The 70,264-nt window shown below is 47.1% G+C and overlaps 2 protein-coding genes and 1 pseudogene across 2 annotated transcripts; 2 read left to right on the forward strand and 1 right to left on the reverse strand.

Moving 5' to 3' along the window:
• Positions 1 to 1,214: 1,214 nt before the first annotated feature.
• LOC141950921 (centrosome-associated protein CEP250-like) lies at positions 1,215 to 27,043 on the reverse strand. Its single transcript, XM_074886427.1, has 26 exons — positions 26,996 to 27,043; positions 26,508 to 26,614; positions 25,070 to 25,297; positions 24,399 to 24,495; positions 23,860 to 23,958; positions 22,815 to 22,964; positions 22,332 to 22,510; positions 21,706 to 21,882; positions 20,629 to 20,773; positions 20,223 to 20,344; positions 19,787 to 19,914; positions 17,424 to 17,616; positions 15,087 to 15,214; positions 14,724 to 14,893; positions 13,138 to 13,317; positions 11,861 to 11,995; positions 11,394 to 11,530; positions 10,653 to 10,954; positions 8,172 to 9,407; positions 7,625 to 7,752; positions 7,243 to 7,363; positions 5,391 to 5,544; positions 3,363 to 3,518; positions 2,832 to 2,933; positions 2,621 to 2,671; positions 1,215 to 1,537 (listed from the first exon to the last, which is right to left on the reverse strand). The coding sequence occupies exons 1-17, from the start codon at positions 27,041 to 27,043 to the stop codon at positions 11,510 to 11,512; spliced, it is 2,307 nt and encodes a 768-aa protein (XP_074742528.1). The 3' UTR covers positions 1,215 to 1,537; positions 2,621 to 2,671; positions 2,832 to 2,933; positions 3,363 to 3,518; positions 5,391 to 5,544; positions 7,243 to 7,363; positions 7,625 to 7,752; positions 8,172 to 9,407; positions 10,653 to 10,954; positions 11,394 to 11,509.
• A 5,216-nt stretch (positions 27,044 to 32,259) lies between these two features.
• LOC141950922 (uncharacterized) lies at positions 32,260 to 37,473 on the forward strand. The gene is made up of 7 exons (XM_074886428.1): positions 32,260 to 32,360; positions 32,957 to 33,101; positions 34,022 to 34,289; positions 34,867 to 34,928; positions 35,114 to 35,233; positions 36,785 to 36,947; positions 37,211 to 37,473. The coding sequence occupies exons 1-7, from the start codon at positions 32,314 to 32,316 to the stop codon at positions 37,471 to 37,473; spliced, it is 1,068 nt and encodes a 355-aa protein (XP_074742529.1). The 5' UTR covers positions 32,260 to 32,313.
• LOC141950760 (kinesin-like protein KIF20B) lies at positions 36,856 to 55,523 on the forward strand (annotated as a pseudogene).
• The last annotated feature ends 14,741 nt before the right edge of the window (positions 55,524 to 70,264 follow it).

Genomic DNA, 70,264 nt, shown 5'->3' on the forward strand with positions numbered 1-70,264 from the left:
GTGTAGTTCAGAGGTAATCCGATTCTGAATGCTCGTTCTGACTGTAAACGTTTTGGAGACAGGTTATCGCATGGCATTGGCATTGCGGTCAGAATTTAAGTACAAAAATCACAGAAAAGTTGTGCCTCGCCAAGTAACTGCCCAAGGAGGCTCTATACAGGTTTTCAACAGCCACACAGATCTCGAGTCCCAGCTGAACTCTGTGCCAGTTTTTTCAGTACTGCTGAGCTCTCTGACAGAGTACACCACCAGACAGAAGTCTAAGTGGGTTTACACCGTAGCCTCATTTAGAACCTAGAAAAATAACGCTTCCTGTCTGGAAGCGCTGGCTGAAGCGCCCAGCGGGCCTGGCTGGAATCCCTGCGGGAGCCCAAGGGACCACCAGCCGCCCCTGCCCCTGGCCCAGGCAGCCCTCGGCAGCCCCAGGCACACGGAGCCTCTCAGGCCTTGGCAGGGGTGAAAATCACCCCAGGGTTCAGAAGTCTGACTCACAGGCACAAGGCATGTGTGGAAAAATACCATCGAGATCGATCTTCAGTTTATCTCCCCTCGATTTGTCAACATACAATTCCGGATGAACCCAGGAACCCAGGAACCAAGGAAAAACACAGAGTGCTCCTTCCCTGGGAGGCGAATCCAAGGGCCTCCTTCCCTCCATTGCTGCGGCTCAGGAGCCGGCCGAGGGCTCTGGCAGGCCGGGCTGGGGCTCCCCTCCTGTGGCGGGATGGGCCTCCCCATCCCTGGGCCCCTGCAGGACCCCTCCGAGCCCCCCCTGACCCCACAGTTCCGCGTGGGCTGACATCTCCCCCCCCCTCTTTGGCCGGTTGGGGCTGGGTTCCCAGTGCCCTCTCGAGACCCCCTGGGCTGCCCTCAGGCTGCTCTCGCAGCAGCTCGCTGACAGCAGATCAGCCACCTCGGGCAGCGAACCTGCGCTTGGTGCTGAGGCTGGAAATGAGGAAAAACCCCCCCTCCTGCCCCCCCATCCCCGCCCTGTGCTCCCCCCTTCGCTGGGGTAACGCCCCCACTGCCCTCTCTGCCCCGCCAGCGGCTGCGGATAGAGCTCGAGAGGAGCTCGGAACAGCCTCCTTGGGCCAGCGAAAACTGGGGTCACCTTTTCCCTAAACCACATATTTACCTACCACTTGCTTTTTCCTACTGAAAAAGTGCAGTTCTGCAAATTTTCTTTTATTAAAAATAATTTTAAAAATCTCTGTCACTAGGAGATGCTTCCAAATCAAACAGAACTAATGCACCCCCATTCCCCACAGCAAAACATGGCACATTTCTGGGCAGACAAGAAAGGAACCCCGAGATGCTACAGCTGTCCCTCTGCAGGACACGGCGGCTCAGGGAGGGGACCCGGGTTCCCAGTCTCTGCTCCCAGCACAGCAGCTTCAGGCTCCCTGAGCCCAGCTGCTACGGAGCAAGACAGCTCTGGGGGAAGGTCCGACAGCTCCCGGCTGCTCTTCGCACAGCACCCAACAGAGTCCTGCTCGGCTGTTGGGTCTCGTGCCGGCTGCACCTGCAGGAGGGACGCCTGGAAGAGGCAAAAGGCCGAGCTCAGACAAGCCCCCAGCGCCAGGCCCAGCTGCAGCTCCACGGCTCCGGCTGCACCTTCTACCTCCAGCCCTGACCGACGCTGTGTCCTTGTGCCGCAGGGAGCAGCAGGTTCCCAGAGTCCCCTGAGCCGAGCTCAGATGCGCAACAATTCAAGTTTCTACTGGTTACACCAGGCAGTGAAGAACTGCTCTGGAGGGACTGGCTTAAAAACCTGACAGCTAGCACACGGAAAGGGATCAAACCCTCATTTTTCCTAACTTTAGAACGTTTCACAAATGAGCAGAGTGTAACTCGATGAGGACTGCCGAGGCCTTGACAATCCTCAAGCTCTACCATCTCCTGGCAACACGGGGTGGTGCCTGCTGGGCTTTTGGTGGGACAGACCCCACTGCTCCCACCCCCCGGTAGGTCTGCAGTGCGGTGCAGCCACAGCAGCTCTGGCACGTTGCCCTCTGCCTGCTCTGGAGAGTGGCAGACGCCAGCACTGGGAGCAGCGCTCGGGGCTTTGCTGTTTTGGGGGAAACAGCTCAGGTCAGAGGCTTTCCTCTGCTCTTAAAGTGACACGTGCTTTGCCAAGGGCCGTGTTCCCCAGGGAATGCCACCCCCAACCTCAAGCTGGGAATATGAAAATATTCTCTTGGCAAGTGAACTCAAACAACAGAAGCAATTCCTGAAGGAGTTCTGTGGCTTATGGAACCTGCTACATTTGAATTACAGTACCAAGATCTGTCAACATAAAGCCAAACCAGATGAAGAGGGGGACCCTAATCTGCTAAGCATCGAGAGCAGACTAGATGTGAAACCCAGACAGCCAGCCCTGCAAAGGGAATTTCTTCCCATCTCTTTCCCACCATGCCTGACCTTTAGGCAAGTCAGAGACTAGACCCAGGTGAATGATGTCGTTTGGCCATGGCCAACAGATGTGTCTGACGGGGCCCTCCCAGTGCCTGCTGCACTCACCTCCTGACAGCCAGACAGATCTCGGGCTGTAGCGTCGTGCAAAGTTGTGCCCATCAGCACGAGCACAGCAGCTTTTGATGAGAGCTTTCCTACTCCTCACCTGGTTCTGCAACTCAGCTCATCAGTGACTGCGGCGAGCCTGAGACTCCTCCTGCAGAGAAAACACAAGGATTTCTTTTTAGTCTCCAGTCTGGCCAGGGCCATACTCAACTTCTATTGGGTCTATACTGGGGGGCTGCTGCCACTGGGATTTGCCATCGCTCCTCCGTATGGCCAGACCCTCCTCCCACCAAGTAAGACTCTGTTCTCACCTCTCCAGAAGCAGGCATCTTGTGCTGGTCAGAGAGGGAAAATCCTCATGCATCTGGCAGCGACCGACAACATCTCTTCAGTCTCCTCCGTTCATGCTCCACCTGCACGTCGGACAGGAGAAAGGGTCACAGAAAGCTGCTACCAAACAAGGAGCGAAAGGACCTCTGGGCATCACGGCAAGGAGATTTCTGCTCAGAGACTGTAACTGCACCAGAGAACAGTGAGGGCCAAAAGCACTCGAAGTAGACTACGGAAGAGAAAGCGCAAGAGGAAACAGTTCCTGACACGAGAGTGACACATGTGTGCGTATGGGGACACTGGGGCAAGAAGGGTGGTACTGGAGTGAATGTGCATTTGTGAAGGCAATGGGGTGGGAGAAGAGAGAGAAAGTACCAAAGTGTGTGTCCACAGGGGAAAGTGGGAGAGGGAAGGAAACAAGCAGAGAGAGGACTCCAAAGTGCTGTCTGTAGAATTGTGTTGTGTTCCAGAGGACCGTGAGGCTTTGCAGAGGCAGTGAAAGCCAGTTTTACCTGCTCAAGAGCTCTCCTGAGCTCAGCACTGAGTTGCTTCAGCTCCATCTTCTCAAGTTCCAGCCTTGCAACCGTTTGCTGCAGACGTTCCAGCCGCTGCGACAGGAGTCTCTTCTCCGAGAGCCATGAGAGCTGCTCCCCTTCTGCAGCAGCCTGCTGGGTACAGAGAGGGGATTACGTGAGCTGCTGCCACATCAGGGTTGGAAGGGCCAGAATCAACAAGTCGGGGAGAGTGACCGGCCCAAGGCATGGACAGTGCTAAGTCCCTTCTCCTGGTCCACAGGCCAAGACAACACACTCTCTTCCTAGGGGCCCTCCTCCAGATCACCTTGGAGAAATCCACACAAATTTGCCTTCGTGCTTTTTGAACCACAGCATAAGGACATCCTGAATGCACAAGGAAACCGTTAACCAGATCAGGCAATGGGACCAATTCCATTCTTTTCAATACACTGGAAAAGCTGTACCTCAGAAGTCTGAATCTCCGAGAGCATCCTCTAAGCACCATCAGTGCAGCTGCTGTTCAGCCATCGTGATACAATTCTACTGAGTTTAGTACATTACTCTGGTCAGTTGTGCCCTTTCCTTTCCATGCCAAATCCTAACCACAACATGTTGGCTAGGCTTGCCCAGGTAAGAGAGAACCAATTACCCATCCCCAGCTTTTGCACCTGAGGTTATTTTAACAGCAAGCTCCGTAGTTCCTTCAGTAGCTCTGGGCTTGACAGAAAACATTCCAGCAGGCGAATGGTCTCCAGCCGGAGCTATACAGACAGGCAAACCTGCTGGCTGCAAGCATGGCTTCTCTGGCCAAGCAGGTCATGTATTTGTAGGAATATATATTCCCATATCTTTATGGGAAACACCTTTAGAATCCTTCAGAGATGATGAAACCGGCCCGTGTCCCTCTCTGAAACCATTCTCTGCAGGATGACTATTTCTTCCCTCAGAGTCCCACTGGCCTATCTGCCTTTTTCCCCTTCTCTGAACTTCTGAGATGTTCTTCTGGGGATGAGCCACCAGAACTGCAGCCAGGATTTAAAGTCCAGACTAAGCATGATCTAGGCAGTGGCACGATGATGTTCTCTCTATTAGGGAGGAAGGGAAGAGAGAACAACCCTGACATTTGATTTCCCATTTTGCGGGTTGGGGGTTGTTTTGGACCTCTACTGTGTAGTGTTTTCATGGTACCATCCTCCAGAACCGCACTGTGCCCTCTCGAAGGAGTGATGGTCAGATCACAGACTGTCATTCTGTGTTTCAAATCAGGACTGGCTGTCCCCTTGCAGGCAGACATATTTATCTGGATCAGCACTTTTGTTTCTCAAATGTCTCTATTTTTTTCCCATTGTCTGCTCTCAGATGGCAATGTTGAACAGCTTTCTATTATTAGCAAACTTTTGTATTCTCACCCCTTTTTTCTGATCGAGATACTTTGAAATCTAAATATGGATTTGGACACAAATAATAGCCCAAAGCCATGCAGTGTAAATAGAGACAAGTTTGAAAATTACTTTGACTTAAGCTTCAAGGGGAGAAATCGTCAAAATAGAGGAAAATAAACACCCTGAATCTTAACTGAATTGTATATGACTACAGCATCTTTCCCTACTTATTCAGAGGGACGTAACTGGAAAAGTTAAACTAAAAAACAGCCACTGATATAAACAATATTCTTCTGCTCTTATGGTGGTCTGTGGTCTCTCCACAAAGTCTGTGATACTGGTCATTTCAATGATCTCTCCTTTCTGGACTGTCTTCTCTTACCCAAGGTGATGACCCTGCTAATTCAGCTTACCTGGCCTGGCAGGAAAGCAAGTCTGGGAAACAGGAATGATGAATGGAAGGGGAAAATGAGGGAAGCTTCGTGAGCATTTGCATATTCTCTGCCTTCTCAGATCTGGACTGCCACTTGTACAAGACCACCTAAAATCAGACCTCCACTGGAAAAAGTTGCTCCTTAAAATTATTAACAGAAGGCCAAAAAATATGTAAGAAATGGCTCTTCATGGCATCTGCCATCCTCACCAGGACATCCTTTCTCTGCTTCTCAGTGGTCTCGAGTTTCCTTTCCAAAGATGACACCTCTCGATGTAGAGTCACAGTCTCCTTTTTAGAGCAGCAGCCTCCTCCTGCAAGGCACTTTGTAGAGAGTTCTTCTTGTGTTCTGCCATCTGTGTCTCTGCAGCAGGAAAGGTGAAGGAGAAGATGACAAGCAAAGCAAAACCAAACTGATTTGCATCCTACACAGAAAACATCATTTTCTTACCTGCCTGTCTGTGTTTTCCAGGCTCTAAGCCCACAAGGACTTTCAAAGCACACATAAATAAAGGAAACTTCCAGGCAGAGAATAAAAGAAGAATGAGAGTGGCAAGGTTCAGGAGAATATGAAAATGTGCTTGCTCTTCTGTGAGTTGAAAGGGCAGGGCTAAGGGCATGGCAGCACATCACCCACAGTGTGAGAAGCAGGTAGCACTGACATCAGTGAAACACAGGCAGAGACAGGAGGTGAGAGTCAGATCTGGTGTCCTAAAGGAAAAGGAAGAAGAGGCAAAAGTGAAGACTGACTATGACACAGTTCATTGACCAGGAAGACTTAAGAGACTTTACAGAAAAAAACAGATCTGTCAACGTTGTGCTTGAAGATGCGCTTTGGTATTTGTTCAAAAGAACGAAGCTAGGCGAATATGTTGTGCACTGGCAGGAAAAAGAAGAAGAAATATTCAGTGGTACTAGGACAACGGCAAGGAAAAAACCACTGAGCATCACACCAGTACCGAGACCTGAAGCAAGGATGACTACAGATAGACAGGAACTAAAACTAAACTAATACACTAAACTAATAGACAGGAACTAAAGGTGGAAAGAACTGACTAGTGGGACAAGCAGGATCCATCCAATGGCAGAATTTCAAGTATATAAGCTTTATCACATGTAACATATGTAGTAAAAACTATGAATGTTCCAGAAAAACTGATGATCTAAGGCCTGGAAAACTCTGAGAAATGATCAGCAGTTCCATCTCAGAGAGGGAACATGAAGCAACATTGAACAGGTAAAGGCTCTACATGAGCAGGCGACAGCCTGTGGGGGAGGCAACGAGCAATGCCCACACCTCCCTGTTCCTGTAGTCTGGGACAAGGAAAACACGACAATGAGATAAAAACTCAATTCTGATGTGGGGAGTGGGAAAGCAATGACAGAGAAAGGAGAAGGAATGTCTGTCCAGCTATAATAGAGAGAGGCCAGTAGCCCTGGAGGCTCTGGGATGGCCTGGAGATTAGAGGAAAAGGTGACTAGTTACATGTGAAAACCAGTTTATAGATAAACACAACATGAACATGTTACCAAAGGCTACGGAAGTAAAAAATTGTGTTTTCTATGGCTGTGAGCTCAGACACCGAATCAGTATCGGCAAGAAAACAGGTGAGAAGGATGCAGAAGCATCAGAGAACGAGGAAAAACAGCAGAAGGAAGGATGCAATACCACAGGAACTTAACACTGAACTCATGCTCTGTGAATCTGCCATGTAAGAGGAAAAGGAAGTCGACAAAGACAAGGCTTTTTGAGGTTGGTGCTTTCAAAGACCACACAGAGAAGGACACTGTGAGGCATCACACTACACCTACTTAGCAGTGACATGGGACCTGAAAGGCACCACCTCTGCACATTATCACCAGTCACACAGCCAGATGCACTGCCAGACACTGGATCTTTCTGCTCAAAAATCTTTCCCTGGTAGTTCTATCGATAAGTCTCAGGCTTGTTGTTTTTCTCCTCTTCCCATCTCTGTCCACTGCATTTTTCCTCTGCGTGGTATCAGAGACCCCTGCTGGTGAGACAGGATGGGGTCAGTGGGTTGGAAAAGGGAAGTTGTACCTTCCTGGCTTTGAGCCAACTGTTTCTGCAGGTCTTGATTGCGGGCACTGAAATACTCCTTCTCAGCTTGCCTCTTGCTCAGCTCCAGCTCCAAATCCTGTATCTTCTTCCTTGCATCCTTCTGAAAGAGGTAAGAGAAGCATCACCTCACAGAGCCACTGCTGGCGGAAGACAAAGAGGTACAAACACACAGGCAGAAACAGCCAAGGTGGGAGGGAGCAGCTGGACAGTAATGGTACATGGGATGGGGATTCTCCTTTCCCCCGTGGCAGCAAGCCAACCTGGCCCACAAGAATTTACATCCGTTCTGGCTTTGGCACTCTGCTTGTCAGTTCAGTGCAGCAGAAGGACGGGATTTCTGGGTGCACTAGACACAAGTTACCAGATCTTGCTGAGTCTGCTCCAGGTGCTGGCGCAGGTCTTGTAGGGCTGCGGCCACTCTGTCCACTGTGAGCTCTGCAGGGAGGTCCCTGGCCTGGGAAACAGCTGGGCCCCAGGCATGACCCTGTTCTGAAGAGAGAAGCCATTCTGTTGCAAGCTTTAACCGAAAGGGTCTCCAACAAACAAGGCCTCTTTATGCACAGGAGGAGGTGGCAGTGCCTTTGACGTCATCCTAGAGCTCGTGTTACAGCACGACGTGTGTCCCGGGCTAACGTTATTTTGATGACCACTAATGTTAGCACTGCCTCGAGGAAGGACGCACGTGCCCTGGGACTTGGGGCCCTATTTCATTCTGATGCTGGTCATTTCCCCACATACAAACACGGACTTGTCTCTGCAAGGGATGTCAGGCTTCCAAGACTTCCCAAGGCTTGAATCAGCCTAAACTGAAAGGACAGGTCTGTCACATCAGGATTACAAAGAACCACCCCCCCGCACCTGCTCCCCTATACCCGCCTACAGACCTGTGAACCCAGCCCCACACTTGCCTGAACTCCAAGGGACTAAGTCTCTGCTGTCACAGACCGTGCGCTGGAGAACCAAGTGCAGTTTGTCCAGCTGGGATCGGGCTTCGCAGGGGGCACTGTTGGCTGCTGACACCCCGTGGCCAATGCCTGAGCTCTGCTCTCTGTGCTACAGAGCCTCAAATGCAGTTCAGACACCTCAGCCTCCAGCACGCGCAGAGAGTTCCTCGAGCACCGTTTGCCTGCTTGGGACTCCTCCAGATCCCGCAGCAGCTGCTCCTCCTGAGCTGCCAGGCCAGCCTCCTCCTCCAGCGCTGCCTCCTGCAGCAACTGCACCTGTAACACAGACGCACAGCGCTCAGGGACAGCGCTGCTGCTGAGGCACCAGAGCGGGACTAGAGGAAGGGGCAAAGGAGGAATTACTTCAAGCCAAAAACCACACTGGAAACAGAACACACGAGGCCAAGGATTCAAACTGAGCAAAACAAGCTACAAACAGGTACCTGGAGGCTAAGGGGCCTAAAGGAAGTTTTCCCATCCCCAAAGGAACGGTCAAACTGTCAGGTTTTCGTGCTTTCCAACCTCAGAAATGAAGGGTTCGGTGTGTGTGAGGGTGCGAGGGGCTGGCTGGCAGGGTGAGGTGGCAGATGAAGCATTCCTGCATGGAGAGTGGGGCTGCCAGGGACGCCTGGGATTAGAAGCAAAGGGGAGACAATCGGCACCCTTCATGGGGCACCTCCCCAATGCCAGCTGAACGGCCGAGCCGGGAGTGCTCCCACAGACTGCCATAACCAATGCTGTCTCACCAGACTGCTCAGGGCCTGGCAGAGGCAGAAACACCATCTGGGGACAACATCTGTAACAGAGATACTGAGAAGCTCCAAAGGAGTCTTCTGTTTCTCCTCAGACATTTAATGCCATGAACCATGAGAGAACCGGGGAAAGCCCAGGCAGAACACAGCAGATCCAGCCTCAGTGTGCAGTCTATGGGCACAACACAGAAGGAGTGTATGTTGTTGGGAGGGAAAACAAGTTGAGGCCTACAAGCTGAAGGTGGTATTCTATGTCCCTGGAGAAGAGGATGCTAGTGCACAGGTCACCTGGTTGTTGAGCTCTTGTATTTCTTTTCTGTGGTCTGAATGGAGCTGCTCGGCCTGGCGAAGAGCAGAAAGAAGCTGAGACACCTTGTTGTGCTGGGCAAGGTTGTTTTCTTCCAGGGTTTTGAGGCTCAGTTCCTTCTCTTCCAGAGACACAGTCAGCCTGAAAGTCAGAGCAACTCATTACTACATGGTATATAACATTTAATAAACTCTTAGGACTTCCACCACCAAGGGGAAAACTGATTTGTCTGCTGAGGTTTGTCTGAACAACTAGGCTGCTTGTTCAGTCCTCAGCCAGGTTGGCAACCACACCCAAGCACGTGCCCACTACGCTTTTTTCCACAGAAGAAAGGTGAATTATTGGCTAAATACCCTATTTTTTTTTTTGAGATGGGAATGTGAATAGAAACACCACAAAGTCTTGAAATGAAGACATTAGGGCAGAGGAAAATTTTTCTTTTGACTAATGAGACTCCAAGGGAGAGGTTTTGTCAATAATGAAGAGACATTTTCTTCCCCTAACTTGTCCTGGTAGGAACAGCAGCAACTGACAGCCAGGTCATCTTTGGGCAGTTTCATAAGACTTGCAGCACCATATTACTTTCAGCTAGAGAAATGAAGGCTGATACCAGAAGAAGTAATGGAGGTTTGGAGGAAATACTCAGATCCTTATATAAGATGCCAGATCCCTCACGGGGGAAGCAAGAGGGCACGGCTTTTTATTTCTCTTCTTCAATGAAGGTGTGTGTTGAAGGCTGGCAAGACTTTACCAGGTGAAGTACCCTACCTACCCTTTCTCTTCTTTCTTGCGTTCCTTGGACAGTCAGTAACACCTGTAACTGTTGAGGCTGGCAGGGACCCTGCTCAAGCCCTTCCAGACACCCGTTGGGATTTTTTGAGGAATGAGGAAACAGATGGCAATAAGAAACATGCTTATTTCTTGGGTGCCTCAGAAGGGAATCTGGCTTAGTTCAAAATCATGGTTTTAACCAAAGGTATCAGGATGGAAGACTGATACAGATCCCAAATGTTTAAAATTTACATCCATCAGCTCTGTCTTGGGTCTAGTATCCAGCTCATTACACTGCAGCTCGTTCTGCCTCCTTTGGTGTGTTTCAGGTTTGAAACCCCTGAAAGTTTCATTTCACAGCATTAACATGCCGACCTAACAAAACAACACCTCGTTTTAAGGAAAGGACTACTCCAAAAGCCACTGTCTTCAGAAACACTGTAACTGAAGGATTAAAAGAAAATGAAACACCACATCAAGAGAATGAAACATATCTGCATGGATAGTTCAGAACTCTGCTTTTTAGGAAATGCTGCCAGAGCCACTTGGATACGTGAAGATCTGAAAGAGGGAATCCATTAAACAGAACAGAGAGTTTCACAGACTTCCATTTACCTGGCGTTTTCATTCTCTAGGAGCTTCAACGAAGCCTGAAATTCTGTGTTGTGACACTCCACTTCTCCTCATTGACTGCTTTCCCCCTCCAAGGACTGCAAACACACTTGCAGCTCCTTGTTCTGATGTTCTACCTTCTCCCATTGACTCCTCTTCTCCTCCAGGATCTTCTGGACGTGCACAACCTCCAGCACCTTCTGCCTTGACAGTTCCTGTGCCTCACTCAGATCTTGCTGAGCTTTGCGGCCAATCACTTGCTGGGACTCTTTGGAGGCTGCTAGTTGAGATGTCAACTCTTCCACCTCAAGGAAAACACAACAAAGCAGTCAAAGACTACAGCTTGCCACTGTCAGCCATATCAGCCATATCATATACTGTGAGGAAAGGGAAAGAACAACTTTAAATTTCACCCTTCCATGAAAGTACCAGATTCACAATGGATACAGCTGGCTTGTTTAAAAATCTAAGCGGGTCACCATGTTCATCTGAAAAAGCACCTTAAAAAACAAGGCTAGCAGTAACAGGCCAGCAGAAATCCATTCTGATGAGTGCTGGCAAACAGGCACAAAGAGCAGCCCATCTGTCCAGGGCAGCAGCTGGCCGGTCAGTCTCCTTCAGCCCAGCTGAGATGGAGACCACAGTGTGATGGCAGCCAGAGGGACTCACCCCATCCCCTGCTGCTCTGCCATGGGGAGAGACCACCTGGCTGATGACTGCAGTGGCTATTGCTGTTTCACTCACCTGCTTTTGTAGAACATCCCTCTGCTGGAGGAGGACATTAATTTCTTGGTTTTGATTTCTTCCTTGTGCCTCTTCTCCACTGCCTTGATCTTACTCTGAGTTTCCTGCAGCTCTGCTTACAGTTTTCCTGTGATGTTCTGCAAACACAAATGGAGAGCAAGCTGCTGGGACCTGCCATCAGGTTCAGCTTTCTCTCTGTCTCAAAATCACATTCATTCAGCCATTTCTGCTTTTCTACCCAGCTCTGCTTCCACTGTAACACTTCCTTCCTGTTGCTGATCTCTGGAGCTCATCAGGCTCTGGGCTTTCAGTGCCTGCAGCAGTCCCTGCCTCCTCAGTCACAGCACTTAGACTTTATTTCCTTGTCACTGCCCTTCACTCTGTTACCTGGGTCTCTCAGCCTCTCTCAGCTTACGTCCAGTTGCCAACGGCCTGTTCCTTCAACCCACCCTACTAGTCAGACTTACCTGCCCATCCTCGCGCTGCTCTTTCACCTCCTGCCTAGGCTGCTCCAGCTGCTGGTTGGCTGCTCTTAGCTCTCCCTGAGGCTGAAGTAGTGTCTCCAATAAAGCACTCTTCTCATGCTCCTTTTCTCGCAGGACCTGCACAGAAACAAAGAGAAGACAGGTTTAAACTTCCCACACAGAATTTGTGTGGCAAGGCTCCAACACCGACGGGCTGACGCGTTCTCAAAGCGCCGTGTTGCTGCTCTCCCAGGCCCTTCTCTGCCCACTTGCAGACACAGCTTCCTAAGTGAGACTGGCAGTATGAACATGGTCCAGCCACAGTCCCCCTGTGATTGAACCTCCAACAAACATCTAACACCTAACAGGAAAATGTGTGGCACTTCTCAAATGTCTCGCCTTGCTGGTGAGGGTGTCCCTCATCTTCTGCTGTGTCCTGTTTGTCTTTCAATAGCAACTTTTGCACCTAGTTAGCAGCAGAGAAAATGCAGGGCTGCCAGAGGGCTGAAGCGAGCAGCTCCTTCAGAAAACTCCTGTATTCCAAGTGGGGTTTGGTGAAAATTACTTCATTTTTAAGGTATTCATGAGACTCTGGTAAAGTACTGACATGACAGGGACACACTGACATCTCTGAGCATTGCCCTGGCATTTCAATGCCTGCAGCACAGTTGGGGGTACTGCTGTCCCCAGGCAGACTCCATGAAGAGGACTTTGGGTGGGACACAAGGAGGATCTCACTGTGTGACAGGGTTGCACAGGAGATCTGGGCACAAAAGAGCTTACCAGCAAGTGACTTAAAACAGCCCAGAAGACACCCCTGTTTCACTGCTCAGAAATATTTCAGAGGAGTCTTTAAAATTTTTTTTCTTTTGTCAACAATATTGCCATGTCCCCCTGTCCCCCCCAAACAAAAACCCCATCCTCATGGGGATTCAGTCCTACAAATTCAGTTTGGTCTTTAATGGAGTTAAGGTTATAAGCATGTATCAGTAAAGATCAAAAGAGGACTGTTAAGAGAACTGTGAAGTTACTCTGAGGTAAGTCTTAAAAAACCCAGCACAACAGCAGCACAAAAATCTCAGTTGAAAGGGGATGCTTCTGCCCGGCTTCCTCTGACAGGTCTCACTCCTAGTCCCAAAGAGAACCCTGCTTGCCTTTCACCTCACAAATTCAATGTAGAAAACATGTAGGGCATGCTCCACACAGCCCGACATCCAGACATCTCCCACGGCTCTAGCCTTGCAAAAAAGCTACACAAATTCTCCTTTCACAGTCTTTACCTCTGGCTTGGCATTTTTGACTCTGGTTCGTTCCTCCTCTTGTTGAGCTCGCGTGGTAGCAACTTTCTGCTTCATATCAAACAGCTTCTTCTCGTGCTCCCCTTCTGTCTCCACCTTCTCTTTTTCCTGTTGCTCCAGTATCTTCTGCAGCTCTGAATGATGCCCTTCCCGCTCGCTTGCCTGAGGAGCGGAGGGAAAGACTTCAAGGTGAAGTCCCAGCCACACTCCTCAAAACAAATGTGAAGCTTCATCCCTCCCACAACCCCCCACCTCAACAGTGCACAACAATGGCTTTGTGCTCTCCATAAATCATGACCTGTCAAGGAACTTAAAAGGTGGGTCAGCAGGTGGAAGAATCATAGAATCATTTAGGTTGGAAAAGATCTTTAAGGCCATTGAGTCCAACCATTATGAAAGGGAGATGTTACCTTCCTCTCTCCATGGCTGCCTGTTTCCTAGCACCTGTCTCCTCAGGATTTCTCTCTATTCTTAGAGTCTATTTTCAAAGCTCACATCCCTTTCCATCAGTGAAAAGATGTAGATGGACCGCAGGGTGAGAAAGAGACCGGTACCCTGATGCCCCAGTCACAAGACAGGCCACAAACGGAAGTACCAGGAACAAGGGGCCTGTTCCACATGCGTCACGCCCAGAGATAACACCTCTGACAACGGTGACAGGACAGAAAGAAAGGGAGAAAGTTCCCGTGACTGCAGTTGGCAGCAATGTGAGGAGTCTACTTCATGGCAGACAGGAGTCTGGTAAGATCCTACCCCTTTCCTGCCAGGCTTTGGGTGGGGAGCACCCAACCTCCAGCTAAACTCACCTTAGGCCCACGCTGAATCTGTGGCTGCTCTTACTGTCCTGGCAGAGTCCTGGGGGTCTTCACATGCCTTCAGGTATGAGGCTTAGGGTTAGGGCTAGGGGTTAGGGGTTGGGGATCAGGGGATAGGCATTGGGGGTCAGGGAATAGGGGGTAGGGGATAGGGGTATGGGTTACAGTTAGGGCTTAGGGTTAGGAGGTTAGGGGCTGGGGGTGGGGGTTAGAGGTTAGGGGTTAGGTGTTAGGGCTTGGGTTTAAGGCCCATGGTTAGGGTAGGAGTTAGGGGTTAGGGTTAGGGGTTACGGGCTAGGAGGTTAGCGGCTAGGGGTTAGGGGATAGGCGTTAGGGGGATAGGGGCTAGGGGTTGGGGGTTAGGGGGATAGGGGTGGTGGGTGCGGTTTTGGGGTTGGGGGTTAGGGGCGGGGGTTAGGGTTTAGGCGTGGTGGGTGGGGATTAGGGGTGGGGATTAGGGGTGGGGATTAGGGTTAGGTGGTTAGGGGCTGGGGGTTAGGGTTAGGTTTAGGGGTAGGAGCTTAGTGGCTGGGGGTAGGGGGTCAGGGTCAGGGGTTGGGGGTTAGGCATTATGGTCAGGGGATAGGGGTTAGTGTTACAGGTTAGGGGTAGGGGGTCAGGATTATCTGCCTGGCCCAGCAAGGTGTGACCTATGACAGATGGTTGCTGCCATTTCTCACACTCAGGCTATTACTCTTCTAAAGCCAGCCCACAAAGCTTGCTTGAAGAATTCAGAAGCATATTGTTTCCTACCAGGTCTTGCAGGAGCTGGCTCATTTCCACTTCATGATCAGTTTGCCGCAGTTTGAGGGGATTGTTATACTGCTGTTCCATCTGCAGGAGCTGTTGTGCCATGTTTTCCCGTTCCTGCCTCATTAGAGATCGCTCTGCTTCCAGCTCACACTGAAGGCACTTCACTTCCCCTGCAAACAGGACAAACGGCAAGATTCAGAGTCTAAACAATGGTTCTGACTTCACTGACCTTACGCCATCTGAACTCCAGTGCAGGAGAGATCTGCCTCCATCTCCTTCACTCCTCAGAAGCACTGCAGACACAGAGCTATTTTTATACCACCTTCCCTAGCAGGGGGATCACCAGAAACAGGAGGCTCTCACCTTGTATCACCTCCTTGGCCTGCGTGACTCTGTCAAGGTGGATTTCAAGCTGACTCCTGGTGATCTCCAGCTGAGAGAAGTGCCGCTGAGCTTCAAACAGGCTGGATTCCAGCGTCTCCTTCACCAACCTGTGAGTTGTCAATACAGAGAGAAATGAGTTTGTGGCTCCTGACGCCCACTGAGAGTTATTCCAGTAAGAAGTCATTCGAGATCCCTACCCCTAAGTACGGAAAATGGGTTGCAAGGAAACTTGTATACAGAAAGCATGCTTCTGCCATTTAAAATAGGAATGTCGGCCCCTCCGGGGGAATGCCCAGGCTTTGCTTATGACCCAGCATAACACAGAAAGCCCAGCTGAATTTGATCTCAACGGTCAAATCTGGAATTGCTGTTGGCTGACACACGGGTAGCTGTGCCCAAAGTCTGGGACAACAAGCAAAAGCCCGGTCTCTGCTCACAGCCCTCAGCTCATCAGCGCTTCCAAGCTGCTCTGCAGGGGGACAGAACAAGAGTATTTCCCTGGGTGACCCGTGACTTTTTGAATGCTGTTCACAGTGTAGCTGTAGGTAAGTAACTTTCCAGACTCCTTGTATTTAAAAGGGACTCAAGAAACACATCAGATGATATAGTACGATCTCCCGCTTGGAGCAGCATTCGTAAGAAATCTGAACTAGATTTCATCTGAACAAGGACCACTGAAAGGAGAGACGGGCAGCCTTCAGTTTCAACTGTTGAAAGTTCAAGAGAAAAACTTGCTGCTTTTCTCTAAGTGTTGCTATCTAAGTAGACAGCAGCCCAAGTGACTTGTTGCCCTTTAAAATGGAAGCTGTAGTACTGCAGAGCCAAATTCTTACAGCCACAGACTTCAACCAACTGCTGCGTATGACACAAGGGTTCTGGAATCAGGAGCTGAAGTGACCTCCCTGATCTCACACAGCGCCCTGTGTGCCAGGTTCCCACAACACACAGCACTGCCTCGCTAGGACAGGGGTGCCATAAAAACCACAGCAGTAGAATTTCACTGCTTGGATGGACAATGGAGGGTGTATCTTCAAGAGGAGAACAAGCACATATTTCTGATTGTGCCAATCTCTGACAGTCCAAAGGAAATATGCTCCATTTCAGGATAAATAGAATCAGTCTCTGAAACAGAACAGAAAAGATCGAGTCCAAAACTGTGACAACAAAAGGCTCTTGAGAACAACATCTGGCAAGAACAGTTGCTGAATTTTTATCTATTGTCAAAGGTTCTTCATAAGTAACTTATCTCTTTTTTAAAAAATAATGTATCCCTTTTCAAAAAAATTTTTAAAAAGGAGCTGAACATCTAATAGTTTAGTAACAGCCCAATATTTGACCAAACGTAACTCAGCTGGATCAAATAAGAGAAGCTGGAGCTCAGAAGAAGCAGCAGCTCTCAAGAAACACACTGAGTCAAAACGGGTGTTTATCAGCCATCCTAACGACGCACTTTGGAGTAATAAAGTGTAAAAGTCAGGAAACATGAGAAACAATGTCTATAACATCATTTGTACAGCTCTGCAAGTTCAGGAGTCTTCTAAAAAACACCTACAAGGAGGACAAACTTCTTTTTTTTTTTTTCTGAAAAGCAGAACTTGTCACATATGATCTTAGAAAGGCAGAAGGACAGAATCTTGCTCCTTCCCTGTGTAACCTCTCCACGACATCTGTCTCTAAACAGCAGGTGGTAAGGAGTACAGGGCACAGACATCAGTGATGGGCAAGAATCCTCAGAGACGTGAGGATTCAAAAGAGGTTTCCCAGCTGCTGGTGTAACCAGCCCTGGGTCCTGCACCACAGTAACAAGAGTTACCTTCCAACCAGAAAGCCCTCGAGATCTGCAGCACCAGCCTCTGGCTCCACCCTAGATGGCAGTGTCCTACTCACAACGTCTGCATGCAACAGCCATCAACAGCCAAACTACTTGATAAGGACAGATCTATGTTCAAATGCATAGAACAAGAAACCAAAACCAGAGAGAAACTTCAGTTTCAGTAAACGCCTGCAGGGTTTAATTATTACCCAACTCAGAGCCAAGCTGCCTTGCTTTGGACTTCACACAGGAATGTGCAAGGGGGGATAAACCTGAGCCCGAGGCCCAGGAGATGTTTGCTAGTTTTAGCTGTCAGGAAAACAACATTAAAATCATAGTATTCTTTTTTTCATTTTGCTCAAGATTCTTTCATTTTCTGCCCGTGGAAGGTGAAAACATTTGAAAAGCACACAGGATGCCATAAATCCTCGTGGAATGATTACCACCTTTATAATTACAGCCAATATATAATGTCCTGCCTAGGGTTTCCTCCCCACCCTTACCTGGCCTCTGCCAGCTGCTCTGACAGGCCTTGTCTGTCCCGCTGCAGGGCTGCCAGGCGCACCTCTAAGGCAGCCTCCTCATGCTCCAGAAACTCCTTCTCTTTGGACACTGTGGCCAGTGCATGTCCCTGGCGAGAGGACTCCTGGCACAGCTGCTCAGACCGCTGCGAGCTGACTCTTGCTGGCGGTAAACCTGAAAGCAGGACAAAAGGCAGTTAGAGCCCTTTCTCTGGAGTTCTGTGCAGAGCCAGCCAGTGCCACTTCTGCCTCAGCTGGAGGAGAAAGAGCTCCTGTACTGCGGGCTGGAAGTTTAAGAGCATCTGCTCCATACCACGCTAATACCCTGGGCTGCCAAAAGGCACTGGGACTGTTAACTTGAAAGTGATGAGTAAGGCCACGCTGGGCTGCCTGCGACCACACAGCCCCTTCACAGCAAACATAAATACACCAGACTACGTGTTTGCACGCAAAAATACGGCATCTTCCAGATCTGCCACCTTGCAAACTGGAGTTCTATCAGAATCTATCCCAGTGATGGAAATTTGCTGGCTGAAGAAAGTGAAAATACACATGGTTTCTCCTTCTGGAAAAGAAGAAAAAGATCAAAGTGCATTGGCTGCAATGAGGTGATGCTGGGCAGGGAAACAGCCCTTGGGGTGAGTTATGAAAGTCTGGCTGATGCGGCCAGAGAGATGGTAGACTCTATTCCTACAGCAGTTCATGTCAACAACACTGCTTGTTTCACACAAAGAAGTTGTCTAATATACCTTGCTGGTATTCAAACTTGAAGATTAACCATGATTTTTTAGCTTTTTTCTTCAATATAACACCTCTGCTGGGTATTTCCCAAACATACCATGGACTCCAAGACTGACTATCTAACAGAAAACAGACCCTCAGAAACAAACAATTCTCTCAAAGTTATCCCATAATATCCAAGACTGTACATTATGAAACTGACATTTAGATGATGACAAACTCCCCGGTCTCCTTCAGTGACATGATTCTCCCAAGCTCTTTTTCCAGGGTATCAAAATCAGTTAGTCCAGAGTGAAGAGTCTTGTGTGATCACCTATTTCTCATCTTCCTCAGAGCCTGAAGAGGCTCTAACAGCTCACAGAATCAGAACCATTTAGGTTGGAAAAGACCTCTAAGATCATCAAGTCCAACTGTTAACCCAACACTGCCAAGCCCACCACTAACCATGTCCCTAAGCACCACATCCACATGGCTTTTAAATACCACCAGGGATGGTGACTCAACTGCTTCTCTGGGCAGCCTGTGCCAAGGCCTGACAACCCTTTCCAGGAAGAAATTTTTCCTAATATCCAACCTAAACCTCCCCTGGTGCAACTTGAGGCCTTTTTCTCTCGTCCTATCGTTTGTTACTTGGGAAAAGAGACTGACACCCACCTCGCTACAACCTCTCAGGTAGTTGTAGAGGGCAATGAGGTCTCCCCTCAGCCTCCTCTTCTCCAGACTAAACCCCCCCAGTTCCCTCAGCCGCTCCCCATCAGACCTGTGCTCCAGACCCTTCACCAGCTCTGTTGCCCTTCTCTGGACACGCTCCAGCATCTCAAGCTCTTTCTTGTAGTGAGGGGCCCAAAACTGAACACAGTATTCAAGGTGTGGCCTCACCAGTGCTGAGCACAGGCGGACAACCCCTGCCCTAGTCCTGCTGGCCACACTAGTTCTGACACAAGCCAGGATGCCATTGGCCTTCTTGGCCACCTGGGCACACTGCCAGCTCATAATCAGCCAGCTGCTGACCTGCAACCCCAGGTCCTTTTTCCCCAGGCATATTTCCAGCCACAAAGTTGCATGTATGTCTTAAAATACCATTTCAACAATTTCAGGATCTCATTCCTGTTCTTAGCAGTACAAGACAGCAGACACTGACCTGCAGCTTTGTCCCACTCTCCAGGCTCCAACAAATGGAGTTTTGAAAGCTGCAGATTCACAACAAAAAGCATAAATAGAAACATGCAACCCCGTGGTTTTTTGACTCAGAAAAAGGGTGAAGAGCTACGCTGTTTGCTTCTTTTGCCACATGGGGGAGTAGCAGCCTCACTCAGATTCACGGGCAAGACAAATCATCTCTCTGCAGCTTATCAAAAGCCAAAAGAGAGGCCACCACAGACAGGTGGATTGAAGTCATCTGTAGCAGCAGAGGACAACTGAGAGAATTGCAGAACAGCTCTGTCAGCCACCAACACATTTCCAAAACCCAGTAAATAAAGCTTCTGACCTCCAGCGCTACCAAGTGTCTCCTTGACAAAACCACCGCAGAATCCAACAGACTGAGCTTCACCGAGCCGAGCAGCCAAAAGCCCACCCGGAAAGCACCAGGTGTTTGGTCTCACCTGACTGAGCTGCTCTTGGGTTTCTGCCTTCTCCTCTGCCAGTATCCTCAGCTCTTCCTGCAGCCCCTCCCGTTGCTCCTCCACTTTCTTCAGCAGCTGCTCCAGGTGGGCTTTCGCTGCACCGAGCTCTTCATTTGTTCTTTCACACAAGCTCAGCTTCTCCTGGTCAGAGCTCCTTACTCTCTCCAGCTCAGCCACTTTACCCAACAGAACTTCATTCTCTTGCTCCAGCTGCAGTCACAGAAGCACAGAGGAAATGAAATACAGTGAGATTTACCATGGAGAAGGTTTGGCTTCGACAGAAAAAGGAACATTTCCATATTCAGGCAGTCATACGTCTGAAGGCAAGAAGTCTGAAAAGCAGCAGCAGCTGCAGACGAACACTTGCCAAGATCTTTGGCAACTGCTCACCTGCAACACAAGTTTGTTCAGTCACACTTTATCCAGTGCAAGAGCTTCACTGACACTGCTCATCTTCGCTGCTGCAACATGTAGATCAGCTACTTCAGCACTCGGCTTATTCTGAGCCCCTCTCAACTCTGCTACTGACTGCTCTGCCTGAAGAGACAAAAGAACAACATGAAAGCAAAGACAAGAAAATCCCTGACTTTAAGCAGCGACTCCAGATCCCCTTTGGTGTCTCTGACACACCCCCCGCCCAGCGCTCCCAATAACCACGTGGGGACTGACTGCACCAAGGAGCCTGTGTGGTCTGATCACCCTTTTCCAAGAAGGAGAACAACACTGTCACTCTCTTCTACTGACAGAAACGGCACCTGTGCTGGTCTTGCTATCACAACTCCCTCTCCCACGGGTGCTGCCTAGGAATAAGGTGACCACACCTTCTCCAGGGCCATGGTAAGCTCATGTTCCTCTTGCTTCAGCAGATCCCTCTGAAGGTGCGATTCCTCCAGTGTCTCTCTTGCAACTACCAGCTCACTCTCTAATAAAGAATGTTTTTCTTCAAGTGCAGCTAAGTCCTTCAGCCTGTGAGAAGGGGAAAGACAAACAAGTCTTTAATGTAAAAACAGTCTCATTTCCAAAACCAAAATTACATACTATTTCCGAGATATGGCAGTTGGAACAATTTGCAACAGCTTTCTATTTACCCCTAAAGAATGCTGTAATTTCCTGCCTAGCACTGCATCAGTCTTTGTCCTTGACCCAGGTGAAACATTCATCATTGAGAAAGTAAAACGAGCTTCCAGAAATCACAGGTTTCCAAAAAGTTCAGGTGCTCCCAACACCTTCCTGCCTGTTAGCTCTCTCTCTCCTTTTTGATACATTAGACACCAGACTTTCCAAAGTTTTTCTTTGCATAAGACAGACTTTTAAAGCCCAGATTAACATTCTCTCCATTATTCTTGCCTGCGGCAACAAAACAATGAAGGAGCCTGCAATCTATTTGGGGAGATCTGTATGAATTTCCAATCCAGTAACCATAAGATGACAGGATGATTCAGGCTGGCAGGGACCCCAGGAGGCCTCTAGCCCAATCTCCACTCAAAGCACCTGGGGTCAGCTATGGGATCAGTCCAGGTTGCTCAAGGCTCGATCCACTTGGGGCTTCCAAATTCCCAGGGATGGAATCTGCACAACCTTTCTGAGCAAGTTCTGCTGCAGGATTGCCCTCATGGTTCCATTTTTTGTTCTCCTTAAATCCAGCCTGAACCTCTCTTGTTTCACCTTAGGCCTGTCATCAACTACTCTGGTCAGCTTTGGAATGATTTTTTTCAAGGGCCATGAAGAAAGTACAAGGAGGCACCTCTGCTGTGTGTCAGCAGGGAGCCAGACCTGCCCACGGGCTCCCTTCACCAGTCTGTGCTACACATGCTGAGCAGACAAAATCCACTCTTTTAGGGGGGCCTCCCACCGTCCGGCAGCACCCACCCCTGCCCAGAGGAAGCTTTAATGCTCACAGGAGCTCCTGGTCACGACGCGCTCTCTCCACCCTCTGCTGCTGCTCCACCCTCTCCCCCTGGGCTGCATCTTCCCTCAGCTGCAGCTCAGTGTTACTCAGACATGAGGCTTCTTGCTCCGTCTCTTCAAGCTGTTGCTGTAGCTCTGCCCTGGTTTTCTCGAGGTTTGCACAGTCACTGCAGAGACAAGGCTCAGTCAGAAGAATGAACAGGCCTGAAGAGTCACGGATCCCATTTCAGTCACTCCAGGCTGGCGCTGTGGGCAGCACGGTAAGGAAGAACTTGCCCTTCCCCTCACGAGGTCACTGGAGAGGGACAGAGGAAGGCAGGCAGGCTTTTGCCTTCGTTCACTGAGAAGCCGTGGCTAGGAAAGGGCCCCAAAGAACAGAATTCAGAGAAGCAGCATGTCGAGAGGGAGGCGTCTTGTATTCCAACGTCGCTCTGAGTCTCCGAGACAGCCTTAGGATTCACAGTAGAGCAGGAAAAGCAGTGACAGGAGGATGCTGAAGTGCCAAACAGGGGCATACACGGGGAGAGCAGGCGAGTTCTTTGCCCGTAACAGCTCTGAACTGCCAGAACTGGAAGCAGATTGCCTCCAGAACGCAGGAGGAGGAGGGAACACTCACTTTCTGAGTGCTTCTACCAGAGACTGCAGGTGCTGCTGGTGGCTGCTGGCCATCTGGCATTCCTGGTCCAGTTGCTCGAGGCTTTGCTGCAGCTTCCGACACTTCTCCTCCTGCTGCCTGTGCTGGTGCAGCAGGAAACTGATAGAGTCCTGCCTGGCAGAGAGCTCTTCTTTTAGGGCCTGCAAGGAATGGGCAGGGAAAAGCACAAACAAGCAATAAGGAGCAGGGAAGATGGCTCCTGATAGCTGTGAGAGAAGCAAGCAGCGAGACAGCTCACCTGAAGGCAAAAGTTGTGATGAGGGGGTGGAGATCAAAGAGAGAAAAGCAGCAGAACACAGAGCTGGTGAGACTGGTGAGGTGATATAGTACCAAGAGTGGGATGGCTAGAAAGAAACTGGCTAAGTGAATGGAAAGGTTTCAAGATAAGCAAGGCATCAGCAGCTGAGCCTGCGGCCAGTGGTGAAGACAAGGAGAAATTCTCACCTGTGCTGCTCCTCTCCTCCTTGCCAGCGCTTCCTGAACCAACACAAAGGCACGCTCTGCATCAACGGAGCTCTGACAAGAGAGGACGTTGATAGACTCTGCCTGCTGGGAGCTGTCAGCGACCACGCTGGCACATTCATCTAACACCACCTGAAAGCCCACATCAAGCTGTTACTCTCTGCTCAGTCTACTTGATTTTCTTTGTCTATTTCTCCTTTTCCCCCCACTTCACCCTAGAGTCATTAAAAACTCAATTCTCTCATTTCTTCAGTCAACAAAGAAGTTTTGTCCCTGCGGTCACAAGTGCTCCAGGGGTTTCTGAATACAGCTACTACAAACAAGAAGAAACAAGTGTGAAGTGGCTGGAGGCTGCCTGAACGCTCAGTTTCTTGAAGCTCTCATGAATGATTTTAGTCTCCTTCAGCTTCTTAGAGCCACGGAGACGAGGAGCACTGTCAACACTGGGTCAACACTGGAAATAGCAATGAAAGGAAATATTAATGCTACCCAGGGAAGAAGGAAGCTGATGAATACTGCAAAACAGCAATGAAAAAGCTAATGTTTATTCTGAGCAGTAGCACAAGAGGATAAAAATGACTACATAAGGGGAAAGAACTGACTTTGTGAGAAGCTGTGTAAAACATCTGATGATTAAACCCCCCTCCCTAGAGTGAGGTTTAGGACTAAGCTAAAGTTTATAAAAATCTAAAGAACAACAGAGTCATTGCTCAAGGAGGTGGGAGAAGCCTCCAGGCAACACTAGAACAGAAATGTCAAGTAGCCAACTCAAAGCACAGTCAAATAGAGACCTTACAGGAAAGGTAAAGGTACGGAAACTTCTAGTGACTTAGCTCAAGTGTCACAGGACAGCCAACTCAGCAGTTATAGCAGGTTTGATGTCAGAGAAGTGGTATAATAATTAAACAGCCAGTAGCAGTTAACACAGACAGTATAAAACATCCATCTATTCCCTGGGCCAGTTGTTTGCCTTCCTCAAGTACTTTTCAATCAAATTACAGGGATGTGGTCCCAACTCTGTACACACCTCTGTTATATCTTTTATCAGCTTTTGGAGGCAAAGGTTCTCTTCTTTGACACTTTCAGTCAATGAAGCTTCATATTCTTTCTCTAACAGACTTGCTTCCTGAGAATAGAATAAGCAAAGGGTAGGCAGGGAAGAGCTGCTCCCCTCTGCAGCATTCCCAGCCTCAGCAGCATCGTCGTGCTGATAAGCCTCAGCCCTAGTGATTCCAGTGTATCCCTTCCCACACCTATTGAATTCCTTCTTTGCTAAAACTAAGAAGAGAAAGACCAACAGCTGGTTTTCACAGGCTGCTATGAAGCTTCAATTCCAAGGAACTCTGATCCCTGGAGATCTAGTCACAGGCAGAATAGCACTGGTGCAACCCCCGGAACTGTCTGCAGCTCCCCCGCCACTGCCTGCCCCTGGGCTGACTCACACGTGCCTGATGCTCCCACACAGTCAGCGTCCTCACCGCTCTTCCTCTTGAGGAAACCACACCCCTTTGTGCTAAAGCTGGAGAACAACCATTGGGCCATCTCCCAAATAAAGGTAAAACATACTAGAATCTCCATAGTGTCGTTAAGTGTTTTCACGGTCTTCTCCTTCTCCTCGTTCTGCTTCTGAGATTGCACGAGCAAGGCTGAGAGCTCCGTCCCCCTGAGAAGAGAAGGTCCACGTGCCATTCCAAAAGCATCGCACACCAGCACCCGCTGAAGAGCTAAGCAGCTCCCAGAAGCACAGCAGAGAAAGTTCAGCCCAGAAAATACAGCAAAGGCAGCGTTCATCTCTCCAGGTTAATATGCCTGATGTTGCAAAACGGCCCTTCCTGCCCCAAAGGACTTCTGCACTCAGTCTGGTAAGGAACTGTCAGTGCAGAGGGGCTTAGGATGGCCCTGGGCAAATCCCTCCCAACTCCTCTGCACAGCCCTGGGGGTACCAAGGGCTGTACAAGAGACACAGCTCTCTTTATGCTGGTCTCAACTTCTCACCAACAATCAGGTAACAGCAAAAACACTGTAATACACTGTGATCTCTTTTCCAGTCTTGTCTTACAAAAGCTTCTGTGGGTCAGACGTGTTTTTCTACCCGTGCTGTTGAAGGCCATAGCTTGGCTAGGGACAGAAACAAGGCTGTGCAGAACGGGTGGGTTTGAAACGTGAACACAGCCCGCCTGTGAATCCAAGAGGCAGCCACAAAAGGTAATGCTGGTAACAGCAAAGTTTAAATTTACCTGTCCTGAAGCTCCCTCTTCTCCAGGTCCCCCTTGACTTGTAAGTGCATCACTTCCCAAGTCTTCTGGCTTGTTTCCTGTCCTGCTTGCTGCTGTGCCTGACCCTTTAGGACAGGTCTGCCCAGACTGACGGGCTCCCAGAGCTGCACGCCAGAGTTCAGGCGGGAGCAGTTTACAAGTACAGAGCCAGAACGCCTCCTCTGCTCTGCCTTCAGCTCGGACACATCTCTGCAGAAGAATCAAGAAAGAGATCATACTCACACCACCATCTTTACCAGCTGTCTCACTTCTGAAGCATGTTAATGGTGCAGCAGTAAAAGCTGGCAGGAAAGATGACATCTTTGCTGGGGACAAATCACCCATCTGACACTTTGGGATCGGGACACATCCTGATAGTTGAGCAATGGGTCCATTTGACGGGTTGAGGAGTGAGGCTGTTTTCTCCTCAGAGATAAGAAGAAATGTATGGAACAGCCAAAAGGCTTCAAGAATTAACTAGTAGGTCAGGGCACACCCTGCACATTGAGGGAAGCTTACAGCCAAGTAAGGTAAATGGCTGACAGTAACTCACAGTTTGAAACTGCATGACAGGAGAAACCTCCTGGGGTGAGTCCCCCAGATTCAGCTCTAGGGGGACTGAAAGGGGAAATCCCCCGTGCTCAGCAGTGCCCTGGCTGCTCCCTGACAGAACGGGGAAGGAAACCAGAGAAACTCTGCAGCAGAGATCACGATGGGCAGAGGCAGCGCTGGCTGTGAAGGCGATGGTGAGGGCTGGCAGCTGGGCTGGCACTGGACAGTAACTGGGCTGCCTGCTGACAGAAGGGCAGCAGGATGCGAGCTCAAAGCTTTACACAAAAAGTTATTTAGTGATTGTTCTCTCCAGTAGGTACCATTAAAGCATCTTGGCAGGACCCTGCCCTGCAGGCCCAAACAGGGCTTCTCTCTCCTGGCCAGCTTTGCCTTGAAGAAACCTGCAGTAACGACATCACCAGAGCTCTCGGGGCCTGAGAAGATTCACTCTGCCAAGGGCAGCTCTGAGTAGCCCCCGAGATCCAGAGCAGAGGGAAGAACAGTCCCAGGGTGCAGGGCTGAGGCAGACGGGGGCTTCTCTTCAGGGCAGCTCCTCTTCCCCCGACAGACTGTCACCGTCCTCCTGCAGGTCAAAGCTCTGGGAAGGAGCAGGACAAAGAGCTGCCGAGAAGTACGAAAGCAACAGCTGCACTCTGCTGTGGGTCTGTCAGATTGGGTCTGGGGCAGCGTGGGCTCTTCAGAGGGTCCCCACCTCAGCCCTTTCACCCCAGACACCAGCAGCACACAAACCCTGTGGGTCACCAGCACAAGGCCAAGCTTCCCACGCCTGCAGAGTTTTACCCTCTGCCCCAGGCTCTGCTTTCCCCGAGGGAAAAAAGAGCAGCGCAGGAAGTGGAGCCTTTCTTACCTCCAGTTCTCCCGCGACCAGGCCCAGGAAATCTGAATTCTGTTGGTGAGCAGCTGCTGGTTCAATGCGTCACCGAAGAGCTGATGGGAAGGAGAACGCTTGTCACTCTAAGCAGGGGGCACTGGGTGTCTGGAACACACGGAAACTGTTCCCACACCCCAAGAAAAACTCCCAAACCTCTACAACTCCCTGCAGCGACCGCCCCTCACACGCAGCCCAAGAGCTGCCCCAGCCCATCTCCTGCTCTGTGCCTGCAGCAGCCTCCGTGTCCCTGGGCTGCACAGGGCTCTCAGGGGTGGTGACCCCAAGAGCTGGGTTCTACCTTCACTGCACTGGTGCCACCTGCATTTCTGTAGGTCCTACCCAAACCCCTCTGTGTGCCCCAACCCCACACATTTCTGTAGGTCCTACCAAAAACCCCCGTATACCCCACTACTACACAGTTCTGTAGGTCCTACACAAACTCCCCATATTCCCCACCCCCTCACGTTCTTGTAGGTCCTACCAAAACTCCTATACTCCCCATCTCTACACATTCCTGTACGTCCTACCCAAACACCCCTGTGTCCCACACCACCCCACATTCCTCTAGATCCTCCCCAAATCCCCCCGTCCCCCCCCCCTGCCTCGAGGACGAGTCAGGTGGAGACAGTAATGAGGAGGGGCAGGACCTAGTAGGGGTCATGTTCTGTGGTGTTTTTTTTTTAAAGTATATCATGACACCATGGCCAGCTCCCCCCTTCAGCAGGTCCTTGCCCACCATCTCGGGCCGCAGCTGCTGCAGACGCACTGGCCGGGGCCGCAGCCGGAGCCCGAGGCCACGGACCGCGGCGAGCAGGAGGGCGACCGGGCGGCGGGGGAAGAGCAGGAGTCCTCGTCGGGGCGGGCTGCGGGGGAGTGCGGGGAGAGCGCGGTCAGCGCCCGGCCCCCGCCGGCCTCGCCCGGAGGCTCCGCGCCAGCCCGGGCTGCCGGCGCCAGCCCGGGCTGCCGGCACCCGCGGGGCTCCCGCCGCGGCTCCTCCGCGGGGCCGAGCGGAGGGGCCGCGCCCGCGCCGGAGCCGAGCAGCGAGCGGCCGGACCGCGCAGCGGCGGGAGCCGCCGCCTCCGCCCCGCGCAGCTTCTCCGCGGGGCCGCCGGGCGCGGGCAGGTCCTTGTCCTCCAGCCGCAGAGCAGCAGCGGGTCGCGCTGCCACCCCACGGCCCGGCCCTACCGCATCCCCCGGGCGGCCCCGGGACCCCGCGCCGGGTCTCTGCTCCCAGCGCCGGCAGCGAAAGTTTCTGTTTCCCAGCGGGTGGCCCGGCGGCGCGGGGACCTGCCTCGGCGGCCTCACTCCCCGCGCAAAACCCGCCTGCGCGCCGCGGGAGCGTTATCGCCGGGGGGGGGGAGGAGGGGGGAAACACAGACGGCAACAACAGCAGCGACAAAAAAGCCGGCGAGACCCCCCCCCGTTCGCCTTCCCCGCTTGCCACAGCCTCCCCCCGCCTAAACAAAGACCTGACCTACACCGCGGCCTGAGCAAACCCGGCGGAGGCGGCGGAGCGCGGGGCCCGCGGGAGCGGTTTGTCCGTCCTGCTGCCGCCCAGAGCCCGAGCGCGCCCCCCCGGAACCGCCACCCCCCGCCCTACAGCGGCCTCGCCGCTCCCACCCTGCGCCCCCGGGGTCCCGCCAGAAAACCTTCCTCATTCAGCTGAAAAAGGAGCATCGGAGCCGCCCGGGGCCCTTCTCCGGTGCCGAAATGGAGCCCAACACCCCCGGGCGGGGCTAATGAACCCCCACGCCGCGGGCAGAGGCTGCTCGGCGCCGGCTGCCCTCAGCTCCCCGCAGAGCCGGGACAATCCCCAGCCGGGGGGGCCGCAGGCTGCTGGCGCCTTTCCCCGCCAGCCCAGCCCTCCCCGCAGAGTTCCCGCACCCCAAACGCTGCTGCTGCTGCTCCCGGCACATCGCGGGGGAATAAAGTAACAGCGTGTCCGTCGCAGGGGCCGTAAATACCCGGGGGCTGCTTCTCTGCGCCTATTTAACTCGCCAGGTGTCTTTAACTCGCTGTTGTGTTTCCATCTCCCCCCGCCCCCCCTTGTTTCAGCTCCGCCTGACGAGAGACGGGAGACGCGTCGCGGAGCCCCAGGAAAGCAAAAGGAGACTGGTCCGTCCGTCCCTAAACACGGTCCGTTTGGGAAAAGGGAATTCTGCTCTCGAGCAGCTGCAGGAAAGGAGAAGCCCCGTGTTCTTCTCCCCCTAAAAGCCCTGATCCTTGTTTCAAATCCTCGGGGCCGATTCTGCAGGACCGTCACTGAGCGAGGGGCGGGGCCGAGCCCCGGGAAATCCATTTGTCCCGCGCTAAACCCGACCTAAACCCGGACAGCACCGCGCTGGAGTTTAGTCCTGGCGCCCCCACAGCCGCTGCCACGGCGAGGTAAGCGGGGCTTGGGGGGGTTTTCTGGCCGCGACCAGGCACGGCGCGACCGCCAACCCAGCCGCGGCACGGCCCGGCCCGGCCCGGCGGGCAGAGCGGGGGGGGCCGGGGACACCGCCGGACACCCCGGCCCGCCCCACACCCCCGCCGCCGGCCTGGCGGTGGCTTTCGGGCGTCTCCCCGGCGGGCCCGGGGCTGCCCCTCGACGGCCCGCGGCGGCCCCGCAGGGGGAGGTCCCGCAGCCCCGGGAAGCGACGGGCAGAGCGCGGGTCTGCGCCCCCGGGGCCACGGGGTCCCGGCCCGGGGTGTCCCCTGGGGTCGGTCTTCCCTCCCCGCCCGCCGCGGGGGGACGCGGGCCCTCACCGCCCGGGTGCGGCAGCGGCGGAGGGTCCGCGGGCGCCGGCGGGGAGGGGCGCGCCTCCGCGTCCCGCCGAGAGCTCGGCCCGGCGCCGCGGCCAGCGCGGAGCCGCCGCGACTCCCGCTCCGGGCGGGTCTCCCCGTCCATGACCGGCGGAGCTGCGGCGCCGGAACAGTCGTCGGTCCCCGGCGGCAGCGCGGAAGACGAGCCCCGGGGGGTGCGGGGGGAAGCGCGGCGCGGGGCGGGGGCCAGACCTCGGTAGGTGGGGGAGGCCGCGCTGCGACGGGCGGCAGCTGCGCGGAGCTTCTGGCTCCTCGGTCCTTTTTCCGCGCTGTCAACGAGTCCGTGCGGGGCGTTCGTGCGCGCTTCGCGGAGGCCGCGGGTTCGGTTTGTATCAAATTGCTCCCTCTCTGCACGCCCGCGCCTTTCCGCTCTGAACGACACAGCAGGAGGCGCCGACGAAGTCAGTCCGCGCGTTGTTCTCCGGGGCGATGGCGAGCGCGCAGCAGTAATTCACGGAGCGGGTCCTGGAGAAAAACAGCGTGCGGGAGGTTTCTCCTCGTTTCTTCTTGTTTTCGGAGCCGGGCGACGGGCGGGCGCGGCGGGCACCGCGGCTGCGCTGGCGGCCAGGGGAAGGTGGCCCCCCCGCCGCCCCCCCGCGTCCTGCGGCGGAGCCTCCGCGGCCGCGGAGGAGCTCTGGGGAAGCGCCCGCGCGGTGCGAGGGTCTCTGCGGCGGAGCGGGGAGGTGAGGGGTGGTGTCACGGTGCGGGGGTGCGGGGCTTGGTCGGGGCCCCCCCGAGGGCTGCGCGGAGCCGAGGGCCGGGCGCGGGGGGGGCGGGGGGACGGGTATCGCCGTGGCGGGGGGTGCTCCGCGAGAGGGGAGAGTTTTTGGGGGAGAGGCGCGTTATTCCCGGAGCGCGCGGGGCGGGCGCGGAACGCTCAGGGGCTCGGCTCCGCGGCTGTGCGCTTCCGTCACCGCCCGCCACAGCCCGGCCTAAACGGCCCCGCTTCGGTTACGCGCCCGCGGTATCTCAGCGAGCGCCCCCAGCACCGTGTTTTGCGGAGGGGAAGGCGGGTGGACACGCCGGCTGGGGGGAATTCCCGATTTCTGCGGCCGCCGTCTCCTGGCGCACCGGAGGGTGCCCCCGGCTCGGACGCCGCTTTACTCCGCGCTGGGCCCTGCGGAACGGCCCCGCGGGGCGGGGGGGGGTGTCCCTCGGCGGGGAGAGGAGGGAGGGAAGGGGAGGCCGGGCCGGGCAGGGTGGCCCCGGCCTGGTCCTGTCGGGGCCGAGAGCGGAGCGGGGGGGCTCTCGCGGGACACCCCCGATGGGGGGGGCTGCGCCTGGTCCGAGCCCTCTCTCTGACAAGTAACACAGGGATGGGTGGGGGCGCTACTCAGCGGCACAAGGAGAGATCCCTGAAATCCCGCACGGTAAGACACAGCACGAGGAAAATGGGGAGAATTGGGGCTGTTGTAGCGAGAGGCTGTTGGCCCGCGGGGCTCTTAATCCAAGACTGCGCCGTGGTGCCAGTGCGTGCGGCTGGATGTTTCTCTCTGGGGGTTGCTCTGGCGAAAATGGTTCTGCCTTAAAACACGGTCCGCCGACGGATTAAAACCGGCGTAAAACTGGCGTAGGAAAAAGGGGCACTGAGAGTAGGGCCGCGGTACGCGGGGCCGCCCGTCCCGGCTGGTCCCGTCAGGCGGCGCGTCCCCGGCACCGGCGGTTCCTGGGCGCCGGGCGCGGCCCGGGGATGCCCCCCCAACACCCCCCCCCCCCTCCGCGCTGACTGCGCCTCCGCGGATGCCGCGTTGCCGGCGGCGCGGGCGCGGATCCCGGCGGGCCCGGTGCTCCGCAGGGCTGTCAGGGCGCGGCCCCGCGGTTCTCCCGAGCGCTCCCCGGGCGGGACCCGCCGCGCCCCGCCGCCTGCCCCCCCTCCCCGCCCCGCTGCGCGCTCCGCGGGGGGAAGTGCGGGTGCTGCCCGCTCTGGCGGACGCCCCGTCTCGCAGTCTCACCTCCGCGCTGGGTCACGGGCCGCCGCGTCCCTCCGTGCTGCGGCGGGAGGCCGGGCCGGGCCGGGCGGGGGGGGCCCGGGGCGGGCCGCTCCCGCTCACTGCGCTTGGCTCCGTGCGAACCGCGGGGCCCTGCGGCCCCCCCCGCGCCAGCAGCCGGCTGGGGGGGACACACACAGCTCGGAGGGGAGCGCCTGGCAGCCATCGCCGCACAATGGCGCTGCCCGCCCCGGGACCGGCCCCCGGTGCCGCGCTGCCCGCCTGTGGAGGTTGTTTGTTTGTTTGTTTGTTTTGTTTTCTGATCACCCTTATTCTATCTAAATCCAGCATTAAGAACTAACAGTGGCATTACTCATCATGTGGTGCCTGTTGTAGGAAAACTCCATAATGTGTCTAAATACAGACTAAGCAGTAAGAATTGCAGATTTGGCTTTCTCTCCTCCTGTCAATGCACAGCAAGTATTACCTGCTTGTAGCAATACAGACTCTTCCTCTGTATTCTATGCACAAGAAAACGCTGAAAACTGTTCCTTAAGCAAATTTAGTCACTTCTAGGGAAGACGAGGAGGGAACAGAGGACTAGAAACTGTTCTATGGAGGTTTCGTTAATATTGCCCCAAAACTGAGCATCTGGAAAACAAGAGCCAAATCCTGTGGAGCTTAAGCCTGTTTAAGACAACTTCAACAATTCTTGTAATAAAATGGATGTTCTTTACAAATGTCTGCTCTGTGCAAACTTACAAACCGCTGCGTTAGTACCAAAGAGATCTTTTGATCTACTCATAAACGTTCCTGTTTATGAATAAGCTAATAAAAGAACTGGAAGAGCATTTGTCAGGTGGAAGAGTAAAGTGGTGTTGTAGTGTTTGAGGAATGAGAAAAATCTCACTTCTGGGAAACCATTTCTTTATGAAAAACTTAATACTAATGGTAATTCTAGATGCTGCTGAGTCTCATAGAAGAGTTGAAGAACAAACTTCTTGCTGAAGAGTAAGTTACTGCTGGAACTACAAATTTGTGAGGAGGTGATGCAGAAATTTGCCCAATATTTTGCTGAGCAGGAAATATATTTCAAGTAAGTTAGCTTTGAGTGGTTTTTAAAGTTAATGATTAAAAAAAATGAAATTAAATTCACTTATTTCTTAAATCTGTCTCTTGGCTATAAGAGACCACACTCTTCTGCTAGACTTCCTGCCTCTGGTAATAGATCAGTTTCTGTTTGGACTATGAGTTCAGGAAAAATACTGTGTAGGAAAGGCTTTGATCTGGGGGGGATGGAGGGGGGGGTGTAATCTGTCAGCAGTGTTCCTGCAGTGCTCTCCCTAACAGAAGAGCTTTGATAGGATGTCTGTAGAAAGAGTGACACTTGCAAATTCTTTGGTTACTGCAGCCTTAGTGCTACTTCCGATGGGTGTTCTGGCTCAAGAAGCTTAGAAAAAATGCTTGTAGTTAAGTGTCAGCCATAATCTGTGTATATATGTCTCCCCCTCATTCTTTAGGAGTGTGTGTGCAGGAAATACACTTCTGCTTTGGTGCAGGAGCACCATTTGTGTATTGTTCTGTTGTGCCAAAATAAAGAAAAACCCATCTTTGTTTATAGGCAGCTGTACTAACAACTTCTTAGCAGCTCACGCTAGCTAGCTTGTATCTGACTTGCTTTCCCTACTCTAGTGAGTGCCTTTCTTATGAACGAGAACGGCTTGAAGAAGATGCTGACACGTGCCTGGAGATCTTCAGGGAACTTGGTTGTCTTGAAGACATGGATGAAGAAAATAAACTAAAGGATCAGCCTTGCAGTGAACAGGCTGGACCTCTGGTATTTTATGCCCCTGCTAACATCCCTTTCACTAACCACCTGTTGTGGTGATGGGACGTCTCCAGAAGGAGCAGAGCGGTCCCAAGGAATGGCATGCTGTGTGACTGTGTCCTCAGCAAGGTACACTGTCGTGTTCAATAGGAGTAGCTGCTGTGCCTCGGAGATGCATTTAGGAATCTTTGGGGTTTTCTGCGTTTCTGCAATACAAAATTACTGTACAAAGAAGCTGGGGGAAAAGCTGCAATTTTGCTGTAAACTGTTGCATTAAGTGCCTGTTTAAGGTATTTGAAGCTGAATTCTTAGGCCCCGTATATGCACTGTACTGGAGTGGTCCCAGAGACTTTTTCCCTCTTAAGGCTGTTGTGGCTACAGCTGAAGCAATGACAATTGTATATACACTTGAGCATAACTAAACTCTTAGGTTGAGGCTGGTTCTTTGAGTTTGGAACCTTTTGTTTTTAAAAAACAAGGAGGAAAGACATAAAGTCAATGTTTTAAGTACAACTTAATTTGATAAGTTACCACAAACTTATTTGACCTCACAAACTTTTACTGATATTTGAAAATTTCGGATGTATTCCTTCTAAAACTGTTTGCTTGCTGTGTTCTCATCAGGTAAAAATGCTGGCTTTTATATTAAATTTGGAGGGGGTGATTTTGTGGTGATATAAAAGGGAATGTGATGGTGGGCCATTAAATGCTTTAAAAATAAAGTAGCTGTTACTGGATGCTGGAGACTTCTGTGTGAAGGTAGACAGAAACTGGCAATCAAATTGCCTATGAACCCACAAGACGGCTTTGAAGTCAGAATTAACTGTGCTTAGATGTTTGAGGACATAATGGTCTTCCAAATTTTCAGTAGAAATAATGGATATTGTGTAATTATTTCTATTTCTAAAAGGATATAAATTATCTTTCAGAATGAAGAACATGGCATAGGGCCAGGCACCTACATTGATCGTGAGGGCGTTACTGATTCTCTGCAGGATGATGTCGTTGATATCAAAAAGCAGGCAGAAGAAACACACAGACACGTAGTGTCTCTAGAGGACCCACAGGAAGCTACAGGTTGGCTTGAAAAACAGCTGGGCAAAACTACCACTGCACTAACTCAGACCAAAGAAAAGCTGACAAAGAAAACCAATGAACTAATCAAAATTGGAGAGCAGCTGACACAGAAACCCAAAGGTGAGCTGGGGGTGTGTGATGTGACAGAAAAAAGAAATGACTACTGCAAAATAGAAATAATCCAGTTGAGCAGGATTTTGGAACCAAATCGTATGCATAGAGGTGATAATCAATTGTTTGGTGTATGTTCAGGTTGAACAATTGCACAGGCCTGGATTATTTCATTTTTAAGACTAAACTTAAAACTTTCAGTTGAAGACTTCTGAACTGTGGGGTAACACGTCAACATTATTTATTCGTGATTTCATGGTTATATCGTGATCCCAGCACTTTACATTTGGCTGATGCAGTGGTTTCAGGTATTCTGTGGAACATTCATAGATAAAAGCAGCAATACCTCATAGTGCGATTTCAGCAGAAGTCTCTTGACATGATCTGCATTTTATACGGGTTGCAGGGCCCAATTCTACTCAAAAAAACCTGAACTTTTGAAATGTGTCCTCCAAGTAGAAGCCAACACAAAAATAAATGAGTCTATTCAAAAGCTACTAAAGTACCAGAAGATCTGGAAAAATGGATTCCTGAGTAAACTGTGTAATGGCTGCTTATTTGCTGCAGGCTTCTCTTCCTGTTACAGACTTTGAAATGCAGATGATTAAATCGGATGAGTCTGCTGAGCAGCTTAAAGAACCAGCTGAGGTGACTTTCTCAAAAAAACCCTTGTGCAGAATTACTTGCTTTAATACAAAATTTTAGTAGCTTAAAATGCTGTTGTAGTACGTCTCTAGCTTTTTTAATATCAAGCTTAGCTTAACTGATCTTGCTTCTAAATGCATCGTATAGTTCAAGAATTGAACATTGACTGAACTACTTTCTTTTCTAAGAAAATGAATACGCAGAATAAAAGGATTCAAGAACTAATGGACATCGTGGAGCAAAAAGATGATGTTACCATGAGACTGCAAGATTTGATATCCCGTTTAGAAGAAACCATGAAAGACTCTGTAAGTCTTAGACATCTTAATTTTCTGTTTACAAAAAAATCTTATAATGGACTTGACAATTTTGGACAATTGAAATTTTCGGTAAGTAATTGCTACTTTCTTGAAATGGCAGCAGGTGAAGTTGGCATTGAAACTGAAGTTACAGCAGAAGGTGTGTGGAGGTGTGTGTGGAAAATAGGACTTCTGGAAGCAGCAATCTGGAGTTATTATTGGAGGACTGTCCATGAGACTATGAAGAGCCACTCTAAAGGAAAAAAACCCAACACTCAAACTGGGAGGACTTTAGCAGTGGGAAGAGAGGGATTATGTCGCTGTCTTTATTTTTAGCTGAATGGAAGAGGAAGGAAAGGAGTTTTGCTGCAGCAAAAGGTCAAATTGAAGTTAGAAGTTAATGTGAGAAGGACAGTGATTGTGTAAATTGGCAACAAAAATCAGTGTGTTCCACCTACTACCACCACGCACATAAACTTTTTAAGGCAGAGCAGTAATATGAATGTGTTGAGCAGAGTTTGAACTAAGAGTGGATGGCCGGGGTATCTCTGCTTTTGATGGGATCAATAGAACTTGCAGCTGGCTACTCTGCTGCTGGCTGCTGAATGCCAAAAGACTGGCTGGGCTACATGTGTACAGGTTAGAAAAAAATCAAAACATGCAGTTAGGTGGTTTTTTGAGCCTGATGCCCAGTAACCTGAAACGGAGTTCTGAGAACATTTTAAATTAAACTTAGGCAGCATCTGATCCCTTTTTCTCCTCCACTGTGAACTGAAGGCTTTGACCATACTTAATCTTCTGTTCCCTCTCTGCCCCCAAGCAGCTGAGCTTTTCAGTAGCAGGAATGCTCAGGGTGATGGCAGTTGTGATGACTGCTTCCTGTCACTGCTCCTGCCAAGAGAAAGGCTCCAGCTCTGTCCAGTGTTTCTGGGAGACTCTGTGGCATGACACTTAAAACGTGACCACAAACCTCAAGTCTGTTCTACAGATTATTTTTTTTTAATGAATTACTTAGATGAGTGATTGGTCCTTGGCAACCAGCATGGCTTGGCACTTGTGTCATCTTGTGAGTAAAGAAACTTTATTCTTAGTCAAATATATGGTCTAAAGTACGTATGACAGAACTGACCAGGCTTTCAAATTGCATCAGGTCTGTCATGATAAAAATGATCTGTGGCTTTGCTGAAGGTGGTTAAAACTCCCAGCTCTACCAGCTATGACAAGAAAGTGGTGAACTTGTAGAGCTGACCATTGGCCCTTTGAGCAAATCATGAAGTTCCTCAGCTCTTTCGACACTGGATACTTCAGGTGGTAAACTCGTTTTGCATCCTGTAGTTTCCTGGTCTCTTGCTCTACTTTCTGTACAGTGCAAACCACTGTGCTTGTTACTGTCTGAAGGTGTACCTGCTTTTTGCTTGAGTAACTGAGCTGTAACTGGCTTGTTCTTCTGACACCCCCTCTACAGGCTACCCAGAGAGATTTGTAAAAATATTTGCATCTAAAAGATTACTAAGGCTGACTTGGTAAAACTTCAAAGTAACTGATCTTATTTTAACACAGGACAACACTGTAACTACCATGAAAAGAAAATTCACAGAAGAGAACTCTAAGGAAGAGATTGAAAGCAGCCAATTGAAGGCTTGTGAGGAGACTGTGTTGGAAGTGGGAAGAAAACGCTCTGAAAGTAAGGCTATTGTGGCAACAGAGCCACCTGCAGAGAAAGGTAAAATTTCTACCATCACTCAGCAGGGGGCCTTCCAAAAAAACTTGATTACTATTCCGGAACAGAAGCGAAAAATTGTGAAGTGTAAACATGATGTTGTGAGGAGGAAATCTACTGTGTTAAACTGTAAATCAAAGTAACTGCTATGTAAATATCATCTTTTGCAGAAGGTCCTGTACTGCTCACTCCTAAATGCTTAAAATAAAAGTTAGTTTTTAGACTCTCCTTTCTGCTGCATTTCTCATCTGTGAATGTTCTTGCAGACTCAGCTGTCGTTCTTAATCAATTTCTTAACAGTTGTTTTTGGACTAAACTTGCTGTTGCTGGACTTCTGGGAAAGGAGCATCCCCCGCTCAAGATTTTTAAAACAGCCTACGCAAGCGTCAGCGGTGTCGGTGAGTTACTGATTGTTCAGTCCTACAGCACGTGCTGTGAAACTCGGGGTTTCATGCTGTATGTGTGCTGTGAACTCACCAGCTTTGGGCAAGGTGACAGTGCTGCCAAAGGAGAAAAGCTTTTCACCTGAATGGAAGTAAAATTATTTCAAGTCCACAGACACATATTTTGTGCAGCTCTCACGTTTGCACTTCCAATCTTTTTTGCTTCCCTGGCTTTATCTGTGAGCTTACCAGTCTTTTTAGAATGAGGGGAATAAACCAGCTACCGTTGAAGACCTTCAAGCATGAAGGTGAAACTTAAAAGGGCACCACTACTTTTGTTATCCATTTCATTAAAGTCTATTAATTGGTGAGATTGAGCTATATGGGACTGACTTGTACAAAATGGTATTTGTAAGATCTGCCTGTCTCTTCCTTGACTTCAGGACAGAGCTGGGCTCCAGTCTCTCATAGGACTATGGGAAGCATATGCCAAAGGAGAATGAAAGATCTTCCCTTTGTATCCCTCACTTTCTTGCCTTCTTCCTGCAGAACAGGTGCAAGTAAGAAGATCTTCCAGGCAATTGTTTGGGTGAGGATAGGATAGAAAAAGAGCATAAGGTTAAAAATGGGGATCAGAAAATATCTATCTCCATAAAGAGGGATAAAACATGTTAAAAGGAGACTTGTCAAGTTCACATGATCACAGAAAACTGAGGATACAGCTGGTGAATAAACTGAATGCTGGACTGTCATTCATCACTGCAGTGAAAGACCAAGGGAATGCTCAATCTAGAAGATCAGTTTAAGTTTATGGAACACAGCACTTCATGCCATGGGTAGTGAACTTCTAGTATTTGTTGCCCTAGGAGGTGAGAGAGACAGATACTTCTCAGATCCCAGGAGTGGTTAGACAAGCTAACAGCCAACAGGTTCATACATAGATACTGAAAGGGTCAGGCAGGGATTGATTGTCTCATGTTCCCCCAACATTCCCAGGTGTCCTATGTCAGAAAAGGTTTGTGGGAAGTGGCTGGGCCTGCCAACAGCAGCAAAAGGAGGCAAAATATTAGGCTAGGTCACCCGGTGGTGTGTCATCCAGTAGGGCACTGCTGATGTCTGTGCAGCTTGTTCAAATACGTGTCATTTGAAGTCTGTCTTAAGAAAAGCTTCTGCCTGTACCAGATGCATTTCTGATTTGTCTCTACCTTTGTTGGCTGGGATGAATACTGGATCCCAGCATGACCATTTGATGGTGCCACCTCTATAAATGTTACAGGAAGGGGGTGAGAACTGAAGCTGATGTAGACTCTGTGATATACTATATAGCAGTAGGTTTCTCATCTCATGACTGAAACTTGTTTAAACAAGCGAAAAATAGAGAAGCGATAGCTCTTCTCAAACAAGAAATTAGTTAACAGTGCCAATCAATGACAGCGCTGAGATTTTATTGGGAAGAGCAGGCTCTTCAGTCATGTTAAATATGTTGGGTTTGTGGCTGTTGAGAATATAAGGCATCTAATTTAAAAACTGAGTTATTAGATGCTCCGTAATGATGAAACATTTATACTTACATTTAACCATTCTCATTAAACATACTTGGTACGATAGAAAAATGAGCACAGGGACATTGCGATGGCTTTGTTGTAGAATTCAGACATGCTGGTGGCCTGTGACCAAAGCTTATTTCGGGAGAAGATAGGTTATCTTGTCTTGAGGTTCAGGTCTTTGTACTCTTCTCTAGGACTTGCCTCCCATGTTTTGGGATGGGATTTTTTCCTTTCTTAGTACTTGCTACGTAAGAAGCTTCTGCACTGAATATCCCGGATCTTCTTGCACTGATATTTATCCTGATTTGCTACATGATTGTGGTTGTCAGTACAAAGCATCTCGACCACCCCTAAATCCTCTGATGAATGATCATACCCTTCTCACTAGAGCTGTTGGGCAAAACTCTGCTACTTTTTGTATCTTGGCACCTTAGAGCGCAAAATATGTCTTAAGACATCTCGGCACCTCTCCCTTTTAGTGAAGTATGTAAAATTCATGTCCAGTGTGAGGAGTTTGTAGTATTTTGTCTGATATGTTTTCTTGAGACCACACAACTGGGCTTTCAGAGAAAACCATCTCCCAGTCCCAAATTCTTAATCTTGTAGTATTTAGAAGCATGGCTTTACAAGCCAAAGTAAAGCTGCTGTTTCCTCTGACCTAGCAGGAACACTTGATACATCTAATTAGAACAGAAAAGAAAAGGTACAGAAAAGTGGGAGGAAAAAAGTGTCCTGTAGAATTTGATCCCTCTAAAAATAATCAAGAACTAAAGCCTGAATTGAGATGGAAACCACCATTGCTAATGCTTCGGTATGACTTTTTGTTAGACTCTATAGAACTTGTTGGATCTGTTCAGAGGATGTTTCCATGCAGTACACAGGTACCCGTGTGCTTAGTGCTCCCAACGCGAGATGACTGCCAAACTCCACCTTACTGTAGCTGCAGCACTCACAGAAATCTATAGTATCACTTTGGAGTACAGAGCTGTGATGGCCTAATCCTGTAGTGATAGTCAGGCTTGGTTTTAATACTAAACATACCTGCATGTTACTAAATGGACCCAGCTGGATTCTAAAACACTTGTGTAAAATACAGCTGGAGTCAGTTTTGAAGGTGGTGCAATGCCTATGATTTTACTTCAGGGAAAAAACAGTCTTAAGCTAATAAAATGTTTATGGAAATTTGGGATCCTGATGGAATGTTGTTGATCTTTCTGGAGAACCTTACATGCAACACATTAGGTGTGGGCATAAGTAGTTCTCCTTGTATCTAGCTTAGAAACCAACTGAAAAAAGAGAAGAAAGTCCCAAACAGTAAGCAAAACACTTGTGCTGGATTTTTAGCTTAATTTTTAAAGTAAGGGCATATTGAGTATGAATGAAAATTCTCAGGAAAGTGTACAATGCCATTGCTTTTCTAAATGTAAAATGGGGGATGGGCTGTATTAAAAGGGTTGTTGAACCAGTGGAAGTGGAAACCAGACATAACTGTGACCGTTATCCAGCTCACAGGTATTACTGCATATTAGTAAAACTAGCTAGATTTTTCCATAGTGGTGCAGAGCAGAAGGCTGGAGTAGAGCCATGGCAAAATGTTCTTCAAGGCTCCTGAACACCCCTTGCTGCAAACCATAAGCCGAAGAGGCACCTACTGCATTTTAAACTGTTCCGAGGGGCTTTACTTCAAGACTTCAAAAAGCCATGTGATATAAGGGTGTGGCTTTCAGGTGGTGACCATTTTCCACATAGTAATTGCTATTTGGCAGTGCTAGTGACTTGTACTATTGATTTTAATCATCCTGAACAGTTGTTGTGGTTTTATTGGTTTTTTAGGAGGTATGAAGGAGAGTTGGGAAGATGACTCTGGACCAAAAGAGAACTGAATATGTGAAAGCAAATCATACTGAGAACGATGCAGAAATACTAGCACTGAGGGAAAGAGCTGAAACCTTGGAAGGTCAGCTGGCTGCACCTGAAGAACAGTGCAGAAGAGAAAAAAACAAAAAAGAAGAGTTCAGTGGGCAAATAAAAAACTTGAATCTCCAGCTCTCTGCTTCTGAAGAAAGGGCTTCTGGCTTAGGTGAAGAACTTCAGCAGTGTCGAGCTGACCATCAGGAGATTGTTTCTGAATTGGACAAACAGAAAACTATCAATAGGGGACAAGAAGAAAAGGTGATTCAGCTAAATAACGAAGTAGAAGGTGCTAAACAAAATATAATTTATAAAGTGTCACTAATTAAAACAATGCAGTCCAAAGTAGGTGAGTTGTACAAATGTCACTTGGAGTTTTACACTACGGATATTGATTCAGTTGGTGTAAAGGATTCCTGAGACTCTCAGAAAGATGAGCTGGAGAGAGCTCAACTGAGTCCTGTGTGCATGGAGTCCCAAACTGCTTCTACAGCAGCTCTGGGACAGGAGAGCTCCTTTCACTGCAGTGTTGGAAGCATTTGGGAAGAATGCCAAAACATTGTTAAGGCTTCTTCACAAACAAGTCAGCAGATTCAAGAACTACTTCAACAAGTTGAAGACTTAAAGAAGGGACTTGATGATGCTGAGAATTATAATAATCAACTAAAAATAAAGTGAGGCTGCAAATCAAGATCATCAGTCCACAAAGGAAAAAGATCTTATGAACCAGTTACAAGAGCACATCCAGAAGAAAACCCAGGATTTTGGAAAACAGGCTGCAGAGGATCACAGAGTAATTGCACCGTTTGAAGAGGAAGTTACCAGCTCCAAGGGAAAAATAAGAGAGCTTGAATGCCTCTTGGAGGCTTTTAGAGCTAAAGATGACAGCATAGCAAAGTTAGAAGAAGTACTTAAAGAATCTGTTATTTTAAATCTGGAAAGTGATACAGCAGCTCTGCAAGAGGAATGTGCCAATTCAGACAAAAACCTGAAGGAATTAAATGATCAGGAAGCAAATCTAAAGGAGGAAGTTGTGCAGATATTGAACAGCTTGGAGAACATGAAACACACTCTTCAAGAAAAAGAGAAAAATGAGGATGAGCAAATACAATCTATAGAATTGTAAGTAAATAATGAGAGAATTCCTAGCCCTTTGAGAATAGACTCAAGTTAGAACTACCTTCTGCGAACATCCATTTATTTTGACATCACACACTTGCATGTTTGTCAACTTTATTAACCAAACTGCTTAAGAACTTTTAATGCCCTACTTGATTTCTATATTTGCATATTTTGCTAGCTCTGTTTTCCTCACCTGTTTGTGTATTCTTTCAGAAATATAGATCTAAATCCTGCAGAACTATTGTAGGGGGAAACAGGAAAGGATGAATTATTTGGGGATTTCTAATAGTATTATGTTACATACCCTTTTTGGAGGAAATGGCATAGTTTAATGTTATATCCTGTAACTCGTACAAAAGCAGGCAATGTTTTCTTTAGAAAGGACTGAATGGTGAAAAGGAAAAGAAGAAAGGAAAAAAAAAAGCCTAGTAATTAAACAGTAAACAGGTGGTTTTGGTAATAGCTGTTCTAGGTGAACACAGGATAGTGTAAGAGCTTGAAGGAATAATGGGTGTAGGAGAGTAGAACTTCCCCAGCCCCCTCGACTTTTAAAATCTTTAAGAAATAAGAGATTAAATGTATCTGAGAGATTGTATTTGCTATGTGGCAAGGAAATTGCAATCCTGTAAAATAGCTTTAAGATGCTGTGTAGCCCTTCTGACTGGGGTTTCTTTAGTTCCAGTATCTGTGGGCGCCTGCATGTACTCTAAAATACAATTTGGCATGAAGGTCTGGGGAACCCTGACCCTGTGCTTGTAAAACTTGGAAAGATTTTCCTTTTGTAAGACCGTATTTTGTGTTGTTAATTATAGAATTTAAGAAATCTTCTATTAGGTAATTGCGAAGTAAAAATCCAAGGTAACTTACTGCAAGCTTTTTAAAATAAATGTGACCGTTTAAAAATAAACCCATTAAACTTCTTAATGCCTTTGTAGCACTTAATAACAACAGGACTTGTTACAATGTTATTGTTTTTTCTACTTCCTTTTGATTTTTATTTATTTTGATCCTTACAAGGTCTGGGATGTAAATATCAAGTTTCTACTTAATTGATATTAACCTTGTCCCTTTTGTTACTGTGTAAGGACACCTAATGATAGAAATGGTTACTGTGCTTAAAAACAAGAATTTTAGAAGATTGCACCGTTCAAGAGTGAATCTGAGCGGTTTGTTACTTCAGGATCATGGAATAAGTAGCTGAAATCCAAAATTACAACGCTTGTCATTTAGCTGATAGATCTGGGATTCTATTTATGAATAAAACCAGCCATCAAAGAGCCTGAGTTAATGTGTAAAAGCTGTTTCTTTGAGATGTGTAACACTAATGTTATTTATGTCTCTTCATTTCTAACACAAGGCTACGTAAAGATCTTTCTGAGAGCTCTGCCCTTGTACAGAGCTTGGAAAAAGATTTGCAGAGGAAAGAGGAAGAAAATGCAGATTTGAAAGAGAAACTTTCTGATGCCAAGAAACAAATTCAGCAAGTACACAAAGAGGTTTGTAACCCCAGGCCAAATGTTCCTTCTGCAAGTGTGTTTGGGGTTCTGTTGGTAAAAGCTGTTTTCACAAGTCTCAAGCCCCAGCTGTTAGAAGTGGTTCATAACAAGGCTGCGTTCAGCGATCCATTTAGAGTGAGAGTGAGTCTAAAGTTCCATTGCCATTGAGCTGTGAGCTAAAGCCCAGATGTCAAAACATGGATTAGTGCTGACATTGAAGGGGGGGAGTAAATTGTATTAATACACTTGAAAAAGGCTTGTCAAAAGTCGGCTAACCTGGCTATGGAGGAGGACTGTGTAATCTTCATAACAACAGTAGCCGTATGTTGTTGTTTGTGCTGACTGCAAAGCCTCAGAACTCAGACTTTTGGAAAATGCTCATCTCTGGGAGGAAGAGATGGATTAATTGGAAAAGGAAAGCACAAACTTCTAGAGACTTTTTAAAATCTGAGATGTTTTCTATTAAGTTTGGGGAAAATAAATGAAAAAATGGAATAACTTTTACTAATGTTGATTGTTAGTATTTAGTTATTAAGCAGTAGGATTTCCTAGAACCTCATGGGATATCACAAGAACTCAAAATCCAGAAGACTATTGCAGGAGTTTGGGCTTGAAAGTTAAGCTTTACAAAAGTATTAATGTCTTCCCCAGCAGCCCGACACTTCAGGACCTTTTCCCCACTCAACATGCAGTGTATAATCCTTTGGGAAGTAGCACGGAGTGGATGGGATCACGTGTCAGGAAACACTTTTTTTTTAAAAGGACAACTGAATTTGTAGTGTGATTCGGCTGTTTCCTGGTGGTTTGGTTTTGGTGGTGTGGTTCGTTGTTGTTCTTTTTTTCCTGCCAAATTTAATACTCTATTCTATGGTGAAAATTGTTCCCTAGGAAGGATGTACAGTGCAGTGCGCTTCTAGCCCCTGAAATTTAGCAAAGATGCTTGCAAAAATTTGATTCTTGATTAAAGTATTTTTTTACTTAGATAACCTGCAGAGATTGCAAAAGGCTTATAGCTAAATGTTAGCTGTGCTTGCTGTCTTTGTGCGTTGTTACAGGTGTATAGAGTGCAATCTGAGGAGAAGTCCCTGAGGAACAAAGTTAATGAGGGTCAGAAAATTAAAAACCAGTTTAGTAAAGAATTAGAGATCAAACAGCACACAATCCTGCAATTTAAAAAGGTATTCTATTTTTTTAAATTTTGCTTGCTTTTAATTTTTTTAACTAATCCAGTAATGAGGCAAATGTTCCAACCAACAGGAGAAAGCTTCCAGAAATTGGGGTAAAAGCAAGAGTAGCCAGCTGAAATTAGTCTTAATGGATGAATGAAAGATGTTTAAAGAACTTCTCATTGCAGGACCTTGGCAAATTGTTTTAAACAGAGTAATCTGCCTAGTAAATACATACTTAATACCTGCAGGTACCCCGATCCTGATTAGTGACACTTAGATATGTCAGAGTAATGTCTTCTAAACACTTCTTTAGTCAGCCTGAATGCTCCTTTCACTATATGAAAAACTTATTTATTCTCAACTCTTTGTCTTTAAGTATTTTATTTAATACTTACTGAGGCTCAGAATGAAAAGCTACTAATATGTAGCATGTATATTTGTTTCTTTCAACATGTTTTGGACATGTTTTCTTTAATTTGCTTTCAATGTGATATTTAGGAGCAGCTGAATAATGAGAAGCTGGAAGAAATCTCCAAACAGCATGAGAAAGCGTGTAAAGGTCAGAAAAAGCCCTTCTTGTGCCATTTTTTGGGTGTGGAATGGCAACATAATGAGTTGTGATGTTAACTAATTTGGAGAGTCTTGCATATTTATATTTTAAAATACTGAGAAACTCCAACCTGGGCATGAAAATGTTACAGTCAGGAACTAATTTTTATTGAATCATTATTAGCAGGAATATTTGAAAGCAAAGAAACAGTCTCAGAATAAGAAACATAAGCCCCAAAGAAAGGCTGGATTTGCTGTATCAGTGTTAACTTACTCGATATTGGTGTTTATTTGCCACTTTAGCTGGCCATGTTAACAACATCAAACCCTGACACATGAACTAGCACCGTAACAGTTTCTGCAGGTTTGATAAACACTCAGCAGTGGAACAGTAGTTAGTTTTTCATCTAATACCAGCCTTAGTCTGACGTTAACACTGACATGCTCACCTAAATCAAGTTGATGGGAATCACTTCAGAATTCTAGATTTGGAAAGTTCCGTAGAGATACTCTACTTCTTTCTAATAGAGCTTTGGATCTCAGGAAACGGGGGAGATTACTTGTGATGAAGGCACTTTGGGAGAGAATGGTGGGAACCAGGATGGGGGCTCATCTGTAGATTTATTTTCAGATCTGTGTGTGTTGAGGTTTGAGCTCAGCCGGCAGCCAGTCGCCACGTGGCAGCCGTTCACCTCCCCCCTCCCCGGTGACACAGGGGAGGGACAGAAAGAAGAGAATTCGTAGGTTGAATAAAAAGAAAGAAATTTACTAAATATAAGAAGAAAACAACAGTAACAATATGAGTCGAAAAAAACGGGTAAAATGCAGCAGTGTCTTACCGAGCGCAGCGACCGCCCCCCCCCCCCAGCAGCACCCACCCGCACCCGAAACCGGCGGTAGCAGAGAGAGCCCGGCCCGGCTGTACCCCCTGGGCACGGCATCGCCGGTGGGAAATACTCCAGTGAGCATCGGGACCACCCACCAGCTGTGCTCCCTCTCAGCCCAGGGAAAGCTGACTCTGCCCTGGCCCAAATCAGGACAGTGTGCAAAGGAAACAACAATTGGAGATCTGCGGATGGCATTAGAAGAACAAGAACAGACTCAGGTTAAACAAGGTCAAGTGCTTGAAGCCAAATTAGAAGAGACCAACAGATTGGTTTGGGGTAATCTCTCCATGGAAAGGGAGCAAGGAGGCAAAAGTGTTTTGGATGTATTGTGATAGCTGCTTTAAATCTCTGGTTTGATTTGTTGAATGTTATTTAGGCATTAATTGTATATAGGACATAACAAACTTCTAACAGTTAAAGGCTTCTGTTGTCCCTTTGTGGTCACAGCTGATAAATCCACGTAACTTCAGTAGAAGGATGTGAATGTGGTCAAATATACATTTAAACTGTGTGTTATATAACCTCATTTTGTGTACTGACTAGAACTGGAAGCATGGAAGCAGAAATACAGAGAGCTGAATAACCAGAGCAATAGTGACTGGCAGCAAAAGATGAGCAACACCACGGAAAAACCAGAGATGAAAATGAGGAATTAATAAAGCTGCAAAGAGAACTGAAGGTAAAACATGGTGATGTAATTCATACTTAGGTTTCAAACCATAACTTCCATTTAGGAGTCTAAATTATTTTTGTGTCACTATCTTCAAGAGCTGGGGCATGATGTGGCCAGTTCTTACACTGGTGAAGGAAACCTCCTCTAAAAACTGCAGTGCGTCAGTGCAGCAAAGTCTGGATGGGTGTCTGTGTAATACACAGCATCACTGATGCCCCACAGTGGTGCAGCCTTCACTGCGGTGAGCTGCCATGGACGGTGCTTCTGTAGCCGGGCTCCTCTTACAGCTGTCCTGAACAGATGTCAGGAGCTGGATTGTTTCAGACCTTTTCCCCATCAGTTGCTTGGGCAAATAAATCAGACTCTTTACAGATCTTGTGCTTGCTGTGTGACCTGTAAGCCCTTCCTGTTAGGCTGAGGGTTCACCTCTTCATTCTCCTTGGATTAGAAAGCAGACTTTTTTCCCAAGCAGCTTTTCAGGTGCCTCCTGTCTTGTGTGGGAGAATGTCTGACAAGAGGTTTGGTTGTGGTAGAGAAGGAGGCAAAGTTGCTGTGGATTGAAGTAACATTCCTGGTTACACACTGTCTCTGTTTCCCATGCAAATGGTGCTGCATTTTTTGCCTTTCAGTCTTGAAGTAGGTTTCCTGACATGTCCCGCAAGGCAGTATAAAAGATTGGGAATTTGTAAGTAAAAAGGGTCTTTTTGCCATGACCTTTGGTGTAACTTTAATAGTGTTTGTGACTTACCCAGAGCATTTTCAGAGGGAAAAAAAGTCTGTTCCCTGAAGACATGCCCGTCTGAATAATAAGTTCTGGAAACTGCTAAACAATTTTTTTAAATGGAAAAGAACAAATGAGAATGTAATACTTGCACTTGGGAATATGCTGGAGTAAAACTGTGCTAGTATTTCTGTTATCTTTTTGAAACTAATGTGTTTAATGGTAATCTGGATTTTAAGACTTGTTTTTGTGTTGCTTAATCTCTGCCTGTGGCTTTATTTCTGGATCCACTAAACTAGGAGAATGAGGCAAAGTATCAAACTGATAGAAAGAACTGGCTGGAGGAAAAAATGAGACTCATAAGTGAAGTGAAAGAAGCTGAGAGTCATCGCAACAGAGAAATGAGAAAATTTGCGGAGGTCAGAAAGCGTTGTGTAGAGCAACAAGCAGAAATTGTGAGTGACTGGAGGTCTCAGCGGAGTCTTTAGTACAGAGCAGATCTCATGTCAGGTGTTAACAGTGTGGGCACTTGAGGGGAGCTGGCCTTTGTCAAATCCCCTCATTTATCACATGGCAAAGCCTACGTGAGATCTTCTCCATGTGAAAAGGGAAGAACAGGAGTGTCACAAAATGAAAAAGCATCATACCTAATGGAAGTGAAAGTGCCTGTTCCTTTCTATCCTGTCACCAGCACCGCCTTGCTGTGAATTCTTCAAACTTCATCTTGTGTGTAAAACACCAATACGTAACCTATGCTTAAATGAATTGCTACTTAATGAAGCTGGGAAAACATACCTTGAAAAACAAGACTTGTTGCTTGGCTTTTCTGAAAAAAAAAAAAAAAAGGGGGGTGGGGGGTGGGGAAGCCTATGAGGCTTTAGAAGGAAGAGAAGAAGCAAGAAGTAGTTGACAAAAAAAGCTTCTTTCCAGATCTTCCCAGTAAAAATACTGGGTCAAAATGCCAGTGGTTTTGCTCCCATATCGCTTTCAAAGTAGAGTGACTGATAGTTAATAACAAGGTGGATACCTTGCCTGGTCACTAGGCTGTATCAAGGGTGTAATTTCCTAAGAATATGAAATTATTGTATGAATCTGTGCAATCTAAAACTGTACTTGCATCTAGAAGTAGTTAGCAATGACCTTCTGGCCCTGCAGTCAGTACAGGGGGGTGTTAGGAGCTTGGGACTACTTTCACTTTGTCTGTGACTTTGCTTGCCTGAGACTTTCTAATAAAATCAGAAAGTGGGCAAGCAGGAGTGGTGGTTCTTGACAAAAATTCTCTTCACAAAGAGTATAAATTTAGATACAGTTTTTTCTCATTTGAAGCATGGTTTGCTTTTGAATATTTGTAGTAAAACTAGTTCTGTGTGAGCTTTTTAAGATCTACATAGGCTCTCAAGCCTCCTGAGGCCATAAGATAGTACTGACTATGCCAGACTGAACTGTCAGAACAGTTCAGATGGTTTGTAGAAGTGGTGTTCAGTTCTAACCTATTTTTTCACCCATTCAGGAAAGACTGGCTGCACAGCTGGTAGAAAAGGCCAGCAATCTTCAAAAGTGGCGTGAAGAAAGAGATCAATTAGTAGAAGCTTTGGAAGTACAGCTCAGACTTTGGCTTCTAACACCGTACAGAAAGATAAAGAAATAGCAGAACTGAAACAAGCGGCAGTGAAGGATTCAGGAAAGGTCCTCTCTCATTCTCTCTCGTTTCTGTGGGATTTTTTTGTAGTTGTTTTCTGTCGTTTTTCTTTTGTTATTCACTAATTCTGCAAAACACCACGTTTTGGCTCTATTTCAGACATATTGAAATTGTTTGCAGCTAATATAAAAAAAGCTTTATGCTTTTCTGAAACTGCATTTGTAACAGTAACTGAAGTTTCAAAAAACTTCGTAGTTCAAATAAACACTCAAGTCTATTTGATCATTTGATTGCGATTTGATTGGACTGGAAATCTGAAACAACTATCACATCTGCTGCCTTTTTCACAGAACCAAGAACTTCATGAACAAATGGGAGGTGAACTTTTATAACCCTACAGAAGTAGAGTAAAATGAAAATTTTGCATGACATCTTCCCAGGCTGTTGTATGACCTTTCTTGACTTTAAATAGAGGCCGCTCATACATGAAGTTGTTGGCTTTTTGTGGGACAGCTGGCTGTTTGAGCCTGCAATTCTAAAACTGATGCTACTGAGTAATCGTAACGATGCTCATGCACATGTTAACTTTCTTTTGCCAGTCCTGCAATTTGTGGCAATTTTTGCTATGGTTATTAGGATAAGGGAACTGATACAGAAGAACTAAGAAAACAGGTGGCTGAGAAAGATGACTTTATAAAGGAATTGAAACAAGGCGTTAACCATAAAAGTCTTCAGTCTTTGGCAGAAGTACCTTTATCTGAAGGGCAAGATAAAATAGATCAGTCTGTAAACAAAGAGGTATGTTTGTTATATTTATAGAAAGTATGTACTAATGATGTGTTGTTAATAACTCCTTTGTTTTGTTGTTTTCTCACTATCTATTTCAGCAATGTGGGGAATCTCCCAAAAGTTACTTTCTGTAGTTCTTCGTACTTTAACTGTATCATTAGTTCTGAGTTCTTGTTCATTCTTCTCTCTCCCTCTTTCAAGTTCCCTCTCAGAAGAAGAAGTACTTTAGTTAATAGAATACCACCTCTCTATACACTATAAAACTTATGTACCTGAGGGAAAAACTAGTTAACTAATCCAGGTTCTAGAGATCTGAAGACATAATACTTCAATAAACTCATTCTGTTAAACTTGGATTGCAAAAGTAACTGTTAAAAGCTGTGTAAGTTAATTCATCTGGAATTGGACACTTCATTCTGGAGTAATGTCCAGAGTTGATTTAAACTTCCTATGTCTTGAACCAGTTTTCTTTGAGAGTAGTATTCTCTTAGGCTGCTGGAAAAGCAAGTGTAAAAATAATCATCCTTCTGAAGGCACTGAAAAAGCACTGATCCTTATCTACAGATGGATATATTTCATCTAACGTAGTCACTCATGGTTTGAGAAGACTCTTTTATCGATCCGTTTATAAATCCTCTCATGGTGTAGATGTTCATACCCTGATGGGATAACATTTAGCTAAGTAATTTTTCAATAACATGGAACTAATTTTAGAGGTATCTTATTGCTGTTTTATTCACCTCAATGTTACTCTTAAATATTTATCTTCGTGTTACATGTGCCAAACAGAAATAGATTATAAAATGATTCAGTAACTTTAACTGTTACAAGTCTACTGAAGACACAATTTGGTTTTTAAATTTCCTAAAATTGAAAAGCATTGTTAAAACTAAAACTAAGGACTGAGGGGAAACCTGTAGTGCTAAAATAACCACATACTGCTCATGTCAAACTTTTAAAAAATTAAAACAAAACCCCCTTGGTTTTTTAGAAACAAACAAACCCAAATCTTTTGCAGAGACTCCCTTCTAATTAAAGAACGAAATCCTCTTTCCATTTTCTGATGCTGTTACCAGTTGGTATGGCTGTCGGTTATCTGAACTCTTGGCACCACTTCACAAGAGAGAAGCTGTCATTACAAGACAGCTTAGCAACGGCACTGGGCTACCAACCTGTCACCGTAAATCTGAATTTACACTTAGATTTATTAATTTCAATTTGTGTGTTGGCTTGTCAAATCTCTTAAAGACAAAAGCATAGGAAATAATGGATAGAAGAAAATAGTAAATGTCAGAATGGTTTGACTGCAGGCATTTCTAGTTCCCTTCCACAAGTTTGTTGAGCGTTTCATTCACATTTGAAGAGTTACCCCTATCCAGTATTAGCCAATGCCTCCCTACTGTTAGTCCTAGCATTTAAACAGTGGCTGCTTCTCTAATACAGATTAATTGTTGTTCTTTCCAGAAGAATCCTGGTTAAAATTTGTCATATTTATTTTCTTAGGATGTTGTGAAAAGTGAGAACAAGAAAAATGCAAAACCTGCTAGGACTAATTCACCTTCTACACGCAACAAGACAATAGTTTGGTTTTGTTCAATTTTGAAGTTAGTTTCTCCTTTCACAAGTCCACCTTTTCTGTAAAGGTGGACTTGTGAAGGGATCAAACATTCCTATGCAGCGGTATCTTATCCTTATCTATGTATTGTAATAGGATTCTTAAACACTGACGTTGTCTTCCTACTAAACTTTCTAGGCTAACCAAGGAGAGTCAGTCTGTATTTGCCCAGAACATGTACTGGCTGCAGCGTACAGGGATTCACAGGGAAGGATGTTGCATGCTGAGTAGTTATGAAGACTAGTTTGAACATGCTCGTAGCATATGTCATGTTATAGGCAATTCCTTTTGAAGTAAAACTAAGGTTTGTGTCATCTATATGCATGACAATTATAAAAATATGATTTTAGGCCTTGGTAGTAACATGGGCAGGCTCAAAGAGTGGACAGAAGATTTATTTTCACCATCAGTTTCCTTCTGTTTTATAACTAGAACAGCTGATCTAATGAAATACTCTAAAACTCTGAATCTACTTTTTTTTAAAAGAAACTATTTGTTTCCTATATTACTCATGCCCTTAAATGTATTCTGTGAAACTCTGATATTTTTTTTTCTTTTGGGTATAAAATAAGGTTGTTTACATTGCTTGCTGTGGCAGTATCATTAGTGTAATGAACAGAAGTATCAGTAGCAAAGCTCAAAATGTCACCTTGAAAATAGCATTGAAGTCAAATAAAATGGAATTAAACTTGAAGATAAGTCAATTTTTCAACTTAAACAATGATCTTGTATTTCTGTACAGATGTCTTCTACACAGTTGTTTAGAAAAGAATACCCCTTAAGAAAGCAAGGATCTACTTCAAGGAAAATGTCAGCTAAAAAGAAAGATGGAAGACTACAAAAAATTGGAGATTCTTTCCAAAGTTCTCCTGTTATTATTCACTCTAAAGGTTTGTACAGAATAAATAAGGCTTATTCCATGTTATCTGGGTATTGTAGAAGAGCTTTTTTCTACTGCAATTTGTTAATGTATGTGCTGTTAAAGGCCACGTCTGCTGCATCCAGTTGTTCTTTCATTTATGAAACGATGGAGTCTGAGCTGGGGCCTGCTCGACTGAATCTTGCAGAGTGGAAGAGGCCGACTGGATTACAAGGACCACGTGGTTCTAGAGTTTAGGTTAAGTGTGGAAGGTAAACCAGGTAGAGCGGAAGGATGCAGTGTGGAATATGTGCGTAGAAATTGATCCTAAAAGCAATGTTAAGCTCAAAATGTCTGAGTTACTTTGTTCCTGCTTACAGTAAAACAGTTAAAGGCAATTTCAGAAACTTGACCTGCTGATCTAAAAAACTCAGGAGTTGAATTCAAACCCAGATCTGACCTTGTTCTCTAGGCGATCCCTCCCCCGCCTCCTGCTTTGTTTCTGTGGAAATTGTATTAATGTTTTTTGAAGTACGTATGTGGGAGAGGAAGATTAGTTCTACAGAGTCTGAAAGCTGGTATCTCCTGAAAATATGTGGAGGACTTCAGTAAACTTGCTCTGAAGCAATTAATGGATTTCATTAAGTTTAAGCATAGCCTTGGGAAAATTAACTGCTAGGACTTCCCATTGAAGAATATATTTTTATTCTTTCCTACAGTAAGACATGATTTCTGAGTTACTGGGGTTTTTTTTAAAAAAAGATTAAAATTAGCAGAGGGCCCAAGGAATCACCAGTGTTAAATTCTAAAAGACACTATTATTTGGCTGGTTAAAACAAGGTCAGTCACTATTCAACATGGACAGTTAAAATTAAGATAGTGGGATTTTTAAAATTTTCAGCATTTGTCAGAGTGGTTGCATGAGGACAACATGTCATTATCAATGGAAGCCGAATTCAGACTACTCCAAATTTCACCCTGAAAATACGTAATTTGAGCAAATAAGGTCTAATTTGTAACCTTTATTACTGTGTCCTGTGTTTTTTCCCTCTTTTGCATAACTTGGTATTGTTTGGGATCTCTTCTTTCCTTCTAGCTCATAAGATGCACACACTCATCTCTTCACAGAGCTGGTACTAGTCTGATAAAACTATAAAAGTACATAGAGAAAACTGACTCAGCCTTGTGCTTCTGTCAGTACAAAGAAGTTAAGCCTGGTTTTCAATTCCTGTTGTATTTAGCATCCAGTGAAATCTGAATCCCAATTGATTTTTTTGGTGCTATTAAAATGTGTCCTTTAAGCTTTTGCATTTGAAGCTATAGAAAACTGTTTCTGGATATAGAAGACTGTGGTAGTCAAATACATACCACTTCTGAATTTTTATGTTTCAATTTCAGACTACATCTGTTTCATTTTTAAACTGGTTTTAATAAACCTTTATTCATTAAACCTTTATTCATTAATTTTGAGGTTCATAAACCAGTAAGATTTACGATAAAATTTTTCTTGTAGCAAAGAAGCTGATGGCAACAATAAGCTCTCCCAAGTCTGCAGAACCAGAAAGTGCCAAAAGAAAGGAGCTCAAGCCAGAACGAGCTAAGAGAAAGCTTTGTTCAATGGACAGTTCTTGCCCTCTAGATGTCCCTGATTCTTCGGTAAGTGATTGCGGGTTAGTGTTCTGTCCGCTGTAATCTATTTCTGTAATCTTGGCTTAAAATAAACTATCGGGGGGACAGAACAAACCTGATCGAGTCAAACTGCAGAAGAGGTTTGAAAGTACTGACTTATTTCTTGATTCTACCTGACCATTCTTTTTGGTCTTTTCTTCCTGATGTGTTACTTTAATTGTCTCTGTTTTCTCACCTCTCTTCTCTGCGGGTGACTGCTGACTTGCTGTATCACCCCGACAGTAGTCACGGAGATGCTTCACATTTGAATTCTTAGATACTTTAGCTGGGCTTGTGGAGTATGACTTTTTCCTCTAGTACAGCAGTTGAGTCTTAATTTGTTTTTCCAGTAGTTGGTGTTCGTTTAAGAGTAGCATAAAGGGATAACAGAAATAGAGACCGTGAAGGAATCCATAGATTTGGAATAGCCTGACTGAAACACTGAAGAGAAAGGTCTGCATGTACAGTGAACTTTGCAGGGCAAGTGAGCACCTAAGGTAATTTCTGATTCCTTTTCTGCCCAGCTGCTATTAGGGTTACTTTAGGATTTGGATACACCCATGCTTTTCAAAGCACAGTTTCAGTAGCCTTCTGGGTGTGCTTCAGTTGCGTTGCCCTGTCTAAGCCAGCCTATAGAGAGTTTTATAGGCCAGGGCTTGATGGACTGTTTCTGAAATCCAGCTTTATGGTTTTGTCAGTAACTAAAGTGCTGAGCGTGCTTGGGGTGTTAGAAGTACATCTCTTCATTCTGTCCAGTCCTTTTTCATTTGCTCTGGTGAGCATTTGCCCATACTGAGTTATTCTGTTGACTTTTCTGTAAACAGTGTGAATAGATGCAGCAGTAACCAAAATGCTGTCCACAGGAGGATGAAGAAAATGACAGGAATGCAGGGCAAAAGAAGCTAAGGAGCTTGGAAGTGAAAGGAAAAGTTAAAGACTGAATCCTGGGAAATTCAGAAAGCTAAAGAAATTTAAGCTAAAAATACGTTTTCTGAACACTTCCTGTTTCACAACATGAGTATTAGAGATAAGAAGTGAGAGCTGCTTTCAGATCACTGTTTTCTTTGGACTTTGATATTTGTTTCAGCAAAAAATGGAATTTTGTATGTTCCCAGCATTTGTTGCTTATTATGATGCATTAAAATGGTGTCTCTGTTCTGGAGACCTCTGATAACAGGCAAAATTCATTCTGAAAACAGCTTCTGGGAAAAACCATGTTATTGGTTACGTGGGTCTAGAAGTGCATGTCATTTGTCCCTGAAGAAATGCTGAGTAACTCTTGAAATATCATCTTTTTCAGATCTTTATAGAAAAAAAGAGAAGGAAAGTGATCAGCCAATCTTCAAGTGACAACTACGCTCAAAAACAGCGATATAATCTTGCAAAAGCATGTTTGTATTTTCTAGTTAAGACATATTTACGCTGTATTGTTTCAGGTCTATAGGAAGTAATAGGTACTTAGTCATGCTCCGAAGTCTTTATCTAGATGTATAGAATTGTTCTGATGGTTTATGGTTCTGGTTCCATTAAAGCTGAAATACTGTTCAAGAAGTTTGTGTCTGAATCTTTTCTTTTTTTTTTTTAGGAATGGTGTCTCTGGAAGTGTTCATAATATATTTATTGTGCAGTAAGAACTATGCCTGTGTGGAATGGTTTAAGTTGGTTTTTTCAGCTGGTCAATATACCTACCATAACTTTTAATGAAAAAAAAAATGAGTATGCAACAAATTCTGTGAAGTGACAAAAAAAGGAATTGGCACTATGTGGAGAAATACGATGTTTTTCATCACTTGTGTGATTTTAACTGTCTTCTATTTACTCTTCTAAAGTAATTTATAAGCAAATATTCTTTCTTTGGGGATTATAATATCCATAAATAATTATAATCTGCTATTAAAGTGACCCACTCTCAGACATTTGACATTTTATTCCAACCATCCAGTTCTGCTCAACTAGAACAGCTATATGTAGTAAGGTTTCAGCTTATAATCAGTGACTGAGTAAACATTTAAAACGCTTTTGGTTTTACCAATGTAGCATTTACTGAAGTCACAGGCAGTGACTGTATTTCATAGGATTTTGCACTGTTTGAGGAACAGTCCTGATCATCTTTCAGGAAGAGCTGAAATTACATTGACAAGGACCTGCTGTTGGCATGGATGAAACAAGACAGTCCCAGTAAGTATCTTTGTTTAAAGAATTCCTTATCAGTCTGTTTGCACATATATAGTGTTCAGCACCATAGGAAGAATATCTTGTCTACAAGATTGCCTTTTGAGGTTTGGTATAGTCTTGACCACAAAAATTTTTCAGAAATTCTCTGTTAACATCGAGTCTGAGATTTTTTTTTTTGTTCCCTCCCTCCAAGCCATACTGGTTCATCAGCAACAACCAGCTGGTCTATAGAGGCAGTGATAGTTTGCTCATACAGCCAGATAAGTGCTGCTTATTTCTGATAGTACAGCTGCAACTTTACTGTCCTTTTGAAATGATTCCATGATTTAAGTTATAAGTGGGGTTTTCTGTTTGTTTTCTTGGACTGCTGCTCTCTGTCTTTTGTTTGATTGAAGAAAAAAAGAATTGGATTGACTCAAACATGAGATTAAAGTTGTTTTTCTTGAGAGGAAAAAAAGGGACTTTGAATACGTGTTGCAGTTTAGCTTTACCAAATGTGATACCTTTAAAAATGCATATCAATGTAAAAATGGTCATTAGTAATCTTTTTAGTAGAAGTAGTTTTCCTTTCATCTTTATGTGACAGTAACTTAAATGTGACAACAGTGCTGTGAGTCAATTCAGTGGCAACAAACTCTGATATGGTTTTCTCTGCTGTTATCCAGTAGATTGTCTGAGCATGAAATGTCTTTTCATAAGGATAATGCACAGTTCTGTAGATCTGACTTGTAAGATCAGATTCTCATACTGTCTTTTCTCTAGTTTCATGGCTGGAAAATGGAGTTGTACCCCTGTACTCTTCAACAAAGATTGATACTTTATTCTTTCCAACTTGAAAGTGGCAAAGTGAGCCTGATCCACAAACCATTCAGTTCTTCCATTGCTTCAAGTTTTTGTCTTCATCTTCTGTCTGTGTGAAGGAGAACTTCGATTTCCTTGTCATGCTTGGTATTGTCATCTTCTTTCTTCCCTCTTTTCATTCTAATAGAAAGATGTAAAATCCAGGTGATGATCAGGTAATTCTAAACAAAAATAAATGCAATAACACTTAGTATCTCTTTACAGGCAGGATTTTATACTTTGAGCCTCTTTGTCCTTCCCGAGATCTTCCATTTTCTGCTATCTGTGGTCCAGATACCTGGACTGATCTCTTTCAGGGCTATAGAAGAGCACAGCAGTGAAGATTCTTGCCTCATGTAGGTGCTAGTTGCTCATTTTGCAGAAGTCTCATAGCTGGAGACAGTAAATATATACAAGGTGAAGTTGTATAACAGTCAAACAATAGGACAGTACTTGGAATATTTATTCTTTGTCTTTCTCTTAACATTGTGTCTGGTTTTCTCCATTTTTAGCAGATGTTCTCAGTCAGCTGTTCATCTTGACCCTTGCTGCTTTCTCTGAACAGTTTCAGTTAATTTTAGAACCCATCAGCATGTGCCTGTTTAGCTGGATTGTTCCTTCCATTGTGTATAACCTGGCACTTGCCTGCAGTGAAATTCATATGTCATCGTGCTGCCTTGAATGACAGTTTGATTGTTTATTAAATCATCAAATGGCCTTATAGCTCTTATTTCACCAGAAAACATTTGCAAGGTAAGCGCAGGATTAGAAGAATGCTGAATTACTGGATTGTTGCATGTAGGATTTCTTTATTGATTCACATGTGTGAAAGTAATAGAAATATCTTCAACCATTCGACATCTCTGAAATTGCTGATTGATAGAGTTCTTCTCCCTATCAAATACAATATTTCATAGTTTCAAGTAACTTGTGCTTCTTTCTGATTTTGTTGGTAAATAACAAGTGACAAAACATTCAACAGTTTATTTCAATGACTCTGGTAAATTTTAGTTATCTGTGCAGCTAACTAGGAAGTAGAATCTCTCAACTTAGTCAAGCCATGTGACACTCGGGGGTGCCCCTGTATTTCCACCTGTATTGCCAGTTTTTCTAAGTTCTTGTATTTACTAAAATTCTATCAGTGTTGCTGAGCTATCTGGAGGTTGTATGACAACCTGTTTTTTCTGGAAATCATTTGAATGGATGTTTTCAGTATAATCTGGCCATTAGAATAGCTATATATACATGTACAAAAGTGTTGTCTGCTTCCCTTACCCTGTTTTTCTGTCCCTAAGGTAGCCTTTGCAACTGCAAGAATTGCACTGAATTAACTTCCTTCAGAGGTGGAGACTTGGTTATCAAACTCTGTGGTTACTGATTTTGAATATATACAGAAATGAAGCATGTTCCTTTTGCTTTGGTCAAGGGGTGGTGATTTCTGTGCTTCCTGCAGCTCTTGGAGTTTGAGCCTGTGTGTTGGTAGCCTAGAAAATGGGTCAGACTTTGTGTACCAACTTGTCTATGTCAGGATTATCAATTATTTCCTGAGCAGGAAGAGCATGGGAGTGATATGAAGGGAAAAAAAAGAATTCAAGCAAGGAGGGTTTTTTTGATACTGTCCCATATAAAGGTGTTCACTTTCAGTTCTTTGGCAGTAATGGGAAATAATTTTTTTCCTGGTCAATACTGAGACTGGCTGGGTATTGTCATTCTTTCAGCTCCTCTGGACAGCGAAGCAAAAAGGTGTTTTAGGACATCATTTCCCTTTTGCCTTCTGACTTTTTCTGGTAAGTACTGTAACTGATTAAAAGCTGAGCATGAATAGGCCTACTCTTTGTTTTAGTCTTACCTTAGTGTAAGGTTCATCAATCAGCTTGCAGAGCACAGAGAATTAGTGTTAGTCTATTAATGGAGGAGAGCTCAATTCTTTACCTAGCAAAGACCAAAGGCAAGCACCATTTCATGGAAGTTTGGTCTATATTTTCACATGGAGAAGACATCTGGTAATACTTAAACTTTTCTTGTTCTCTTCAGAACTTCCTTGGCCGTAGGAAGGTTGTACTCCAGCGGTGTTGTGTGATGCGTGTATCACTGCAGTGCTGGCTGACGAGGGGAGTACAAGCTTCTGTGTATGGAGTGGGGTCGTGCACTGCTGGTGTGCTGAGAGAACTCAAATCCCACAAAGGAAAGTCTCCTGGGGTACCAACAGTGACTTCCACTGGTTTGCGTGCCCCGCCCCCCAATCCCCCCACATTTAAGTAAATCTAGTTTCTGAAACTATCTGGAATAGGGCAACCTAGTTCAGTATCAATCTCTTCTATGCACTGAAAACTTTTGATACTTAAAGTTTCTGTTTCCCAAGAGAATAAGCTTATAACCTTATAACTTTAATAACAGTCTTTTAAGACCTGGCCTCTCTTCATTGGTGTTTTGTTTTCCCACACAAGGAAGGAAAGTCTTTTGTCGTATGTAACACCTGAATCCTGCAAAGTGCCTTGTACAGCAACACCACTGGCTTTGAAGAGTTCCTTTTGAGCACATCACGCTGGGGATAATTCCTAGAAAATAGCCTATTCTAGTATCAAGCTGCCCCAACTTTTCCAGTGGTTAAGCCTCATTTTGAAAAGACTATTCCTTACTCAACTTCAGTGTGTTTGGGAGGAACACTTTCTCTTTGGCCATGCTCATGGCACTCCAGTTACAGACATAATCAAGTTTTCTGGAAGGAAAATATGAGGACACTACTTCATATAGGTCAAACTTTTCTCTTTGACAAAAGAAAACAAGGAGGAACAGTGGCACCATTTGATCAGACAGCTCATAAAGTGAGGGGAACTGTTCCTGGAGTTGAGAGTGAGAAAAGGGAGCAGAATATTTTTGGGGTGATTTTTCAGTAATAGGGTAGCTTTCCATAGATAATGTAAGTACTTGAATGTTAATGAAACTTGATTAGTGCTGTGAGAGAGGAAAAATAAAAATATTTTTAGTAAAACATGCTTACTTGGGTTTCTGCAGTTACTATGTCTCACGTAAGACAGCAAAATCCCCAGGAGATGGCGCCGAGGCACTGCTCGAGATCGCCAGTCTCCACACCAGGAATTTTATCTGGGAGGTGCAGAGGCGTGGAAATGTTTTACTTTGTTTTAAACTAACCCACTTTGCAGCCTATTTAGCTAAACTGCATAAAAAGTGCAGAATGGGACTCTGCTGGACTAAATTCACTTGGCAAATTCCTAGTCACAGAATCACAGAATCACCTGGGTTGGAAAAGACCTTGAAGATCATCCAGTCCAACCATTGACCTAAAACTGACAGATCTCAACTACACCAGATCCCTCAGCGCTGGGTCAACCCGACTCTTAAACCCCTCCAGGGATGGGGACTCCACCACCTCCCTGGGCAGCCCATTCCAACGCCTGACTACCCGTTCTGTGAAGAAATGCTTCCTAATATCCAGTCTAAACCTTCCCTGGAGCAATTTGAGGCCACTACCTCTTGTCCTATTGCTTATTACTTGGTTAAAGAGACTCATCCCCCCTCTCTGCACCCTCCTTTCAGGGAGTTGTAGAGGGCCATGAGTTCCCCCCTCAGCCTCCTCTTCTCCAAACCAAACAACCCCAGTTCCCTCAGCCGCTCCCCATCAGACCTGTGCTTCAGACCTTGCACCAGCTCCGTTGCCCTTCTCTGGACACGCTCGAGTCATTCAATGGCCTTTTTGGAGTGAAGGGCCCAAAACTGAACCCACTCATCAAGGTGCGGCCTCACCAGTGCCAAGTACAGGGGTCCCTGCTGGCCACGCTAGTGCTGATACAAGCCAGGATGCCATTGGCCTTCTTGGCCACCTGGGCACACTGCTGGCTCCTGTTCAGCCAGCTGTCAATCAACCCCCCCAGGTCCCTCTCTGACTGGCAGCTCTCCAGCCACTCCTCCCCAAGCCTGTAGCGCTGCTGGGGGTTGTTGTGGCCCAAGAGCAGCACCCGGCATTTGGCCTCATTGAAGCTCATACAGTTGGCCTCAGCCCATCGCTCCAGCCTGTCCCGGTCTCTCTGCAGAGCCTCCCTACCCTCGAGCAGATCAACACTCCCACCCAACTTGGTGTCGTCTGCAAACTTACCGAGGGTGCACTCAATCCCTTCATCTAGATCATCAATAAAGATGTTAAACAGGAGTGGCCCCAAAACCGAGCCCTGGGGGACACCACTTGTGACCGGCCACCAACTGGATTTAACTCCGTTCACCACAACTCTCTGGGCCTGGCCATCCAGCCAGTTTTTCACCCAGCAAAGCGTGTGCCCATCCAAGCCTCGAGCAGCCAGTTTTGCCAGGAGAATGCTGTGGGAAACGGTGTCAAAGACCTTACTGAAGTCGAGGTAAACTACATCCACAGCCTTTCCCTCATCCAATAAGCAGGTCACCCTGTCGTAGAAGGAGATCAGGTTTGTCAAGCAGGACCTGCCTTTCATAAACCCATGCTGACTGGGCCTGATCATCTGGTTGTGCTGCATGTGCTGTGTGATGGTACTCTGGATGAGCTGCTCCATCAGCTTCCCGGGCATCGACATCAAGCTGACAGGCCTGTCATTTCCTGGATCATCTTTCCGACCCTTCTTATAGATGGGCGTCACATTGCCTAGTTTCCAATGTCAGGACCTCCCCGGTCAGCCAGGACTGCTGGTAAATGATGGAAACTGGCTTGGCGAGCACCCCAGCCAGCTCCTTCAGCACCCTTGGGTGTATCCCATCCAGTCCCATAGACTTCTGTGTGTCTATGTGATGCAGTAGGTCACTGACTGTCTCCTGGATTGCGGGGGAGTTGTTCTCCCAGTCTCTGTCCTCTGGCTGAGGAGGCTGGATTCCCTCAATACAACTAGTCTTGCTATTAAAGACTGAGGCAAAGAAGGCATTAAAGACCTCAGCCTTCTCCTCATTGTTTGTTACCATGTTTCCTCCTGCATCTAGCAGGGGATGGATACTCTCCCTGGTCTTTCTTTTGCTACTGACATACTTATAGAACCATTTCTTGTTATCCTTGATTGCTGAAGCCAGGGTAATTTCCAGCTGGGCTTTAGACCTCCTGATTTCTGCCCTGCACAGCCTCACAGCCTCTTTGTAATCACTGTGAGTGGCTAGTCCCTTCTTCCAAAGGCTGTAAACTCTCCTTTTCTCCCTGAGTTCCAGCCAAAGCTCCCTGTTCAGCCAGGGTGGTCTTCTCTGTCGCCGGCTTCTCTTACAGCACCTGGGGACCGCCTGCTCCTGAGCCATTAACGCTTCCTTCTTAAAGAGTGCCCAGCCTTCCTGGACCCCTATACCCTTCAGGATCATCTCCCAAGGTATCCTTTCAAGCAGGTGCCTAAACAAGACAAAGTCAGCCCTTTAGAAGTCCAGGACGTCAGTTCTGCTTAGTCCTCTCCTGGCCTCTCTAAGAATAGAGAACTCTATTATTTCATGATCGCTGTGCCCTAGTCGTCCTCCGACCGCCACATCATCCACCAGTCCTTCTCTGTTGACAAAGAAGAGATCCAGCAGGGCACCTTCTCTGGTTGGTTCTCTCACCAGCTGTGTTAGGAAGTTGTCTCCCACACATTCCAGGAATCTCTGGAACTGGTCCCGCTCTGCTGTGTTGTATTTCCAGCAGATGTCTGGGAAGTTGAAGTCTCCCACAAGAACAAGGGCAAGCGATCATGAGATTTCTCCTAAACACCTATAGAATATTTCATCCACCTCTCTGTCGTGGGTGGGTGGCCTATAGTAGACTCCTACTACATGTGCCCTGTTGGCCTTCCCCCTGATTCTAACACAAAGACACTCTACCCTGTCTTCACTGCACTTGTACTCAAAGCAATCATAACAGTCCCTAACATACAGCGCCACCCCACCACCTCTCCTTCCTTGTCTGTCCCTCCTAAAGAGCTTGTAGCCATCAATTGGCACACTCCAGTCATGGGAGACATCCCACCATGTTTCTGTAATAGCCACAACATCATAATTTTCCTGTTTCATCATGGCTTCAAGCTCCTCCTGTTTGCTACCCATGCTGTGTGCATTGGTATACATGTACTTCAGATGGGCTGATGTTTTGCCCCCTTCCCCCTTCAAATCTAGTTTAAAGCTCTGTCAATGAGCCCAGCTAACTCCTGTCCCAAGATCCTCTTCCCCCTCTGGGACAGGTGCATTCCATCTAATGCCAAAAGGTCTGGTGCCCTGTATGCCAACCCAGGATTGAAAAATCCAAAGCCCTGACGGTAACACCAGTCTTGGAGCCACAAGTTCATCTGCTGAGTTCTCCGGTATTCTTCTTCATCCATCCCCCCAACTGAAGGGATGGAGAGAACACAATTTGTGCCCCCGACCCCTTAATCAGTTTCCCTAAGGCCCTGAAATCTCTCTTCATCACTTTAGGACTTCTCCTGGTAATGTCGTCACTACCTACCTGAAAAACCAGGAGAGGGTAGTAGTCCTTGGGTCTCACCAGAGCAGGGAGTTTTGCCTTGAGGTCCTTGACCCAGGCCGCAGGGAGGCAGCAGACTTCCCTATGAAGCGGGTCTGGTCTGCATATGGGGCCTTCGACACCCCTCAGAATAGAGACACCCACTACAATGACTCTTCTGGGGTTCTTTTTAGAACTGGTTTTAATACCTGGTCTAGAATGACCCAACCTTGGTGGACCTTGGTCTTCCTCCTTGTTTGTCTCATTCTCTTCCTCCTTCTCTTCTGTCCTGGTTTTGACCAGGATGGAGTTAATTTTAATTGCAGTATTTCATACCATGTGATGTCATGCCCAGGTGGGCGGGCTCTCTCTCTCCCTCTCTCATGCACGCCGTCTGCTCGCGGGGGGTGGGGGGCGGTCGCCGCACTCGGTAAGCCGCTGCTGCATTTTACCTGTTTCTTTTTGGACTCACTATTGTTACTGTTGTTCTCTTGTTATATTTAGTAAATTCTCTCTTTTTATTCAACCCACAAATTCTCTTCTTTTGTCCCTCCCCTATCTTACCAGAGGGGGGAGGGGGAGGTGAACAGCCAGCCACGTGACATCTGGCTGCCAGCTGAGTTCAAACCTCCACAGTTTTTAGTGCCCAACATGGGGCACCAAGGCTTTTCTTTTTGTTTGAGATAACAACAAAACAGGTAAAATGTGGATTGCTTGGCTCCTTAAGATCTTATCACCTCATTTGCAATACGTGTTTCCCATGCTGTTGCTCACCTTCCGTGAGAGGTGGGTTAAGGTTTCGTTTCTGTTGTACTGTGTGATGCTCATCTATGATAGCGTGCAGTCATCGGTCCTGGGGCTATTTACAGCTGTGTTTGAGAAATTTGGGGAGTTCAAATATCTTTGGAATGTTGACAAAAACATGTTTGCTGTGATGTTCGGAGCTAGTGTTGTCCTGCATGTGGTTCATGTTTTGTTTATGGTTAAGTTACTATTTAAGATTAACCAAGTAACAGAAACTGCAGCCACTACAAGCCCAAGGACAGGCGCTGCAGCTGAACCAGAGAAACAACCCACAACAGTGTCAGTTGTTCCCATACAGAAGAAGAAATACACAAGAAAATCCCCTCGCAGTGTACAGGGTGATGATGAACCAGGCCCATCACGAGAACAGGAGGAGGCAGAGCCAGTGACAGTCACCCAATCGTTATCCTTGAGTGAGTTGTGAGACATAAGAAAAGATTACAGCCACCAGACACCTGAGCAGCTCGTTACCTGACTGCTTCGGTGCTGGGATAGCGGGGCCAGTGGCATGGAACTAGAGGGCAGGGAGGTGAGGCAGCTGGGATCCCTGTCTAGGGAAGGGGGCATTGACAAAGCCAGTGGAAAGGAGACACAAAATCTTTGTCTCTGGAAGCAACTTCTGTCAAATGTGAGGGAGAGGTATTCCTTCAAGGACGACTTGATGTCGACCAAGGAGGTGGACCACTATGGAAAGAGGCATTCAATCCTTGAGGGAGCTAGCTGTGCGGGAGGCAGTTTACGATGACCCAGATAATGCACGGCTACCCACAGATCCAGATGAAGTCCGATGCACCCGGCCCATGTGGAGGACTTTTGCACGGAGCACACCCTCATCATATGCCAGTGCATTAGCAGTAACGGACTGGACAGACGAAGAGGCACCAACAGTGAATGAACTGGCTCACTGACTACAACAATATGATGAAAGTGTCTCTTCCCCCATCATCGCAGCTGTGAACAAATTATTGCAAGATGTCCAGCAACTTAAGGAGAACATGTCCTACTCCCCACCTGCACAGACCAGAATCTCGGCTATTAGGAGCAATCGTTTCTCTACTCGAGAGCACCGGTACACACCATGGGGGAAGCTGTGGCATTGCCTGCATGACTATGGAGAAGACATGAAGAAATGCGATGGAAAACCTACCTACCTCCTAGAAGAGCGGGTATGTGAGTTGGAAGGAAGAACAAGTACAGAACGTGGTCCTTTCAGGAGAAATGCTGCTCCGGTTTCCAGTAATCAAGTGCCCAAACAGAGCAGAAAGGTTGACTTTGCTCACAATCCTATGAGAAGAGCTTCTGACTTGTATTCACAAGAAGTGAGTGATCAAGATGAGGCTGAAACCTGTGCACACCACACTAACCCATTTGTCATTAGCGAGTATTATGACCAACATTAGAGGGGCCCTGCCTCCAGCCAGGCGGAGGACAGGGACAACCGAGTTTACTGGACTGTGTGGATTCAATGGCCTGGCACGTCTGACCCCCAGCAGTACAAGGCTCTAGTGGACACTGGTGTGCAATGCACCCTAATGCCATCAAATTTTAAAGGAGCAGAACCCGTTTGTATTTCAGGAGTGACAGGGGCGTCTCAACAGCTGACTGTATTGGAGGCCGAGGTGAGCCTAAGTGGGAAAGAGTGGGAAAAACACCCCATTGTGACTGGCCCAGACGCTCCATGTATTCTTGGCATAGATTATCTCAGAAGAGGGTATTTTATGGACCCAAAAGGGTATCGGTGGGCTTTTGGTGTAGCTGCCTTGGAAACAGAAGGAATTAAACAGCTGTCTGTGTTACCTGGTCTGTCAGAGGATCCTTCTGTTGTGGGATTGCTGAGGGTTGAAGAACAACGGGTGCCAACTGCCACTACAACCGTGCACCGACGGCAATACCGCACCAATCAAGATGTTGTAATCCCTATCCATAAACTGATTTGTCAGCTGGAGAGCCAAGGAGTCATCAGCAAGACGTGCTCCCCTTTTAACAGCCCCATATGGCCAGTGCGATAGTCTAATGGAGAGTGGAGATTGACAGTGGACTATCGTGGCCTGAATGAAGTCAGGCCACCGCTGAGTGCTGCTGTGCCAGACATGTTGGAACTGCAATATGAACTGGAGTTGAAGGTGGCCAAGTGGTACGCCACGACTGATATTGCCAATGCATTTTTCTCCATCCCTCTGGCAGCAGACTGCACGCCACAGTTTGCTTTTACTTGGAGGGGTGTCCAATACACCTGGAATCGACTGCCCCAGGGTGGAAACACAGCCCCACCATCTGCCATGGACTGATCCAGACTGCACTGGAACAAGGAGAAGGCCCAGAACATTTACAGTACATTGATGTCATCATTATATGGGGTAATAGAGCAGAAGAAGTTTTTGAGAAAGGGGAGAAAATTATCCAAGTCCTTCTGAGAGCCGGTTTTGCCATAAAGCGTAGTAAAGTCAAGGGACCTGCACAAGAGATCCAGTTTTTAGGAGTAAAATGGCAAGATGGACGTCGTCAGATTCCAATGGAGGTGATTAATAAAATAACAGTTATGTCCCCACCAATAACAGAAAGGAAACACAAGCTTTCTTGGGTGTTGTGGGTTTCTGGAAACTGCACATTCCAAATTACAGTCAGATTGTCAGCCCTCTCTATCAAGTGACTCAGAAAAAGAATGATTTTGTATGGGGCCTGGAGCAGCGACAGGCTTTTGAGCAAATTAAGCAGGAAATAGTTCATGCAGTAGCCCTCGGGCCAGCTCGGACAGGGCAAGATGTTAAAAATGTGCTCTACACCGCAGCCAGGAAGAATGGCCCTACCTGGAGTCTCTGGCAGAGAGCATGAGGGGACACTCAGGGTCAACCCCTGGGGTTCTGGGGTCGGGGATACAGAGGATCCAAGGCCCGCTATACTCCAACTGAAAAGGAGACACTGGCAGCATGTGAAGGGGTCCGAGCTGCTTCAGAGGTGATCGGGACTGAAGCACAGCTCCTCCTGGCGCCCCGACTGCCAGTGCTGGGCTGGGTGTTCAAAGGGAGGGTCCCCTCTACACACCGTGCAACTGATGCCACGTGGAGTAAATGGGTCGCATTAATCACACAACGGGCTCAAATAGGGAGCCCCACCCGTCAGGAATATTGGAAGTGATCACAAACTGGCCAGAAGGCAAAGATTTTGGAATGGTGCCAGAGGAAGAGGTAGCACGTGCTGAAGAGGCCCCACCATATACTGAGCTACCGGATAATGAGAAGCAATATGCCCTGTTTACTGATGGATCCTGTCGCATTGTGGGAAAACATCGAAGGTGGAAAGCAGCTGTGTGGAGCCCCACATGATGGGTTTCTGAAGCTGCTGAAGGAGAAGGTGAATCGAGTCAGTTCGCAGAGGTGAAAGCCGTCCAGCTGGCCTTGGCTATCGCTGAGTGAGAAAAGTGGCCGGTGCTCTACCTCTGTACGGACTCATGGATGGTGGCAGATGTGCTGTGGGGGTGGTTACAGCAGCAGAAACAGAGCAACTGGCAGTGCAGAGGCAAACCCGTCTGGACTGCTGAATTATGGCAAGATATTGCTGCTGGGGTAGAGAACCTGGCTGTGAAAGTACGTCGTGTAGACACTCACGTACCCAAGAGCCAGACCACTGAAGAATATCAGAACAACCAACAGGTGGATCAACCTGCCAAGATCAAGGTGTCTCAAGTAGATCTGGACTGGCAACATAAGGGTGAACAATTTATGGCTCACTGGGCCCATGACTCCTCAGGCCATCAGGGAAGAGATGCAACATATAGATGGGCTCATGACCCAGTGGTGGACTTAACCATGGACACCATTGCACAGGTGATCCATGAATGTGAGACATGTGCTGCGATCAAGCAACCAAACGGTTAAAGCCCCTTTGGTATGGAGGACGATGGTCAAAATATAAATATGGGGAGACCTGGCAGATTGATTATATCACACTCCCCCAAACTCGGCAAGGCAAACACTATGTGCTTACAATGGTGGAAGCAGCCACTGGTTGGTTGGAAACTCATGCCGTGTCCCATGCCACTGCCCGGAACACCATTTTAGGCCTTGAGGAGAAAGTCTTATGGCGGCATGGCACGCCAGAAAGAATTGAGTCAGATAATGGGACACATTTCTGAGACAACCTCATAGATGCCTGGGCCAAAGAACATGGCAGTGAGTGGATATATCACATTCCCTACCATGCACCAGCCTCTGGGAAAATTGGGCGATACAATGGATTGCTGAAAACTACACTGAGAGCAATGGGGGATGGAACTCTCAAACACTGGGACGTGCATTTAGCAAAAGCCACCTGGTTAGTCAACACCAGAGGATCTGCCAACCAGGCTGGCCCTGCTCAATCAAACCTCCTACGTACCGTGGATGGGGATAAAGCCCCCGCAGTGCGCATTAGGAATTAGTTGGGGAAGGCCGTCTGGGTTACTCCTGCATCAGGTAAAGGTAAACCCATGCGTGGGATTACTGTTGCCCAAGGACCTGGGTGCACTTGGTGGGTAATGCAGAAGGATGGAGAGGTCCGATGTGTGCCTCAGGGAGATTTGATTTTAGGTGAGAATAGCCAATGAACCGGACTGTCAAATAACCCTGTTATTGCAACTGGTGCCTTGCAACATCCCCGTGCCACATCCAAAGCCTCCTGCTCCACTGACTGAGCCAACTCCGCCTCATCCCTCAGCCTTATAGACTGTCATGAGAGATGGAACCTGAAGTTATGGACTAAATTAACTCAGCAAAAATTGTGGAAGGGAATGATATCTGTGAGACCTGGGAAAGAAGGGGGTGGTGATTCCTTAAGATGTATTTGGAAACCTGAGCATAACGTCAATGGTATGGAATAAGGAGTGGAGACTGTACTGTTTTTGACCAGGATGGAGTTAATTTTCATTGGAGTATTTCATACCATGTGATGTCATGCCCCGGTGGGCGGGCTCTCTCTCTCTCTCCCTCTCATGCACACCGTCTGCTCGTCGGGCCGTGTTGTTGGGGGGGGTGGGGGGGGGGCGGAGGGCAGTCGCCGCGCTCGGTAAGCCACTGTTGCATTTTACCCGTTTCTTTTTGGACTCACTGTTGTTACTGTTGTTCTCTTGTTATATTTAGTAAATTCTTTTTATTCAACCCATGAATTCTCTTCTTTTGTCCCTCCCCTATCTTATCAGAGGGGGGAGGGGGAGGTGAACGGCTGGCCACGTGGCATCTGGCTGCCGGCTCCACATCTTCTTCATTCAAACGTTCCAGGGCACCGAATCTATTGTGAAGAGACACCATGGAGGGTGAGGGAGGTCAGGAGAGGATTTTCCTGCCTCCCTGAGCGGGGACCTGTTTCCAGCCTCCCCCATCTCTTAGGTCCCCTCCTTCTCTGCCTGGTGGCAAGAGGATGAGGGATTACCTGCCTTGTTTGGAGCCTCCATTTGCTCCCGTTGCATTAGGGGTGCCAGGGTGTTACTCCACCGATCAATTTCCATTTCACACTCCCTAATACTTCTTAATCTCTTGACCTCTGCTCTGAGCTCCGCCACCAGGCTGAGCAGGTCATCCACTTGATCCCAGCGCACACAGGTGTTGTCACTGCTGCTCAGGCACTCCCTGCAGCCCAGGAACTGGACTGCTGCATGTTTGCGTGGCAGCTCCATCTGCTGCATCTTTGCCGGCATCTCTCCTGGGGTGCCCAGCTCCAGGTGGAAGGCGTGCCCACGGGGGGGCACAAGCAGGCAGTAGACAGCGTCGTCCTCACAGGGACTCCAACCTTCAAAGGTGCTGCCCACCCCGATCGGTGGCTGCTCCTCCTCCCGCGCCGTGTCCCTGCTGGAGCTCTCCTCTTTGCCACTGCTGTCCACCTCAGGGCTCCTTTTCCTGAGCCACCAGCAGAGACTGAGGAGCAGGGCCAGGAGTCCAGCAGTGGCCCAGAACAGCCACTGCTGCCAGGCAGCAAAGAGCAGGGCTGGCCAGCCAAAGGCGCTCTGCTCGGGGCTCCTCTGCTCCGGCTCCTTCACCTCCTGCAGCAGCTGCGTCATCTCCTGGCTCGGCTGTGC

Source organism: Strix uralensis, chromosome 16, assembly GCF_047716275.1.
Source record: "Strix uralensis isolate ZFMK-TIS-50842 chromosome 16, bStrUra1, whole genome shotgun sequence".
Taxonomy (NCBI): Eukaryota; Metazoa; Chordata; class Aves; order Strigiformes; family Strigidae; genus Strix; species Strix uralensis.

Bases quoted from the DNA above. Each gene is read 5' to 3' on its own strand.
- LOC141950921 (XM_074886427.1), bottom strand. From the start codon at position 27,043: ATGTGTAGAGATGGGGAGTATAGGAGTTTTGGTAGGACCTACAAGAAC. The intron at 26,615-26,995 runs GTGAGGGGGTGG...CCCCCTGCTTAG, and splicing joins TTGGTAGGACCTACAAGAAC to AGTGACAAGCGTTCTCCTTC. The intron at 21,883-22,331 runs GTGAGTGTTCCC...TTGTCTCTGCAG, and splicing joins CTGGTAGAAGCACTCAGAAA to TGACTGTGCAAACCTCGAGA.
- LOC141950922 (XM_074886428.1), top strand. From the start codon at position 32,314: ATGCAGAAATTTGCCCAATATTTTGCTGAGCAGGAAATATATTTCAA. The intron at 33,102-34,021 runs GTATTTTATGCC...ATTATCTTTCAG, and splicing joins GTGAACAGGCTGGACCTCTG to AATGAAGAACATGGCATAGG. The intron at 35,234-36,784 runs GTAAGTCTTAGA...ATTTTAACACAG, and splicing joins AAGAAACCATGAAAGACTCT to GACAACACTGTAACTACCAT.